This window comes from Peromyscus maniculatus, chromosome 6, assembly GCF_049852395.1.
Source record: "Peromyscus maniculatus bairdii isolate BWxNUB_F1_BW_parent chromosome 6, HU_Pman_BW_mat_3.1, whole genome shotgun sequence".
NCBI lineage: Eukaryota > Metazoa > Chordata > Mammalia > Rodentia > Cricetidae > Peromyscus > Peromyscus maniculatus.
Window position 1 is genome coordinate 31,592,765 of NC_134857.1, and position 72,089 is coordinate 31,664,853.

Here is a 72,089-nt window from a genome sequence, read left to right on the forward strand (position 1 = left end):
AAAAAAAAAACCTGGAACCAGGTATTGGGGTGAAAGCAGAAAGATCAGAGAAGCTGAGCAAGCCATAGCCAACTTCACCTCACCAACTCTGCTGATCCTGTTTCCTCAGACTGAAAGCCTGAGTCCTCACTGGAAAGGATCTCAGCTGAACTGCTTTAGTTCCTGTTTCCTCACACCTTATATACCTTTCTCTGCCCAGTCATGCCACTTCCTGGGATTAAAGGTGTTTGTGCTTCTCAGTACTGGGATTAAAGTTGTGTGCTACCACTTCCTGGCTATGTTTCCAGTGTGGCCTTGACCTCAAAGAGATCCAAATGGATCTCTGCCTCTGGAGTGATATGATAAAGTGTGTGTGCTACCATTGTCTGGCCTCTGTGTCTAATCTAGTGGCTGACTCTGTCCTCTAATCCTCAGGCAAATTTATTAGGTTATAAAATATATCACTACATTCTTATGAATAAGAAACTTATTTATTTAGATAGTCACATACCCTAGAAGGTTTAAGTCTCATGTCTTGGATGTTTTTAAATCCCATTTATTTTCTTATTGTATGATTTTGCCTAATTCACAAAGATGAATTACTTTATTATCAACTTGATGAGACTTACCATGAATTGTCAAGTGCATTTTTTTTTCTGTTTCTCAAATTAAAACATTAAAATGCTGTTACCCAATGTTGTTCCCATAGATTCATTTCATTATCAAATATCAAGGTAGCCAGTGTTTCTACTTAGGAATCACAAAGATGCTATCTGCAGGAAAATGTTATACATCATTCCCCTTGAAGCAATGTGCTATTATAAGAGGCAGGACTTCTAGACTGATTCCTCAGCTATCTCACTCCAGAACTGGAGACATAATAACATATCACTTCCTTATATGTTGCGTTCTATAGCACAAAAGGCATTAGGGAAGAAAGTGTGTGTGTGTGTGTGTGTGTGTGTGTGTGTGTGTGTGTGTGTGCAGGTGTGATCTCAGGAGTCTTTAGAAAGAGATTGTTTTCATACTGGCACTTAAAGGAAAGCATGCTTGAAGATCAAGGAGGGATTGATATGTCACCCTTGGCAAACAGAATGTGGAGAAACACATGGGCCACAAACAATCGGCACCTTGGACTTTAACATTTCATGAGTCAGCTGTTATGTGAGGTCCCAGATCCTCTGGGTAGACTCAAGATTTCATTATGCTGCAGGATTTCAGACCCAGTGAAACAGTTGCCTCAGGGATGTCTACTCAAAGGGACCACTTTACGGTGTGCTCCTCTTGCCCCAGTTGCCCCTTTTCTAACTCTTCCAACACCTCTCTGATGTGTGCCATGTAGCACCTATATCAAATGGTCTAACAATGGTTTTCTTCACTTGACACTAACCTAATTCTGTTGCTATTCTGGTTTAAATTATGTTGGTTTTAATAAATATGCTGCCCAATAGTAACTTAGGGTAGTAAAAACGTTTTGTTTTTTCCTTTGGCTTATAGCTCCAAGTCACAGTCTGTCATCTTGAGGAAGTCAATGCAGAAGCTTGCAGCCTCCCACCTACAGTCAAAGGTAAGATCCTGGCTTGTTTGATCTCAAACTTTTTTTTTTTTTCATTTTCATATTGGTCAGGATGCTGTGGGATGTTCTGTATGTCCTGTGGGAGCCCGTTCTCGGGTTCCTCGTGGCTTTGCCCAGCAGGTCTGCATAGAATATGATTAGGACCACAGGCCTGAGTGCAGGTGTCTGAGATGGTCTGCACTTGGCTGTGCTGTGGGATGGTCTGTGTGTCAATTTGCTCTGATTGGTCAATAAATAAAACACTGATTGGCCTGTGGCTAGGCAGGAAGTATAGGCAGGACTAACAGAGAGGAGAAATAAAAGAACAGGAAGGCAGGAGGAGTCACTGCCAGCTGCCACCCTGACAAGCAGCATGAAAAGATGCCGGTAAACCACCAGCTGCGTGGCAGGGTATAGATTTGTGGAAATGGATTAATTTAAGCTATAAGAACAGGTAACAAGAAGCCTGCCACAGCCATACAGTTTGTAAGCAATATAAGTCTCTGTGTTTACTTGGTTGGGTCTGAGCAGCTGTGGGACTGGCAGGTGACAAAGATTTGTCCTGACTGTGGGCAAGGCAGGAAAACTCTAGCTACATCAGGACCCCCTTATAAGGAAATGATGTTATTCATAGTGAACATGTCTTCTTATATCAAGACAATCCTCTATAGACACACCCATAGGACAACCTGATCTAAACTGTTTGCCACTGAGACCTTCTTTCCATGTGACTCTAGGCTGCATCAACTTGACAGTTAAAATGAACTAACGATGTTGCTTGCAGAAGTGGTTTGAAGAAAGAGAACTTTAAGCTGATCCCATTTGGAACAGAGTTGTAAATGTCTTTGAGCTAAAGCATAGTGGCTAATTCACTGCTGATGGGGAAAGCACACAAAATATTTATGTCATAAAGTCACATTAGAATTATGTTCATATAAGTCTGGGCTGACATCCATGGTCTCATATTGTCAGAAAGACAAATATGGTATGTACTCACTCATAGGAGGATGCTAGATGTGGAACAAGGGTGACTGGACTGCTACTCACATCACCAATGAGGCTACCTGGAAAACAGGACCCCAAGAAAGACACGGAGAAATGGATGAGATCTACATGAACAGCCTGGACATGAGTGGGAGCAATGAAGGGCGAGGGTCGAGGGAAAGAGAGCAGGAGATCCTAGCTGGATCAAGAAAAGAGAGGGAGAACAAGGAATAGGAGACCATGGTAAATGAAGACCACATGAGAAAAGGAAGAAAGAAAGAGCTAAAGAGGCCCACAGAAATCCACAAAGATACCCCCACAAAAGACTCCTGGCAATGGTCGAGAGACAGCCGGGACTGACCTACTCTGGTGATGGGATGGCCAAACACCCTAATAGTTGGGCCAGAAACCCCATCCAAGGACTGAGAAATCTGGATGCAGACATCCATGGCTAGGCCCTGGGTGGAGCGCTGGGAGTCTAATTAGTGAGAAAGAGGAGGGTTTATATGAGCGAGAATTGTTGAAACCAAGGTTGGATAAAGCACAGGGACAAATAACCAAACGAATGGAAACGCATGAACTATGAACCAAAGGCTGAGGGGCCCCCAACTGGATCAGGCCCTCTGAATAGGTGAGACAGTTGATTGGCTTGATCTGTTTCGGAGGCATCTAGGCAGTGGTACCAGGTCCTGTGCTCATTGCATGAGTTAGCTATTTGAAACCTGGGACTTATGCAGGGATGCTTGGCTCAATCTGGGAGGAGGGGCCTGGATCTGCCTGGACTGAGTCTATTAGGTCGATCGCAGTCCTCAGGGGAGACCTTGATCTGAAGGAGGTGGGAATGGGGGGGCTGCTGGGGGGAAGGGGAGGGGGAAGGAAGGGGGAGAACAAGGGAATCTCTGGCTATTATGTAGAATTGAATAGTATTGTAAAATAAAATTTAAAAAAAAAAGAGTTATGTTCATAGCATGACATGGATGGTTTTAACTGCCAGAGAGAAAACAAAAAGCTTTCATACTAAAACTATTGGATGAACACAGAATGCTCACACATAGTGTTGGAATTATATGCATTTATTTTGCCACAAGGCAGACATGGCTGATGATTAAAGTCTAATTTAATCATGGCAACTGAGGGAAAAGAATGTAAATTGAATGAAATGCTTTCCAGAGTTTTGAAGGGATCCAACTTTTTTCAACATGAACTCTGGCTCTGGAAATTCATATATATATATATGGAGTGTCTATTACATGATATAATAACAATTTCATGCATTCATCCCTCATATTAAATAAAATAAAACCCAAGTTATTTATATGTCAGACATTATTTTCACTAAAAGTCTTTTGGGTAACTCTTGTTAAATATTTATACTAAATGCATTTCATATCTGAGGGATGTTGAGGAATTAAAAGAAACAGGGCATCATGATGTTTGTCTTATCCTCTGTAAAGAGATGAACCTGTATTCTTCTGTAGACATTGTTGATATCTGACTCCATCTTTTGAGTGCAGCAGAGGGTGGCAAGATGAGCAGATGCTACGCTCTATGGAAATACAAAATCTGCTCCCTTTCTTTCTTGCTGAAGTGTTTTATTTAGCCTTTTTCATGTGGTTCTGGAGGAACTAAGTTGATTTCTATGTAGCTCAAATGTATGAGTCAATATGTAGGAACATTCCTATACACTAGATACTAGAATTTCCAAAGGTGTGAAGAGAAATAAGTGCCAGGTGTTTGCCATCTATTCATGAGATACTGATCACATTATATTAAATACCTGTTCCCAAAATTAGCTGAAAATTCCTTGTTTGTTGAAAAACAAAGCAAAACAAAAACTAGCTTTTGTATTTAGTATGCAAGTCCTAGTAATGTTCATTCATGACAGGAACTTTCTAGTATTGTTAAGGAATATTATTTTAAGTTGTGTTAGTTTTGTTTAAGTTGCATTTGTTTAACTCAATGAAGCTGTAATACTTTGCCTGTCTAAAACACCTGGTGGTGTAATAAAGAACCTAATGGCCAATAGCAAGGCAAGAGAAAGGATTCACGGGGGGCAGGCAGAGAGAATACATAGAAAGAGAAGTCTTGGAAGAAAGAAGAAGTAGCCAGAGAAGGAGGAGGACTCCAGCAGCCAATCACCCAGCTACACAGCAAGCCATGAAGTAAGAGTAAGATTTATGGAAGTAAGAGAATGGGAAAGGTTCACAGGCAAAAGGTAGATGGGATAATTTAAGTTAAGGAAAGCTGGCAAGAAACAAGCCAAACTAAGGCTGGGGCATTTATAAGTAAGAATAACCCCCCATGTGTGCTTCATTTGGGAGCTGGGTGACAGACCCCCTAAAAGACCAAAAACAAGTAACAACATAGTACTATTATCATAAGGATCTTTTTCAGTCCTGGGATATGGAGAAAGGAAGCCAAGACTATGCAGAGACATGCACACAGAATACACATGGATGCAAATTCACAATATTGTATATTTAAAAATATATACAATATGTCTCTAAATAAACAGGAATTACACTAAGGGAAATAAAATAAGGAAATGATTCAATCTTTTTCAGTTTTTTATACCTATTTAATTTAAAAGACACATAGAGAACTAGGCAGCTCCCCATCTGTTTGATTGTCTCAGTAATCTGAAGATAGAAGAGGCTGTCAGTCTGTAGACAGAAGACCAAGGGTCCATGCTAGTTCAGGTTTCCAACCTCTAGAACAGTGAAAACCTACAGAAATATATATTGTTTGTAAATCATCCAATGTACTGTACTTTGATATAGCAACTGAAATTTACCTATACCCATGTAAGCAGAATATTTAAAATACAGATTAAAGTCACCCTGTATTGACTACTATTGCTCTCTATGAACATCCTCCTGATAGGAATGTGATTATCTTATTTCCCTTTGTTTAGAAATTTGTAGTTCTCAAGTTACTTGAGGCCAGACTATAAAGTTTTATTACTTCAATATACAATGTGAATTTGGAATCTAGATGTTGACATAGTAAAAGCTTAACAAGTTAAAAATAGGAAAATTATTTCATTTACTTAACAATTATATGTGTTAAGTGTTTTGCATGTATTTACAAGTTTTCAGGCACTTCAAAGTAAAAAGTTATGACCTTTAACACCTTTTAATAAAATATTTAATTTTGTGTACATATAAAATTGGGGGAAAAATCTGTTCATGTTGTACTTGAATCCAAAATTTAGATATTTTGGTTTCTGTGATTACATTTTCATCAATAGAGATTGTACAGTTTCAAGTGAACTTGAATTATTACCTAGCAGAAAGTTTCCACAGAAAACACTCCAATGCAGCTATAAAGTTCCGTTTGTTTAAAGATACCTGCATCAAATGTTTGAACCCCATAGAAGTAATACTCTTTTTTAAAAGCTTACTTTTCCATCCTTATTAAACACAGCACATCATTCCTTTCCTAGGTAGAATATGTTTAATGTGGCTTCTAAATATCAATATTATTTGGCAAAATAATCTTGAATATGACTCTTGCCTTTAAAAATGCATTCTGACACAATATATTTATTTCTATTTTTCATTCTAGTCACTTACAGTCTTCATTTCCTAAATTTCTGATGTTTCTCTGCTGGATCAGTCCTTCTGCCCTATTTCCATGGAATATCACATTTCTGTTCTCATTGTGTCTATATTTGTTGAATTCAACCTGTATCATTGCCCCACTAAAGTCTGACAACCTGTCCTTACAGCATAACACTCTGAATCCTTGTCCCAAATTCCTATTCTGTTGCCTTCCACAACCTGAAGTCCTTAATGATGTTGAAAGATTCATGCCATTGGTGACAGCTGGCGAAATCAAAGAAAAATACATGTTTCCATAATTATACTCTGCAATACTCTAAAAAATGAGTGCTTTTAAGAAAAAAGATTGCTATCTCTTTGTTATATGATTTTCCCCCCTTAAATTTAAAGGTTATGTTGCTAGTTGACATCTGAATATTACGTTGTGCCATAAAAAGTTTTAGAGTCAAAGCCACCACAATCTGTCCATCCTAAACGCACTTTAATTCAGGTGACTATAATTAAGTGGTTTATCATGATAATTTTCTGTTTTGGGTGTGCATTCAATTATGAAAGAAGCTTTATTTTCTTTGTCTGCAAAAGAAATTGTTTCGTTTTTCTTTGTCAAAGGCAGACATTGATGAAATCAAAATCAAAGTTTTATCTCCTTCAAAACAGAGCAAAATTAGAGTGCCTCAGTCTTAAACCCAATCCCACAATCTTCAGTTTATTAAATGTCAGAGTATGCAATATTAACCGGCTTTATCCATAGTTCTACATTGTATAATATACAAATAACAAGTTGCCACAGGCCACCAAACTATTCAATTTCAGATTTCATCTCAGGAGAGTTGCCTTCTGACACTCATGTATAGTGAAGAATGTAGAACACCACTTAAGTACACACATGTATGTGTGCATGGATATACAAAAATAAATAATATAGTTTTTGAAACATTTAAAATTCACTTTCTTAGTCAGACCTGATGAGATATGTGCGTCATCGCAGCACTGCTGAGGTTGATAAAGGAGGACTGTCAATCCAAGGACAATCCCAGCTGCATCGCAACACCGTCTCAGAACACACACACACACACACACACACACACACACACACACACACACATACACACACACACCTTACCAATACTGTATAAAGATCCACCAGAGGGTGGTAGAGATGTCTGCAAATGGTGCAAGTGATACATCTGAAAGGAAGTTAATATTTAAAATGTATAAATGATTCTTATAGTTCAATGTACTACCATGATAAAATTTCTTTCTCCATTTGAAAAAGCTCAATATATAGTATCAATCAAAGGGACACGGTAGATATTTTTCCATAATCAATACATAGAGTCTGAATAATCAAAGAAAACGATGCTTTATATCAGTCACCATTAGAGAAAGGCAAAGCAAAACAAACAAAAAAATGGAGACATCAGGCCTCACCTGTGTCCAGAGTAGCAGAGGAACAAAACAGAAATCAGCAGTCTCTTACACATGTGGGGAGATGGAAACATCTGCACACTATGATAGGGTGGTAAAACTGTGCATTCACTATGAGAGATGGTGTAGCAATTTTCACAAAAATACAACTATCACATGATTCCTTCCGTGGTAGTTTCAGTTAGAATGAACCCATAGGCTCCTACACTGGAATGATTGGTTCCTACTTGGTGGAATTCTTCAGGAAGGATAAGAAGGTGTGACTTTGTTGGAGAAAGTGTGTCACTGGGGGTCAGCTTTGAGGTTTCAAAAGTCCAGGCCAAACTTTCCCCCTTCACCTCCCATACCTCAAACTGTGGATAGATATAAATTCTCAGCTACTTCTCCAGTGTCATGCCTGCTTATCTGCTATCATGCTCCCTGCCATTAGGATCATGTACCTGAGTCATGCTCTGAACAAGTAAACTACTTCCCAATTAAATGCTTTCTTGTAGAAGTTTCTTTTGTCATGGTGTCTCTTCAGAGCAATAGAACAGTAACCAGGACACACCCATTTCACTTTTGAGTATATGCCAAAGAACTGAAAAATCAGCTTCAAACAGATATTTATGCATAATGATCAGAACCATATTATACATAATAGTTAAAATGACTGGAAGAACTACATCCATTAAAGATGCACAAACACAGAAAGCTGCTCTGACACATGCTACAATGTGGAAATACATCTTTTTAGACAACTCCTACATGATTATCTTTCTGTGACTTCCTTGTAACACTGAAAGCCAAGTACCAGGTGGTAAGTGGATTCATAGGCAGGAGCAACAGAAAGTTTACAATTTCACAATCATAGTGCTTCAGTTTTCCAGAACAGAGAGTTCTAGAAACAGAAGTGAATGAGAGAAATATGAACACAAATCCTAAATTACAATCATTGAAAAGATTCAGGAGTAAATTTCAATTTTTATTTTAAATTAATTAGAAATGAGAAAAAAATAAGGACTTGAAAAAGTAGTTTTAAAATTGTTTTAACTTGCCTTAGATAATTATTAGCAAAAACCAAACACAGAAAAATAACAATGCCATTATTCCAAGTTTTGGTCCAATAGTCAGGAAAGTTATGGGAGTAACTAACCACACAGAATAGTTTAAAAATTATAAATAAATTTACTATCTGGTTTTATTAGCACTATTAATGGAACAAAACAAAGAAAATGTGTGTATAATCAATCTTCCTCTATAAATGTATTATATGTTTTCAGAATCACAAGCTATATAGTCTCATAATGCCTGATTAAAGAATGGGTAGCACAGAAGACCTGTAACTTCTTAGTCTGACAGCTGGAAGAGCCAAAAAGAGAACATAAATGATACAGCCTTCATACAAAGCAGGGGGCCTGGTTTCCCCTCAGAGAATGACTGGCATGCTCCACAATGAAAGACTAGTGAGGCTGGAGTCAGACGTCCACAGACAATAAGAGCTGCTAGATGCAGCTGATTGGGAAGAAAGAGCTTGAATGCACCAGGGGCCTTTTTCCTGTTTGTTTTTTGTTCTGTTTATCCAAGCTCTGAGCTTATCTCATGGTTCTGCACACATTCACTGTGGGTCTTCTCTCCTCAGATTTCTAACTCATGTGCCAGTTATTCTCTGACAACTCCTATTCAAGCCACCCCCAGAAATGTTTTACTAATTTAATATCCATCGTTTGATTTAACCAGGTTGATCATCAAGATTAGCCATCACATCATCCTAGGGCACTGTGTAATGTAAAGAAAACATGACCAAACATCAGTGCATGCTAGAAAGATGAAGGGAGACTATGGTATCAATCACGCGGGGTTCAGTGGATAGATACTAGGAATTTGAGTGTTTAGTTTCAATATTTTTAGATGTTCAACAGGAAGGGATGGGGAGTGAAATCAGTGAGCATGGATGTAGACTGGAAGAGAATAAGATAATACAATTCAAAGAAGGACATCTAAGGAGAAAATATATCAGATGTGTTATTGTCTCATTGAAAGCAGAGAGAAAACTTATAATCTCTAACAAAACTCAGTGCATCAAGGAGAGATTGGTATATTTTTGTAGTATTCACCCTACCTTCTGTTACGACATAATGAGATGATGTTCAGTAATTTCTTAGAGGCCTATATGGAGTGCATTTTAAAAACTTATTTAGATTTATTGATAACAAAAATGTATAATTCCCCAGAAGCAGTAACTGCTAAGCTGTGGCATGAAACTCTGAAATACAGACCTTCACTCATACAACAAGATCTCCTAGTGGCTAGCTTGCTCTTCCATGTTATTGGGAAGCAAGGTATGTATTCAGGATCCAAAAGTTCCTTTTGAAAGACTTGGTGACATATTACAATTAGACAGAATATATACACTTCTGAATACGATTACATGTCAAATTTCAAATTTTTCCATCATCAGATTTGTCATTCTCAGCAAATTTATGTTGTGTTAGTGCTACTTGTTCATTTTATTTTAAGATAATAATTTCAAATTTTAATTGAATTGATCACAGATATCAGGAAATTTCACTTACCCTTTTCTTATATCTTTTTTTTTTTTTTTTTTTGGTTTTTCGAGACAGGGTTTCTCTGCGTAGCTTTGCGCCTTTCCTAGAAATCACTTGGTAGCCCAGGCTGGCCTCGAACTCACAGAGATCCACCTGGCTCTGCCTCCCGAGTGCTGAGATTAAAGGCGTGTGCCACCACTGCCCGGCCTCCTTTTCTTATATCTTAAATAAATTCATCACAGTTATCATGAAATTTCACTTACTCTTTGTTCATATCTTAAGTGCAATAAATCATATTGACCATTTCATTTTGTTTTGCTAAAGAATACATTTATAAAAAATTAATCCATTCCATATTTTCAAAAAATCAAATGATCATAACTCTTTGTATGCCAATAAGTTCTAGAAAATCTACTCTATCCTTAGTAGCTATTACATTAGATTCAACAGCTGTGAACTGGGTTTGTTTACAAAGCTCAATCTTTTGTTAACCTTGACCCTTCAAGCTTATGAGACTGACTCAGTGGATTCTTTAAGAACTAGAACTTTCTCATTGGAAGCTTGAACATTATTTAGAAAGTTCCCCCACCACTTCACACTATTCTCGTGAGCATCTTCCCCAATACCTCTTTTGTTCACACAGCAATAAATATAGTAAATGCATAATCAAAATGGGTATGATAGGCTTAACTTCAAAGGGCAAATACTAGGTTGTGGGATGAATCATCCCTAGCAGGCTTGAGGCCCAACCAAGTAGAAAAGATACTTTCTGAGATCCAGCTTGGGTCTGCCTAAGGGCCTTAGCAACAGCAGCTGAAACATGACCTGAAGGTGACCTGAACCAATGAGAGGCAGCCATGTCACACCAGCAGATGCATATTCATCAGACCTCCCCCCAGGGAGGGGCTTGCCTCTACTGAATAAACTGAGCTTGTTTGGACATTCTCCTGGAGTCTGTGTGCTATTGACTCTGTGTCTACTTGGCTCCCTCCCCCAAATGGAACAATAGAAAGGACCCTGCTACACTTGGTCCCTAAGAAGTTGCAAGACCTAAAACAGGGTGTTTAATTTTGACATTGTGATATGGCTTTGAAATAATTACTTCCTATTGCTGTGATAAAATATCTGATAATTGCAACTTATGGAAAGAAAGATTAATTTTGGCTCATATTTTGAGAGTGTAGTCTATTATGATACCACAAGAGTTTGAGGTGGATAGTCATATTGCTTCCATACTCAAGAGGCAGAGAATGAAAATGCTAATACTTGGCTCACTTTATCAGCCAATGGGGTGCTGATGCCCATAGTTATGTACGCATTCCTATTTCAGTTAAACTAAGGTAGATAATTCCTTACAAACATGCTAAGAGGCTCATCTCCTAGGTCATTCAAGATTCTTCCAAGTTGAGAAAAATTAACCATCACAGACTTTATCTACAAGTGTATTGGAGTACATTCAAAGTTACACTGAAATATTGCAATTCATGGGCTCAAGTTGGACATGCCTGGAATCAAATAACTACAATAAATCAAAGTATTGAAACATATTGTGAGTTATCTTGGTCAAAAGAACTTGAACAAAATGTTGGTTGGCCTTGAGAGCATTTATTTGGGATTAACTCTAATGGATTCACACTCCTGGAAGATGCCAACAAATCAAGCAGATGGTCCAAATGTCTGTGGAAGAACTGATGGTCTTTTCTCAATCTGATAGAAATGTCATAATTGTGTGGCAGATGGCAAAAAGGAATTGCAGAGGCGTGTGTGTGTGTGTGTGTGTGTCTATACTAAGATAGGAAAAAATTTATACGAATATTATACTTAACAAAAAGGTCTGGAAGGCACACCAGGTAGCAATCAGTATAAAATATTTTATGATGCTAAAGTTACTGAAACATCAGCCTGTGGTTATTCTTTACCAACCAGATAAGCATATGATGCCAACAAATGTGTTTAAACAAACAAGCACATTGCAGGTGCTGCTTTATAATTGGTGTCTACTCTAATGTATTTGAAAATGACATCTGGTATGGAACAGATAATCTCTGTTCATAGGGATTCAATCTTTCTACACCACACAAACTGAGAATCAGGGGGAAGAAACAATTTTCTAGTCTTGCAGTAGATCATCCTAATCTACCATGCATGTAAATCCAAAACTTGTTAGTTGTCCTACCCTCTTCATTGCAATCTTGAACATGATTCAAAAGGAAGCTTCCTGAAGTACCCCAGAAATACTTAACCCTTTTATGACTATCTACCTTATACCTTGCCTGTTCATTAATCACTAAATATGGTGAATGTATAATATGAAGGACAATAGTAGGCAAAGGGAACTAGAGAAGTCAGGTTCCTCCCAACCACACTAACCCTGATTTCTTGTTCTATTTTTTTTTAATTTTCTCACTTGTATTTTCCCCCCTGTCTCCTTGCTCTGTCAATGGCCTTAAGTTTAATGTTGAATTGAAGTAGTGACAGCATCTGTATGTGTCATCCTGGCCACTCAACAAATGCTTTCAGTGATCTCTTATTATGTATGCCATGGGATATATTTTTTCATCAGATTTATATTTTGTCCTTTATGTCTTACATTGTTAAGAGTTGTAATAACAATGACTACATTAAATTTTATTAAATGCCTTATTTATCTAAGTAGGTAAAATTTCCTTTTACTTTATTTTGTTAATGTAAAATTTAATGGATTCATAAGTATTTGATCATTCTTTTATTCTTGAAATTTAGCCAATTTGTCTCTTAAGTATTGATCTACATATTTATATGTTTCTGACTCACATTTGCTAAGAACTATTTCATCAGTTCTCATATGAAATATTGGTTTCAGATTGGTTACATAGCTCAGTTAGTTAAATGCTTCCTGCCCAATCATGGGGCCTTGAATGCAGTCCCCAGAACAAAGGTAGAGAAGGCAGATGTAGTAGTTGCAATTGTGGCCTCAGTAAAAAAGAAACAGAGCCCTAGGGTCAGGGTTAGAAACTAGCCTTCCCTAAAATCCAATATGGCTTACTCTGTGAATTCCAGAACAATGAGAAACTCTGGCTCAAATATATATATATATATATATATATATATATATATATATATATATATATATATACTGAAGAAGATAACATGAGATTGACATCTTGTGTTCATGTGCATACACACATGTACACATGTCACACATATACATGAACATCATTACATACATGAATAAGGGTCTCAAACAGTCATATTGGGTAACAGACATATAAAATTCATTATCATTACACTCTAAATGCAAGAATTATCCTTCTTTTTCTTGTTTTCTTTCTTTTCGTTTTTGTCTATTGGGTTTCTCAGCAGTGTTACTTATTTCTGGTTTTCTTACGGCAACAAAATTCTCCTATATACAATTGATACTTTAAAGAATAGATGTTTTAATTTTTCATCTTATTTAGTTATTTTTCATTTGAATATGCTATGTCATGTACTTTAACGTTTGTAAAGATTTAATCCTTCATTTGATATTCAGTACTTTTACTTAACTGTTCCTAGAATGACCTCTTTTGTAGTTACTCCTTTTGCTTTCAAAGCATTTCTTAAAATCTATGGCTTGATGTCTTTAAGCAGCTTTAGGAACCTTTCTACCTTGATGTGAAATGGTTCATCTACCTTATTCTCCTTTATCACTGAACCAGGATTCCAGTGAAGGGTTTCAGTTTCCTCATATACTCTAACTTATTTCAAATCTGTCCTTTAGTCTGAATGTCATCTACTCATGAAGTTTCAAGTTGCTAATTTTCTTTTGGATTCATTGACATCCTGCTAATCCCAACTAACAAATTTAGTCATTATTTTTTTTTCAGAATATTGTTTAAATATTTTATACATTTCAGTTTTCTGATAAAATTCAACATGTTATTGTCCTCTTGAGCTACTCCTAAAAAGCCTCAACTCCAAATTCAGACTGATGTTGAGAATTGAGACTCCATAACTTCCTCCTTACTACCCACAAGTGGAATCCTTTGAAGTGTCAAAGTTTGGTGATAAGACAGTGTCTCATGGCAGAGCCCCATAAAGTAGCCAGTATGGGACTTCCCTTTAAACTTGTGTTTAATCCACTTCATTCACTTCATTACACTGATTTTCTTCTCTCCTTTTTAAAAAAGTATCTATCTATCTATCTATCTATCTATCTATCTATCTATCTATCTATCTATCTATTATCTATTTACTTATTTATTTTATGTCCCAGGCAAATTTCTCCTCTCTTCTCTCCTCCCAGTCCCTCTCCTGAACTTCCCTTTGTCCCCATCACCCAATATATTGTTTCTTCCTTTTCTGTTTAGGAAAGGCCAAGTCTCCTATGAGTATCAACAAAACATGGCATATAAAGTTGCATAAGACTACTTACCTCCCCAGGTATTTAGGCTGGGCAAGGCCACCCAGTTTGAGGAGTAGGGTCCCAAGAGTCAGGAAAAGAGTGAAAGATGGAACCTGCTCTCACTGTTAGGAGTGTTGGTTTTAATGCAGCAGCACTGTGTTATTCATTAAGCAGAGCTGTTACCATGCAAGAAAAGCCACAAGGCACAACAAAACCCACTATCAGAACTTTATTTGGAGAAGAGAGGGACAGAAGACAGTGTCACCAGGCCTGTGGAAGACACACGCAGAGAGAGAAGGCAGGGAGGAGAAAGAGAAGAAGGAGGAGGAGTCCGTGTCCTGCTTCTTATGGATTTCCCTGCACATGCACATATGGCCTTACGGAGCTACACCACATATTTGCATAGATTGTGTGATCACACTGCTTGCAAATTATGTGATCACTTGGGCACAGATTACATAGGACTTAACGCCCCTTACTTGACTACTGTGAACTGCGCATGTGCAGTCATGTAGCTGGGGGAGTGGCCAGGCATTCCAACAAAGAATCCAACAAGAGGACCAAGGTACACAACTGTAACACATATGTAGAAGGCCTAGGTCAGTCCCAGGCAGACTCCCTGGTTGTCAGTTCAGTCTCTGTAAGCCCCTATACATTAGTTGATTATGTGAGTTTCCTTGTGGTGTCCTTGACCCCTCTGGATCCTATAATCTTTTCTCCTTCTCTTCTGCCAGATTCCTAGAACTCTGCCTAATATTTGGTTGTGGTTCTCCATCTGTTTCCATGAGTTGCTGGATGAAGCCTCTGTGATGACAACTGGGTTAGGCACCAATCTAAGTGTATGGCAGAATGTCCTTAGGCATCATTATATTAACATTTTTCCCTCCAGTCATGTTTGGTTCTATTCTAGGTCTCTGGGTCATCCAGTCTGTGGGTCCTGGCATTCCTGGCAGTGTCAAGGCTGGCCTTACTCTCTTAGCATGTGTTTTAGGATAGACCAGTATTTGATTGGCCATACCCATATTCTCTAGACTACCCTTAATCAAGCACATCTTACAGGCAGGACAAGCTGTAGGTCAAAGGTTAGGTGGCTGGGTTGGTTTCCTACATCCTCTACTTGAAGTCTTGCCTGGTCACAGGAGATGGCCAGTTCAGGCTACATACCCACTATTGCTAGTAGTCTTACCTGGAGTCATCCTTGTAGATTCCTGGAAATGTGCCTCCCCCCACCATTCCTCCCTCCCCCCCCTCACCCCCACCCCAGCCAACAGTCCACTAAGGAAAACTCTTCTATTCCCCATTCCCAGAGAGATCTGTGCATCCACCCTTGAGCCCTCTTTGTTACCTAGTTTCTCTGGATCTGTGGATTATAGCATAGTTATCCTTCATCATACAGCTAATTCCCAATTATGAGTGAGTACATACAATGTTTGTCTTTCTTAGTCTCAGTTACTTCACTCGGGATATTTTTTTCTAGTTCTATTAATTTGCCTTCAAATTTCGTGGTGCCCTTGTTTATAATAGCTGTGTAATACTCCACTGTGTAAATGTACCACATTTTCTTTATCCATTCCTTGGTGTATATCAAGCTGTATTACAGAGCTATAGTTAAGAAAAATAAAAACAAGGACATTCAGGGCCAGTGGCGGCCCGCTGAGGTAAACAGGCCCGGTGGCAGCGGCCAACAGGGACATTCAGGCCCGGCGGTAGCCAGCAGAGTCATTCAGGCCCAGCGGTAGACAGGCTTGGCGGTGGAGACAAGCAGAGCAGACGCAGGTAGGCCTGTGGCGGTGGCCCACAGAGGTAGACGGGCCCTATATGGCAACATCAGAACCTAGTGATTCTATACCTGCAAGACCTAAACATACCATGACAGAAGAAACAGAAGAAATCAACCCTAAAAATGACTTTAAGAAGATGATAGAGGCCCTTAAAGAAGAAATAAAACATTCCCTCAATGAGGAAATAAAAACTTTCCTTAAAGAGAAAATAAAAAACTCCCTTAAAGAGGAAATAAAAACTTCCCTTAAAGAGGAAATGAAAAACTCCATTAAAGAGGAAATAAAAAACTCCCTTAAAGAAATGGAAGAAAAAATGAACAAAAAATGGGAAGAAATCAAATCAAGCCAAGAAAAAGCAATTAAACAAATGAAAGAAACATTCCAAGATCTAAAAAATGAATTTGAGACAATAAAGAAAACACATGCTGAGGGAATGCTGGAAATAGAAATCCTGACTAAACGAACAGGAACTACAGAAACAAGTATAACCAACCGATTGCAAGAGATGGAACAGAGAATCTCTGACGCTGAAGACACGATAGAGAAAATAGATTCGTCAGTCAAAGAAAACACTAAAGACAAAAAAGTCCTAACACAAAACGTCCAGGAAATTTGGGACACCATGAAAAGACCAAACCTAAGAATAATAGGGATAGAAGAAGGAGAAGAATACCAACTCAAAGGCACAGAAAATATATTCAACAAAATCATAGAAGAAAACTTTCCTAACCTAAAGAAAGAAATACCTATGAAGATACAAGAAGCTTACAGAACACCGAATAGGCTGGATCCAAAAAAAAAGTCCCCTCGCCACATAATAATCAAAACACTAAACACACAGAATAAAGAAAAAATATTAAGAGCTGCAAAGGAAAAGGATCAAGTAACATATAAAGGCAAACCCATCAGAATAACACCACACTACTCAATAGAGACTATGAAAGCTAGAAGACCATGGACAAACCTCATGCAGACACTAAGAGACCACGGATGCCAACCCAGACTATTATACCCAGCAAAACTCTCAATCACCATAGGCGGAGTAAACAAAATATTCCAGGATAAAACCAGATTTAATCAATACCTGTCCACAAACCCAGCCCTACAGAAAGCACTAGAAGGGAAAATTCAACCCAAAGAAGTTAAACACATCCATGAAAAATCAAGCAATAGATAATCCTATACCAACATACACCACAGAAGGACAACACAACACAACCAAAAAAATAACAGGAATTAACAATCACTGGTCATTAATATCCATCAATATCAATGGTCGCAACTCACCTATAAAAAGACACAGGCTAACAGAATGGATAAGAAAACAGGACCCATCCATATGCTGCATACAAGAAACACACCTTAACTCCAAAGACAGACACTACCTCCGAGTAAAGGGCTGGGAAAAGGTTTTCCAAGCAAATGGACCTAAGAAACAAGCTGGTGTAGCTATCCTAATATCTAATAAAATAGACTTCAAACTAAAATCAATCAAAAGAGACCAGGATGGACATTACATATTCATCACGGGAAAAATCCACCAAGATGAAGTCTCGATTCTAAACATCTATGCTCCAAATACAAAAGCACCCACATTCATAAAAGAAACACTACTAAAGTTTAAAACGCACATCAAACCCCACACATTAGTAGTGGGAGATTTTAACACACCACTCTCACCAAAAGATAGATCTACCAGACTGAAACTTAACAAAGAAATAAAGGACCTAACAGATGTTATGACTCAAATGGACCTAATAGATATCTACAGAATATTCCATCCTAACACAAAAGAATATACCTTCTTCTCAGCACCCCATGGAACCTTCTCAAAAATTGACCACATGCTTGGACACAAAACAAATCTCAACAGATACAAAAAAATTGGAATAACCTCCTGTATCTTATCAGACCACCATGCCTTAAAGTTAGAACTCAATAACAACAAAAATTATAGAAAACCCACAAACTCATGGAAACTGAATAATGCCCACCTGAAACATCAATGGGTCAAGGAAGAAATAAAAACAGAAATTAAAGAGTTCCTAGAATTCAATGAAAATGAAAGTACAACATACCCAAACTCATGGGACACTATGAAAGCAGTGCTAAGAGGAAAATTCATAGCTCTAAATGCACACATAAAGAAGTTGGAGAAATCTCACACTAATGACTTAATAGCACACCTGAAAGCTCTAGAACAAAAAGAAACAAACTCACCCAGGAGAAATAGACGCCAGGAAATAATCAAATTGAGGGCTGAAATCAACAAAATAGAAAACAAGAGAAAAATACAAAAAATCAATGAAACAAAGAGTTGGTTCTTTGAAAAAAATCAACAAGATAGACAAACCACTAGCCAAATTAACCAAAAGGCAAAGAGAGAGCACCCAAATTAACAAAATCAGAAATGAAAAGGGAGACATAACAACAGACAATGAGGAAATCCAGAGAATCATCAGATCATACTTCAAAAACCTGTACTCCACAAAAATGGAAAACCAGGAAGAAATGGACAATTTTCTGGATAAATACCACATACCAAAATTAAATCAAGACCAGATAAACCATTTAAATAGACCAATAACCCCTAAAGAAATAGAAACAGTCATCAAAAGTCTCCCAACCAAAAAAAGCCCAGGACCAGATGGTTTCAGTGCAGAATTCCACCAGACTTTCAAAGAAGAACTAATACCAATCCTCTTCAAAGTGTTCCACACAATAGAAACAGAAGGAACACTACCAAACTCTTTTTATGAGGCTACAATTACCCTGATACCCAAACCACACAAAGATGCAACAAAGAAAGAGAACTACAGACCAATCTCCCTCATGAACATAGATGCAAAAATACTCAACAAAATATTGGCAAACCGAATCCAAGAATACATCAAAACAATCATCCATCACGACCAAGTAGGATTCATCCCAGGGATGCAAGGATGGTTCAATATACGGAAATCAGTCAATGTAATACACCATATAAACAAACTGAAAGAAAAAACCACATGATCATCTCCTTAGATGCTGAAAAAGCCTTTGACAAAATCCAACACCCCTTCATGATAAAGGTCTTAGAAAGATTAGGAATACAAGGAACATTTCTAAACATAATAAAAGCAATTTATAGCAAGCCAACAGCAAACATCAAATTAAATGGAGAGAAACTCAAAGCGATACCACTAAATTCAGGAACAAGACAAGGCTGTCCACTCTCCCCATATTTATTCAATATAGTACTAGAAGTTCTAGCTAGAGCAATAAGACAACAAAAGGAGATCAAAGGGATACAAATTGGCAAGGAAGAAGTCAAACTTTCACTTTTTGCAGATGATATGATAGTATACATAAGTGACCCCAAAAACTCTACCAGGGAACTTCTACAGCTGATAAACTCCTTCAGTAAAGTGGCAGGATACAAGATCAACTCAAAAAAATCAGTAGCCCTCCTATACACAAATGATAAAAGGGCTGAGAAAGAAGTCAGAGAAACATCACCCTTTACAATAGCCACAAATAATATAAAATACCTTGGGATAACACTAACTAAACAAGTGAAAGACCTTTTTGATAAGAACTTTAAATCTCTAAAGAAAGAAATTGAAGAAGATATCAGAAAATGGAAGGATCTCCCATGCTCATGGATAGGTAGGATTAACATAGTAAAAATGGCAATCTTACCAAAAGCAATCTACAGATTCAATGCAATCCCCATCAAAATCCCAACACAATTCTTCACAGACTTGGAAAGAAAAATACTCAACTTTATATAGAAAAACAAAAGACCCAGGATAGCTAAAAGAATCCTATACGATAAAGCAACCCTTGGAGGCATCACCATCCCGGACCTCAAACTCTACTATAGAGCTATAGTAATAAAAACAGCTTGGTACTGGTATAAAAACCGACATACGGACCAATGGAATCGAACTGAAGACCCTGACATTAATCCATGCACATATGAACACCTGGTTTTTGACAAAGGAGCCAAAACAATACAATGGAACAAAGAAAGTATCTTCAACAAATGGTGCTGGCATAACTGGATGTCAATATGTAAAAGATTACAAATAGATCCATATCTGTCACCCTGCACAAAACTCAAGTCCAAGTGGATCAAAGACCTAAACATAAATCCAGTTACACTAAACTTAATAGAAAAGAAAATAGGAAGCACTCTTGAACGCATTGGCACCGGAGACCATTTCCTAAATAAAACACCGACAGCACAGACCCTGAGCACAACCATTAATAAATGGGACCTCTCGAAATTGAGAAGCTTTTGCAGGGCAAAAGACACAGTCAATAAGACAAAAAGACAGCCAACAGATTGGGAAAAGATCTTCACCAACCCCACATCTGACAGAGGATTGATCTCCACAATATATAAAGAACTCAAGAAACTAGACATCAAAGCACCGAACAGTCCAATTAAAAAATGGGCTAAAGAGCTAAACAGAGAATTCACAAAACAAGAACTACAAATGGCTGAAAGACATTTAAAGAAATGCTCAACATCCTTAATCATCAGAGAAATGCAAATCAAAACGACTCTGAGATACCACCTTACACCTGTTAGAATGGCTACGATCAAAAACACCAATGACAACCAATGTTGGAGAGGATGTGGAGCAAAGGGAACACTCCTCCATTGTTGATGGGAATGTAAACTTGTACAACCACTGTGGAAATCAGTATGGCGGTTTCTCAGAAAATTAGGAATCGAACTACCTCAAGACCCAGCCATCCCACTCTTGGGCATCTACCCAAGGAATGCTGATTTATACCATAAAGATACATGCTCAGCTATGTTCATAGCAGCACTATTTGTAATAGCCAGAACCTGGAAACAACCTAGATGCCCATCAACGGAAGAATGGATGAAAAAAATGTGGTACATATACACAATGGAGTACAACTCAGCAGAGAAAAACAATGAAAGCATGAAATTTGCAGGCAAATGGATGGAACTAGAAAAAAATCATCCTGAGTGAGGTAACCCAAACCCAGAAAGACAGTTATGGTATGTACTCACTCATTGGTGGATTCTAGATATAAAATAATGAACAATCAGACCACAACCCATAGAACCATAGAGGCTATATATATAGCATGGAGGTCCCTAGGACGACTGCGGCATATAGTAAATTTCAGTTTTACTCAATTATTGAAAAAAAAATAGCCAAATGAATGGAAACACATGAACTATGAACCAAAGGCTGAGGGGCTCCCAGCTGGATCAGGCCCTCTGAATAGGTGAGACAGTTGATTGGCTTGATCAGTTTGGGAGGCATCTAGGCAGTGGGACCAAGTCCTGTGCTCATTGCATGAGTTGGCTGTCTGAAACCTGGAACTTATGCAGGGACACTTGGCTTAGTCTGGGAGGAAGGGACTGGACCTCCCTGGAGTGAATCTACCAAGTTGATCACAGTCCTCGGGGGAGGACTTGTCCTGGAGGAGGTGGGAATGGAGGGTGGGCTGGGGGTAAGGGGAGGGCATGGGAGGGGGGAGAATAGGGGAACCCATGGCTGATATGTAGAACTGAATGATATTGTAAAATAAAAAATATATATCAAAAAAATAAAAACAAAAGAAAACAAAACAACAACAACAACAACAAAAAAAAAACAAAACCCTGCATAATATTGGCATTAAAACAGACAGGTGGATCAATGGAATCAAACTGAAGAACCAGATGTAAATCCATATACCTATGGATTTTTGACAAAGAAGCCAAAATTATGTAATGGAAAAAGAAAGTGTCTTCAACAAATGATGCTGGTCTAACTGGATGTCTGCATGAAGAGGAATAAAAATTGGTCATTATCTATCACCCTGCACAAAGATCAAGTCCAAGTATGCACAGATCTTAACATAAATCCAGATATACTGAACTTAATAAAAGAGAAAGTAGGAAATAGTTTTGAGCGCATTGGCACAGGAGACAACTTCCTGAACAGGACACTAATAACACAGACACTAAGGTCAACACTTAATAAATGAGACCTCTGGAGAGATGGCCCACTCCTCACCACAGGTGGGGGAAAGCTGACCCTGATGGCATGGACATAGGGGAGTTGGTTCCACACCTCTCCTGAGTGGGCCTGCCCCAGTGGCCTAGACTGACTAGATCAACTACCGCCCACAGTGGGGCCTTGAGTTGGCCCACCCTAACATCTATCCCTTTAGGGCCTGCTTGAGCTTGTGAAGGAACTGGCCCAGTGAAACATTAACCACAAGATCTCCCTGACTCAGGATGGCTTCAGGATATTCTAGAGGAACTTTGGGGAGGATCCAGCAATGATGATGTACCAGAAATCAGAGGCCTTGAACCAGACCATTGACTCATTGCAATGAACATTTTCAAGTAAAGCTGAACGGACAAAAGTATATATTGTGTGATACTCCGAAGCTTCCAATGCCATTAGGAAAAATGAAGAGGTGTTGGAGAGGCAAGAAAGATGAGGAGCGAAGAGGGGTTTTGTGTTGTTGTTGTTGTTTTGTTTTTGTTTTGTTTCTTTGTGTTTGCTTTTTTGTTTGCTTGAGTGAGAATCCCAATGATTCAATAAATAAATTATGTTAAAATAGATAGATAGATAGATAGATAGATAGATAGATAGATAGATAGATAGATAGATAGATAGATAGGTAAATGGGAACTCATGAAATTGAAAAGTTTCTGTAAGGTAAAATGGCAGCCTATAGAAAGGGAAAAGATTTTCACCAACCCCACATCAGACAGAGGGCTGATTTCCAAAAGCATATAAACAACTCAAGAACTAGATGTCAACAAATCACATAATCCAATTAAAAATAGGTACAGATCTAACAGGGAATTCTCAACAGAAATATCTCAAATGGTTGAAAAACACTTAAAAAGATGTTCAACATCCTTAGTCATCAGGGAAATGCAAATCAAAATGACTCTGAGATTCCATTTTATACCTATCAGAATGGCTAAGATCAAAAACACAAGGGACAGCTGATACTGGAGAGGATGTGGAGCAATGGGAACTCTCTTCCATGGCTAGTGGGAGTGCAAACTTGTACAGCTACTTTGAAAGTCAGTGTGGAAGTTTCTCAGAAAACTGGGAATCAATCTACCATAAGATCCAGCTATACCAGTCTGGGCATATACCCAAAGGATGCTCAATCATACCACAAGGACACTTGCTCAATTATGTTCAGCTTTAATGGCAATACCCAGAACCTGAAAACACTGATTTTCTTAAATACCAATCACAATGCAGCATTTATCTGTTAAAAATAAATGACAATCTCAATTTTTAAAAGTGATGAAGAATTTTTTTTTTACATGTTATCTCCATTGCATACCTACAGTACACATGTCTGCTGTGGCAGGTCTTTCTGTGAATGTGTGTTGCTAATAAGGCTGTACTGGCCTATGGCAGGGCAGGATGGAGCCAGGAGAGAAAATTCAGGAGAAATAGTGAAAGGAGAGAGGAGAGTAAGGGGAGATGCCAGCTGCCACCAAGGAGCAGCAAGATACCAGCAGACTAGTAACACCACAGCCATCCATGTGGCAACTTATAGATTAATAGAAATGGCTTAAGTTAAAAGAGCTAGCTAGCAAGAAGTTTGAGCTATAGCCCATCCAGTTCGTAATTAATATAAGCCTCCGTGTGTTTACTTGGGTCTGAGCAGCTGTGGGACCAGGCAGGACAAAGGAAAACTTCCAACTGCACATCTCTTAAATTTTTAAGATTAAATCAAATTAGGTGAATTCCTTAATTAGGAAACATGTTTATTCTTTGTGTGACATTACAACTAGTCCACAAAAGTCATTACAAATGTAATGTGCCATATGAATATATATGAAATTAACTATGAAATATGAGCTCTTATTTTTGATGGTTATAGAATAGATCTCAGTTATAAATCTAATGTATTCAAATTTGGCTAAAGTAATTCTGAACTTTGAGAGGACTCATTAATATTTGTTCTTTTTACATAATATAGGTCTACTTTTTAGTGTATTACAAGCCTTTCATTCTCATTTCCAATAGTTGGGGAAATAAAGCTACATGTACAGCCCTGAATACTAACTATATTAATTTGTTTGTGAAAATATTTGTTTTTTTTATGATTTCTATAGCATACGAATAAATGGTGCTATGTAAATATTAGTATAACATTTATCTTTTAATCCTTTGCTCCTCATTTGGCTTCTATGACATATATAAAATATATTTTATACATTTTTAAGGCTATGTGGTAATAGATACCTATATAGCTAAAAGGCATGAAATCTAATGTAGGCTCTGACTGAGATAGCATAGAGGTCAGCAGGCCATAAAGTACATTTGACATCTCCCATAAGAATGGATAATGGTCCAGTGAGGAAATAGTCTAGGATAAACATTCTGGGGAATTTGAGTGAGGTCTGCCTTTATAGCAAGAGGTGGGTGAGGTCTGCCTCCACAGATAACAAAAATGTCTCCAGGTCATTAACAAAATCTACTACCAGGCTTCTGGGTGGGAAAACAGGTATTTTATCTCCTCCATTTAGAAGAGGCCCCTGTGTGTTTAACATTCCTGGCTTCCCTAGTGATCTGTGAGCATAAGAACATTTGTACCCATAAAAAACACATACATCAAAATTTTACTAACTTCTTCTGCCTATATTTGTTTTTAAATTTTTAGGCATTAATTGTTGTGTCCTAAAAAGCATGACATGCACTGCACATGAATGCATAATTATTTAAAATGAGTATGTAGAATTTATACAGATTTAATGAGTCAGGATCTTTTGAAGAGGAACAAAGAATACCAAACACACTTGTAATTGAAAATAGAAATATGTTCTTGTTGGACTAGAAAGGCAGTGTAAGAGAAGAGCTCAGAAATATGACTTAGGGTGCTTAAAAATATAAAGGACTATCTGAGAATTTTAAGAACTGTACGATGGACTGTTAAATGTGTCTAAGGAAGCAAAAGTATGATTAAACCTGTTTTAGGTACATTTATGTGGTACTTTAGTCATACAGGAACTCCTAATGACCTTAAGGACAGAGCAGATTGAAAAGAAAATAAGTTAGTTAGGTGATGGGATGGCAGTAGCCATATATGCCACATGCTTGAATTTTTGGCTCTTAGTAGAACTGTTTTGGAAAGGAAGGAGTCACGGCCTCTGGGAGAGGTGTGTCACTGGGGATGGGCTTTGACATTTCAAAAGTCAACGCTCTCTCTGTCTCCTACTTGCAGATAAGATGTAAATTCTCAGATACTGCTCCAGCAGCATGCCTGTCTCTTGCCATGCTCCCCTCTACAATTGGCATGGATACATCATTTGAAACTGTAAGCAAACTCCAATTAAAGGCTTCCTTTTGTAAGTTGTTTTGGTCGTGCTTTTTCCTCTCAGCAAATAAGAAATATCCAAGACAATTAGGCAAAATAAGAAACATTAAACCACTGACTGAATTGGTGGTACTCAGAGAAAGTAACTTTAAACACATTTTTTCAGTAGAGTTTTGCTGTGGTTGAATGCTAACTCTATACATTTGGGTGATTTGTATTGAAATTTTTTAACAATATTAATTTTAATTGTAATATGACTCTCTCTGTTATGACATGCTTGCTTGGTCTTTTTTCAAACAAACCTGAGTTGCATGATTTGTCTTCTGTTCTAAAAATTCTTAGCAATCCAATGTAAGCTATCCTGTCAAACTTTTTCTCAATGTCAAGTAAAATCATATTTATTTTAATTATTTTATTTTAATAAAGGTGTTTGCATCTTAATTTTCAGAAACACACACCATGAAGTTAAGACAACAAAAGAATCTATTTTCTTCAAGTTCTGAGGAGTCAGAAGTTGAAGAAATGTTGGCCAACTATATTCCCTTCCTGTCTTACTGATGGTCTGACCAACTCACTAAGCTCTTACATAGAACTGGAAAACAGGGAAGGTATCTGCTGAGTTCTCACAAGAATACTAATCTCATGAGTATCTTACCATCATGAGTTAATTTTAACCTGTCACCCAGAGTCTCCATCTCAATACCAGCACGTTGATGACTAGGACTTTCACATAAATTCTACATAAGAGTTTTAGAGGGACACAATCTAGTCAATGACAGTGTGTGTGTGTGTGTGTGTATGTGTGTGTGTGTGTTTGTGTTTGTGTGTGTGTGTGTGTGTGTGATTCTTCTTGTAGAGAATACTTAAGCTCTTTATTTGAGTTGAGCAAATAGAAAAGAATGTATTTCAGCTAAAAACAAGTTGATGCCACTGTTAAAATATCCAAGTGTCACCAAGAGTGGTGAACCAACCTTTTGTTCTTGTTTTTCCCTCTGGACAGAAAGTATTATTTTAATCCCCTCAGCAGCATTTTATTCTCAAGGGACTGATCCCACTAACCCCTCCATCTTCCCAGGCCTCTTAAAGCAAGGTTGGGATATGAGATGGGCCTATAGGGACAGTGTCATCTGTGCTCTGTACAATCTCTGGCTTTGATTCAGTCAGTAGGTTTGTAAATGCCAGCATATTGTGGCTTTAAGGTTTAATTAAAGGGATTAACATAACAAATCCTGGAAAAAGATAACTATATTACATGGCTTTGGGATTACCAATAGGGCATATAAATAATTAAGATAATTTGATTTTATGCCTTTGGTGATTTTTTTCTGGATTTCTGCTAAAGTGTGTACACTGAATCTCAGTGAACAGAAACCAGCATTAGCTATATGTTCAATATGGAAAGTACCAGAACAGGTGATAATGGATGGTAATATATACCACTAACTTTAGTCATCAGTAAAATTTAGTAAGTCAGTACTCATAACAATTATCAGTCATTAGAATTTATTCAGTTGGGATTTTTTCAGGCATATGGAGAAACTAAAACACTCCTCTTAAAGTTTTAAGTTTTTAAACACAATTTGTCTGAACTAGTTCATTTTGGCAGGAACAGTACAAACTAAGAGAGGTGATGCGATGCCCATCAATGTTCGAACAAGGCTGCATGATTGCTGTGAAAGAAACAGCATCCACAGGACAATTTACATTTTCAAAACTAGTTCCTAGGCCATAGTATTCTTACACCTGAAAAATGAGTTTCACTGTGCAATGCATTATTCAGACTTTTGCCAGACAGACTAGGCTCATAGAGACTGGTATTCCAAGCTGGAGGTGGGCATGGGTGAGAGGCATTTACATTCTCACTTTACCCCCAGGTGTCCAGCCTTTCAATATCACATAGAATACTAGAATAGAGTTGTAGAAGCAAAGGAAAATCATTTCTTTTATTGACTTTACCTTATTTCATTCTAATAGAGTCAAGTTTTCCTTTATTGCATTTTTTTAAGTACATAGAATAGTAGAAAAAGCATGCCGCTGTTATTTCTATCTTTTTCATTCAGATACTGGGAGACTCTTCTCTTTTTAATTTAATATATATTATTATAATTATTGGTATGTGTATGTGTATGATGTGTTCATGTTAGTGCAGTTGTTTGCAAGCCACAGAGCACATGTGGAGTTCAGAAAACAAGATTTTAGAGATGGGTGCAATAGTGCTGACTTTAGTATCAATACTGACGGCAGAAAGGTGGGTCTCTGAGGTCAATGCCAGCTAGATATACAAAACAAATTCCAGCTAGCCAAGGCTACATAGGAAGAAAACAGCTTTAGGGAGTCTGTTTTCCCCATGCCCATGTTGGTTGTAGAGATCAAATTCAGGTCAGCAGGCTTGCACATCAAATGATTTTACTCATTGAGTCATCTTGCATGCCCAGGGACAGTTGTCATTTGCCTACAGTTTACAGTTCAGTTGTACTTGGCAAACAGGGAAATCCTTTCTGTTTAATCTGGCTACAAATCCAATAGATAAGCCAGTAATCCATAGGCTGCTTATCCCAGTCTGTCTTACACTCGTGGATGTTAAATCAGCCAATTGGATATCCTATGGCTCTCTTGTGTATCTATCCTCGAATACGCATATGCTGACTTGTTTAAAGTTTATTGCTTTGTGTGACTTGGGATTAGTAGGTAGCAGGAAGGCACAGGAACTTCATATTCCCTCTCGAATGAGTTGAACCAGATAAAAGGAAAACAATAAAAAAAATAAGTTTTAAATAAAAGAAGATTTCTCCATAAAGCAATAAAACAGAGCATGCAATGTTTATTTGGAGATTTCCCTCAGTCCCAGTGGACAATCCAGGGACAGCATTATAACCACAAACAGTTCTCTCAGTGCACATTGGCTGCTCTGTACTTTTCAGGCAAACTTGATTTTCAGAGGGGACACTGGTTCACTATAATAACTGAGATTTTGAAAGTTGCTTGCATTTCAATAACATGTTTTCTGTCTGGGATCACAATGTTTTGAATAAATAAGAAATTAGTCATTTGTAGAGATCTTTGCATTTTTCATTCTAAGACATACTTGGAAAACACATGGATGATGGAATGTCTGTCACTGAGTCATCAGGAAACAGTCAATTTAAAATGTTCTTATTAGAAAGGAAGCAGAGAGTGGCAGCTTTCACATGAGGTAATGGGGAATGAAAGACACATTCAGGGAACTGAACATGGTACAAACTAAATGAAGGCTGAAGAGCCCATCAATGTCACTTGAAGAAAAATTTATGGAAGTTTGTGCTCTAGTTCACAATTATTCCCCTTCGTAATTAAGATATACTTTCAGTGAAGAACACTGACTGTTGTGGGAGAAACATGGCTTGTGAAGGGCAAAAAGGCAAGCCAATGCATTTCAATACTAAAGGGAATCATGGGCTCACCTGATTACCTAGGAGTGATCAATAATCTTGATGAGTGTTCAAATAATGCCACTCACCTTTCCACTCCTTCTCTTATCTCTTGGTTTTATGTCTTGGAGCTGTTTCTTCTGTGTGGTATCTTTTCCTTACTTCATCAAGAAGAGTCATAAGGCACCTCAAGGTAACGTCCTTCTGCCCTTTGCTCATAGTGCAGCTGAAAGAAGTTGTTTGTTTCCAAGGACATTCAGGAGAACCCCTGAAGACGGTTCTGATGACACCCATTCTTAGGACATGTGCCAGGACTGAAATAACCACATCAGAGAAAATCAGTACTGCAGATCCTTCATCCAGGAAGCTGAGGTGTGGCCAGTCACATGTGAATTCAAAAGTCTATAAAAGGGAAGGGAAGACTCTTTCCCAAAGAAAATGTTATGTGTTCCCAAAATGATGGAGAAGGGGTGGGAAATGGATGTTTATCACATAAACCTTAAAATATTCACTGAAGAAAGCTAAATTAACACTTGGAGTGGAGAACCTGCTACTTTGACTCTGTCCATTTTTATCTCCACCTATATAGCACGTTAAAATGACACCCCTTTGTCACCTCACACTTCTGTAGCTCAGAAGTCTAGCTTACCCCTCCAGATATCAAAACTAAAGTCATAGTGGGAACTGGCTGTACTTTCTTCTGAAGTTTTCAATTTAAAAACTCTAACAAATCATATTTCTGCTGACAGAAATCATGTTTTGTGTGGTTGTAGGACTCAACGTATCCCTTCTTTTCTCCCTCCACTCCTCCACTTTCTCTTCTTCCCCCCATTTCTCCCTCTCTTCTTCTTTCTTTCTCTCCTTAGTACTGAACATAAGGCTTTGTCCATGATAGGCAAGCCCTCTAGCACTGATCTATGGCACAGTCTGGTTTTGCTTTCTTATCCCTCTAGTACATGTCATATTAATCACAGGAACTAGAGTGTTTGATTGTGAAAGGCATGCAACATCTTTGGTTATATCTGTCACTTTGCTACTTGCCTCTTGCCCTCACCTCTGTCTCTAACCCTCGCCTAATTAGTCTCTGTTCTGCTTTAATATTCTCTCTCTCTCTCCACTCCTGTTTCATATCTCTCTCCCTCTGTGTGTGTGTGTCTGTCTGTCTGTCTCTCTGTCTTACTGTTTCATCTCTCTGTATGCTTTTCTCTGTCTCTCATTTAGATTCCATTTATGAAGGACAATTGGTATTATTTTTTTCCTTTCTGCATTTGAATTCTTTTCCTGTTCTCCCATGAATAACACGGTTACATTCTTCTTTTTTTTAATTGCAACTTTATTATATAGAACTGCAAATTAAAAACATCACACAATGAAATGAACCAGACCCAACGCCTATACATACTTCTTTATGGTTGAATAATGTTCCATTATGAATATATAACACATTTTTATTATCTCTTCTCTTAATATTGTCTCATGTGACCTTGTCCATTCTCCAACAAGGAAGGCTCAATAAAATGTCCTCAGCTCTGTGACTTCCTTGTCTCTAGAAAATATCCTCCAAAGGCTCAGGTCAGAACCACCTGGGAAAGTCGGGTTATCTGAAGTCAGCAGTACCATTTAATAAGCCTATTCCTGGGAACTAAAACATCCTATGAACAGTTAGGCATGTGCAGAAGAGAAAGCATGCTACCTTTGGGGAAATCTTAGAATTCTGTTTAACACATTGCTCTAATTACTTTTGGCCTAGTATTTGATTGCTTAAGCAAGTTCTTCACATTCCTCCTGCTTCACAAAGTATTTTCAATTATCTCACTAGGTATATTTTTAGGCATAATAATTAATTATTTTCCAGTTTAAGCAATTTGGGCCTTTGAAATTTAGTGTGATAAAATAGACTTTTTTTTAAACTGAATTTTGAATTTGATATTCCAACCAAGACTGGTCAGCCCCCGAGGCCATATTCAAATGACTGTGACCAGCATGTCCATGACAATGGCAGCATGTTTTGTTTTCCTGGGGTCAGGTTTCCTTACCCCTTTATCTTTCTACTTCTACTAAAATCTGATGCTACTTTGTTGGCATGCATTCTTAAAAAAAAAAAAAATTCCCATATGCAATTCCTGCTTTTAAAGGGTCATTTATGCAAGTGGATGAATTGTAAAAACCTACGGTGGGGAAAGAAATACTTACAGTATTTCGGTGAATACCGTAAAATTGAAATATTGACAGTTTCGGATCACCGAAACAGCTAAAAGCGTGTACTTACTTTACGGCAAACCAAACCCTCGCTCGGCTCGCATCGTCTCAGAATCACCTCCTACAGTTTTTCCTTCGTTGGCATTATCTAGGCTAGGTGATTAACGAAACACGACTCGTGAAAAAGAAGCTCATTTTGTCCACCTCTAATTCAAAACGGTCTCCCATATGTCTCCATGCCTTTGCACAGCACTCCCTTCCTCCCGTCTTTCCTCTTTAATTCCTACTTCCAGTTTCTCCTTCGACGATGAAAGCACAACTGCCTCTGACAAAGTGAAGGAAATCCGCTTGTCGTTCTGCCGTTGACATAAATACCTGAACGGAGTGCATGTAAACACAATGACACATTCCATGCTACCAGCCTGGGAGACTCACTGATCTCCTAAACCTCCACGTGTTTCACTAACATGCTGGTAGCCATATTACCTAAATTCTAGAGAACCTTCTGTAGGACTTGCTTTTAACCTCTAATACTCCTTTAAGGCCCTCATCCCCTGATTTTTTCCATATTTCATTCTGTTCATGTGCAATGAGTTTTGTACACAGGCAAGGCTTAAACATAATTCCCTGAAAAAAAAGTTTCAATATATTTGTTTATTGCAATGTCTCTCGGAGAACTCTTCCCTCTCATCTAACTTACAAAGCCCCTTTCATCTCTCTACTCTGAAGCTTCTGCCTTATTCCTTCAGCTAATGACTAGCTGTGGCGAAGACTAGAGCAAACGTTCTGGCTAAAAACAAATTTGAATATTTCCTTCAAGGTGAGGTCAGCATTTTCTTACTGCCTCCCTGGGTGCCTTTCCTTTGCAGGGATGCCCGAGTCACCCTCAAGCCTTCTCTTCACTGCTCTGCTTGCCTACAATATACTGTCTTTCAAGGGGCATAGAGTGCTGGATATAAGCTCAATGAGTTTTATTCTGAGTATTTTCTTTGTCCCTGAATAGCAAAGTGACAAGTTGCAGTTTTAATGCCCAGGGTCCTTGTCAATGTCCTCTGCCATTCTCACTGGGGCAATTCCAGTTAAGAACAGAGAATTATTTAATTCCCACAGGCTTTTGTTTGTGGTTTTGTTCTGAGGTGAAGGGGGAATTATATTTTCTTTGGATAGAATGAAAGGAAAAAGAGGGAATGAGATGTGATGAGAAAAGGAGAGGGAGAAGGAAAAGGTAAAGAGGGTGGAAAGGAAGGAAGGGATTGGGCAAACTTCAGATTTGCTCATGTAACCTTTGAATTAAAGCAGCTCACAAACTGACCACCTGCCAAGGAAGGTCCTTGAGACCATCTTGGATGTGGATGTTGAAGTTGTTAAAAAAAAAATGTAGGAAATTAGCTGGGTGTGGTGGTGCATACCTTTAATTCTAGCACTAGAGAGGCAGAGGCAGCAGGATCCTGTGAGTTAAAGGCCAGCCTGTTCTACAAAGTGAGTTCCAAGACAGCCAAATCTCTTACACCGAGAGACCCTGTCTCAAGAAAAGAAAAGAAAAGAAAAGAAAAGAAAAGAAAAGAAAAGAAAAGAAAAGAAAAGAAAAGAAAAGAAAAAAAACCCATAGAAAATCAGAAAAAAGTAGAAGAAAATGAAATTGTGAATCCCAGGTGTGCGTGTGTCTATTTCTGAAAGGGGTGGTTGTTTGGAGGGAAACCCATTTCATGAAAGGTGCTGATTAGCTCAGTTTATGATTGAAACATTGTAGTGACTACAGGCAGAGAGATCATAACAATCTTTGGAGGATAAATGCTATGTTTTTCCCTCATCTTTTACTTTGATTTTAGGCCAGCATTCAAGGAAGCCATTTGGCTAAGGGCTCATATATAGGAATGGTAGGAAAAGAACAGCTATGTAAGGCAGATGCCACTTAATCATTGCTTAGGAAATCTGTCCTTTCCTTCAGTGGTGTCTACAAGGTGAACCAAGAATCAGTGCAGATAATATCTGAAAGAGCCATACCTGATGCTTCAGGACTACACTTCCAGCTTTAAAGGCAGGAGGATTGCAAACTCAAGTTTGACCTAGATTTTAATGAAAGTTCAAGGCCAACCACACATACACAGGGGGAGAGAGACAGAGTGCAGAGAAGGAGAAAAAGAGAGAGGGGAAGTGATAGGGAGAGGGCAAGAAAGAGGAGAAGGGATAGGGAGAGGAGGAGAGAGAGAGAAAGGTCTTGCAGATATGGGAGGAAGGAATCAAACAAGTTGCCATAAGAATAGGTCTTTTTATTTTCAGCACTATAAGAGGACTTTTACTTTGAATGACTGAAGAACAGACAAACCAGTGTGCTATTAGATGGTAGGATGTTAGCTCAACCTCCAGGGGCCTCTTCTAAGGAAATACCTGTTGTTTGTATTTGCCTTGTTGGTGGTGTAATTGGGCATTGGGAGGCTTCCAAGAGCTAAACCATCTCAATAAATGGATACCCTAACAGTCTTCCTCGGGAGCTGATGTGAAGTTGTCCCATTTAGAACTGAAGATAGAGAATACTATCAGTTAGACTGAAACTAATTGATTTAAGAGTGGTGTTATGGAAGTAGTAAGTACTGTATAGACACAATATTTGTCTGCCTTCTTTGTATTGTCTGTGTGAAAGATTTCAGTAAAATACATGGAATAGAAACATTAGCAGTGGTAGGATAGCTTTAGATCCTACCTTGCTTATCATCTCCTGGATTAAGGCTGAGTTCTTCATCCGAGCAGGAGAAGAAATGCCACAATGGCTTCTCTAAATATTTAAGAATGTTACAATGTCATTGTGAGATCTGTAGTGCAGAGAACAGCGAGAAATTTTACAATTCAATACTTAAGATAAAATTATACATTTGATTCAAATGCGTACATAAATCTAAAGCTACTGAAGTATTTTCAATGGCCATTCAGGGAAACGCTTCACGAAAGGACAAGATCAGAGTTTCACATCAGCTTCAGCAATTTAGTATCAGTATGATCTTGTCAACTGTAACGTGGGGCCATATTTATATCTATTAAATGCAGATTAGAAATTCCTATCTCATAGGGTTGTAATGAGGCTTAAGTGAGAAAATGAGGTGAAATCGCTTTGCAACTGCAAAGAGGAATCATGAATTCTAGCCATGTTATTGCTACCATTAAATAAGCTCAGAAGGGTAGGCTAAGAAAGAGTGCTTTAAACAGAGTAATAAGCACACAAATTGGTTAAGGTAGAAGGTGGTTGATGTGAAAAATTACTCTAAAGTGAGTTTATTGAAAGTGTGAGATGTATTATTATTAATAGAAAATGGCTTGGTATGAATTTCCAGCTTTTTGAAATAGTATTAAATTTACTTTTTTCCCACTAAGAGTTCTGCAAATATGTGATTTTTTATCTGAATATAGATAAAACGTTGTAGATTAATCTATACAAAATATATAGAAAAGTACTGACCAGTGTCCAAAGACAAGTGACTATTTGAGAATCCTTGAAAAGCAGCCACCACACTCTGCAAGGATGTGCCTTTTCCCATTGATACAATAACATCAGATAGAGTTTAAGTAACATATATCTTTGGTTTCATATATTTTGTTTGATTGTTGTGCAAAAACTATTCTATTTCTCAGTAAAATCCTCATACTTCACATATGCTGTCCATATTTATTTTCCCATTGTATGTATGCATTGATGAATGAAGTTACTAGAAAATTACAGTTTGATGCATGCTATTGGACAATTTTCTGCTACCTCAAACACCTAAGGCATTTATTTTGTTGTTGATTTCCATTTGTTGTTTTGATCTATGATTTTGGTTTTATTTCCCTTTTCACTTGCCTTGTTTATTTCATTTATCCTGAATATTGGACATACATGAAGCAGAAACAGGAGAGTGTACTACTTAAACCCACAGTGGTAATCTCCTTATCATGCATGAACAAGTTTGGGTATGAACACAATTTCAACTATAGTTAAAATGAGTTGTGACTTTCTCATTGCTACTCTATTTGGCTTCAGTGCCATATTATAATTTATTGATTTGGTCAAGGGATGAGAATTTGATGAACAGGTGTTATATTTTGCTGATGCCTGGTCTTGCTATGAATGGCCCAGTCTCTTCTGACTATACATGCTACAGTGATATTCCAGCTCTGTTCCCTGAGTATCATTAGCAGCATTTGCCTTCCTGCCAGCTGGATGTTATAGTGGGAAAGCTTGTTCCCCAAAGGACTGTGCACTTGTGGCTTTGTCTTTCTTCTACTGTGAGAATCAAAGGGGGCAATTTGAGGGAGGAATTGAATCACTGGGTACAGGTTAATGAAGAGGAACCATAGCTCCTTTCTCTCTGTCTTTGCCCAATGGGTACAACTTGGTTCCTGTCCCCATGAGGTCAAAGCAAGAAAGGCAAACCCCATGGCCCTAGACTTCAGAAACACTGAAGAACTGATCTCAGACATCTTATCACAGTAGTGGCAAAGACAAGTAAATTGAAGCCATTGTAAAGAACTGGCTACAGAAAACAGAAGTGACGCATTTCATGCCAATGACCTTGAGGCTGGTAGGCATTTTTTCTTTTAATGTTGAGTTTTTAATATAACTGCATATTTCTACTTTCCCTTTCCTCTACCCAAACCCTCCGACATGCCCCTCCTTGCACTCCTTCAAATTCATGGCCTCCTTTTTGCATTATTATCAAGTGCATATATGTACTTGTATAAGCATGTACATTCCTAAATATAATCTGTTCGGTCTGTATAATGTTGCACATGTGTATGTTTTCAGGGTTGCTCATTTGGTATCAGATAGCCAATTTGTATGCTTTTCCTTAGAGAAGACATTTCTTCTGTTCTTAGATTCACAGACTTGGCTGTCGTCTCTGTGGAAGTCTGAGGCCTTGTGGGCTTCTCCCCATCAATTTAACATGCCTACTGTTGTTATCATGTTCAGCTCGTGTTTGGGTAGTCATGTTGCTGAGACTTTGTGGGTGCAGCTCTGACATTACTCAGAGAGACAATCTCTCAGCAAAGTCCCTGATCTTCTGGCTCTAATAATTTTTCTATTATCTCTTCCATAAGAAGCCTTTGATGGGAAAGTGGATTTTACGCATGTCCCTTGGGACGGTGCTCCACAGATCTGCATTTTGAATGTAGTTTTCTGTAGTAGTCTCTGTCTGCTGCAAAGATAAGTTTCCTTGATGAAGAGTGAGCACTACACTTATCTGTGGGTATAGGGCAAGTGTTTAGATTGTTGTCAGTAATTATGATGGCCTTGTCAAGTAGTGGTTGTAGGCTCTCCTCCAATAGCATGATGTCATTAATGCTGAGTAGTTGCTTAGGTCTCCAGTAGTAGGCACAGTTATTTTCTGGTTGATATGTCTCAAGTCCAATTATAAGGCTATTGGTAACCACAAAGTTATGTGTGCTACTACAGCATCTTTAGAGTTACCACGCCACACTGGTTGTTGTTATGTTTCATAGACAATGAATAGGACTCTTGGTTGCTTCCTTCTTTTGACAGCTTGGATGGTGACTTCTGTTACCATCCAAGCTAGTTCTCAGGGAGGAGATATTTATGTCAGCTCCAGCCCAGTGGCCTATGGACCTGTTTCTGAAGTGCATGATATCTTCAGCAACAGGGACTTCTTCTGCATTTGGGAAGCAAGTAGGGGCATTAACAAAAGCCTCTGTGGCATTTCTGGATTCTTTTGGACAACTCTAACCAACCCAACAACTTAAAATAAGGCTTTTCATGTCTGGTACTGGGGGTTTTGTTAGATGGTCTTTGTCTCTTGGAGGGAGCATTTTCAGCCCAGATGACAAAAGATTATTAAAAATAACATATGTATAATTATAAGCCAATTTATCTTTATTATACAAATTTTAAATGGATAATAGTATGATTTATTATGACTTTAACAGTAACTTTTATTATTATTTTGCCCTCCTAATAACTTTTTTGGAATTTACCACCATCTTTCCCACTTCCTAAACAGCCTCCCCTTTCTCATTTCCATGATCACATCACAATTTCCTTGTTCTCACACTTTACATTCCTCCTTCTTTCTTGTGTATTTAGTCCCTCCATGATCCATAAAGATCCATTACCTTTGATTTCTATTCCCGCCCCTGTCTTCACATGTATATGTATTTTGGAAGATGTCTGTCTATTGCTATGGAGCCATCGCTTTCTGGGAGCCAATTGTAAACTGCTTCAAAGTCCTGTGTGCCATGGGTCCTGCTGTTTCTCTTCCTTTTTGTTCTTTGCCATCTTCTACAGAGGAAAGCTTATATGTACTAATTTGATGAGTTCAGGCATATGCTTTGGGTGGCTGTTGAACAGCCCACTCCATGTCTCACAACTCTGGGGACTTTTAGTCCATGATTATGGTGTGGATGTATACACATGCATATGTATATATTACTGTGTGAGTGCATATATGTAATGTATATGTACACACACACACACACACACACACACACACACACATATATATAGTAATGAACCTTTTGCATAGATAAATAGATAATGCCTTCTTGTTTTGGTCCTACACAGTGAGTTTAGAAACTCAGATATCTGATCATTAATCTCTTAAAAGAGGATAAAACGCAGGAAATAATTACCTTCAAATATCCCCCATGTTATCACCTCATGGGTAGTTTTTCTTCTTACATAAATTTTGTCAGTTAGTTAGTATATGCAATGGGTTTCAAATGACATTTTCATGCACATACACCCTAGTCCCTTGCTCATATTCATTCCCTCACTATCAGTACTTCTTTCACTCTTCTATCTTTTCACTTGCCTCCTTCATCTCTCACACCAATACTAACTCACCTGATTTGTGTCTCATACATAGATAAAAATATAGCTGTAGATTTAGAATTAAAGTTTACATTTCACTTATGATAGACAACAACCATTATTTGTTCCTCCGAGTGGATATTTGGAGCAATGTGCTTGTCTCCAGTTGTATATACGTTGCTCAGCATCACATAATCACATTTACTTGAGAGTGTAGTAAATATCCATTGTGTATGGAATCCATGTGTTAATTGTCCATTCATCTGTTGGAGGGCATAATGGTTAGCTCCATCTTGGCTCTTATGAAGAACACAACAAGAAACATGGGTGTGCAAGTATTTCTTTGGTATCCTGACTTAGATTCCTTTGTGAATACACCTAGTAGTTATATAGCTGGAATATGCAGTAGTTCTCTTTTTAATTTTTTTTGGGGAACTTCTGTATTGATTCCTCAACTGGCCATACTAATTTACATTCCTACCAGCAGTGTTCATGTGGATTTCTTTTACCACAGTGATTGGTTTTCAATATGAGAGTTTCATTAATACATAACTATCATGTACTGTGACACACACATTAACCATTTCTTGTCATCTCTGCTTTTTTTCTCAATGCTGTTTTGCCCTTGGTGAAATCTGTGGGAATGCAATGGCAGGCAGTGCATCCTCGTCTTGTGAGTACAATCTTAGCACTGTAATCCATTCTGCCAAAGTGTCATTACAAGTAAGTAGGTTTGGTGTGGTCTTGCCTCACCTCTTCATTTTAGGGACAGTCTGTTCTTTTCCATGCCTGTGGTTAAATTACTTTGCTTTCCTAAATTAAATTTAATTAAACACTTTACTTTTATGCATATGAGTGCTTGGCCAGCTTATATGTAATTTACTTACATGTACCACACATATGCACTGCCCATGGAGGCCAAAAGAGATTGATCTCCCTAGGCTGTATTATAGTTAGTTGTAAGGCCCTTTATTAGTGCTGCTTGAAACTGAACCCAAGTCCTTGGCAAGAGCAATAAATTTTCTTAACCATTGAGTCATCTCTCCACTCTCACTTTGAGTTTTTTGCTTTAATTTTCTTATAGGCTAACAGATTTATGTGTGTACAGCACATAGCACATATAAATTGTACACACAAATATTTTTGCAGTTTTTATTCTTTCAGTCTCATGACGAAAGGACAATGAATAGCTTCTTAAGATTGCAGAACAGCTAACCTGGGCTCATAGGGGCTCACAGAGACTAAACTGACAACCAAGAAACGTGCATAGGACTCACCGAGGCACTCTGCATATATGTTACAGTTATGTAGCTTGTTCCTTTTGTGGAACTCCTAACAGTGGGAACAGGGGCTTTCTCCGACTCTTTTACAGACTTTTGGGAGCCTACTCCTTATGTCTTGCCCAGCCATAATACATGATCACTGGCAAGAAATGAATTACTCCTGTCTTACTGAAGCTTGATATGCCACATTTTGTTGATACTTGTGAGAGACCTGTCCTTTCTTAAAAAGAAATGGAGGAGTGGATGGGGATGGGAACAGAAGGGGTTACAGGGAAGGAACTGGGAGGAGAGGAGGGAGGGGAATCTGTGGCCAGGATGTAAAATATTTTAAAAATTTATTTAAAAAAATGTTGTGCATCCCATGAAGTCATACTTTGGAGCTATTGGGTGGTTTTAAATAGAATAGTTTGAAGTCTCATGTTTGATAGACTATAGAAGCATGATCATTTTTATCATGCTCACAATTAATATTTTTTCTCTTTAATTTTGATCAGGTATCACTTTAATGGGACGAGAAATCTATACATTTAATTATTCAAAAAATTATTTTTGTGCTTTCTTTGAAACAAAATAGGTTCTCCATCTTCTTTCTGCATGCCTCCTGAAAGTTTTTCTTTCATTGCACCTCATTCTTCTGCTCACCTTTCAATCAACAGGAGGCAGTTTAGTGCTTCCTAAGCATTTCCTCCAACGTTCAGTGTGCATCTGCTTACACTGTTGACACTATACATATTGCTTACATATTTTAATAAAAAAGACTATGTTACAAATGTAGATACCATACCATTTTTCTATTAGAAAAATATATATTGTCTAGAGTTATATACTTGAAATTAGATTAATAAGCCATTATCAAGGCTCTGTGGGTCATGGAGACCCATACCCTTAGACAATATTCATAATACATGATAAATATAAAGGAAGGTAATTAAAGATTTTAACTCATAAACATTCTCAAGTAAATCAATATTTTGTGATAAATTCTATGCTTAATACAATGATGCAAATTGCTTTTTTCTATCTAATTTAAAATGTCACTTTTTCTGTACATAGACGATAGATAAATATATTGGTGATAGATGATAGATATGTCAATAGCTAGATGGATAGATAGACAGATGGGTAATAAAATAACTAAAGCAATCATCTCAGCCTCACTTTCAACATGCTGTGGCTTTATTGTTTTCTTTAAAGATATCTCAAATTTTCACTGAATTAAAAATATAAAGTACAATACAATTTATGTAAAAGTTTTTAATTCTGTAAATTTGTCTTTCAATGAAAAGCAGAATTTTCATTTAAAGTAGGAAAAAAAACAGTTAACAGAGGTTGATATTCTGAAAAAGATGTTAGCTTTGAAATGCAGAGTCAAAGGAGGCATTTTGATATGAAATAACATAGGTCTCTCTAAAACAACACTTGCAGGTTTTAGACACCTAGCAAAGCAAACAGTTAAAAACAGTGAAGAACTCTCCTCAGTGAATTTGTCAATATGTAGGACATTGACAAGCTGCCAAGCTGCTACATGTCTCAGGAGACATTAAAATGAACTTCAATTTTTATATGATAATTGGAGATTTCAGAACCTACTGTTCCATCAGTTAGCAAAGATACATCTATACAAAGATAGGGTACCAATTTGCAAAAATTTTGCAGGTTGGTACAGATCTCTAGAGAAGAGTTAGTCAGTTCAAGTGACAGAAAATTGTTGTAGGAAAATAATTATGAAATATGTGAATTCTTTCAATTACTCAGCTATTGGGAATGTTGCCATATTTCCAAATTTTATCAATTTTATCAAAATCCATGGAGAAGAAATATGAATCATAAAAATCTCTATCTAGATTCTTGTTTTTTATTAACACATTGAAGCATTGATAAATAGCTGGAATATTTGCAAGTTTTTATAACATTTGACAATGCTTAAACTTAACATATGAATAGATATAATTTCAATTTCTTACACTCAGAGACAAATATTGTTTGTTGTCAGTTGTTAGAATCTTAAAATTACTTCAATGTGATTAAATGTCTGTCTAGCTAGCAATGAAACTGAAATTCTTTTTTAATCCCTGCCAATTATCTCATGTTGTAAACTTACTGTTATTAAAATACAGTGAGAAGTTTTTCGTTTGAGGTTTGCAGTGTATATTTTCAATTCTCAATTCTAGAAATGCAGCAGTGGGAGCTAAAGTGTCCATGGGCTTTGTCTCATCAGATAGAGCTTCTGCTGTGTTTTTACCTCTTCTCTTTTAAAGAAACCTGAAACTATTTAGCGTTTGTGTGACTGCTCTGCTTTTTTAACTGAAGCCCCCCAAACTGTTCAACACAAGACATTGAATTGGGATATGCTATGATTTGAGTGCTACAAGGTCCACATGTTTATCCCCAGGGTGACTCTATTGAGACTTGATGGAGGATATTATGGGAAGGAAAGCCAAATAGGATATCCCCAGGTCATTAAGAACATGATGAAAATGATTGAAGACACACTCCTTTCATTCCACTTTGGGACTCCTGACCATGAATTGATGAGTTTTGGTGTGCTGGGATGTGCTTTAATGGTTTACTGTCTTGTTGCAAAACAGTAGAAACAAATGATCATGGCTGGAGCATGTATGAATCATACCACTTTTGAACTTACAAATTGATTATCTCAGGTTTTTGATTACATGAACAGAAATTGGACCACTCCACTCTGACTTCCTCTTATACTGTTATCACTCAATGCATTACTTAAACAGAGAGCTGGTACTGACTACTCAAAATACAATATTGTACACTCTCATCCCTGAACCATTCAAATGGTAGTTGACACACAGGCACTTGCTTTGAAATGCTAGATATAAATCTTGAGAAATCCATCTTTAAACAATTTTGTCTTTATGCAAATATCATAAAACATAAAACTAACTTACACAAACCTAGGTGAGATAGCCTATAATATACCTCAGATTATATACACCAACTATGTATCAAGGTACTGACCCCTGTGGCAGAGAATATTGCTATAACAAACTCCATTTGTTACTACGATAAATAATGATAACCGTTATAGTATAGTGAGTGAATACATTCATTTTATGCACCTGTGATATAACACTTAAGACAAATGACATCTAGGAGAAAAAATTTATCTTTTCTCTTGCTTTCTGAGGTGTCAGGCGAGAGTCACATGGTATAATTCCTCCTTGGTTTACATTGAATTAGCACAGGTTGCTGGGTAGGAGTAGTAGTGGAAAAAAATTCACAGGGGATGAAAAACAAAGAGAGAAATATGAGAATGGGGTTCCAATATCTCCTTCACTCAGATGACCAGAAGACTTCCAACCAGACCCCACCTCCTCAAAGTCCAACCATTTCTTAATAGTTCCATGGTATGAAGGCCCAGTCTTTTATGTAATGGGATTTTGGAGATGTGCAAATCACGGTGATATGTAAACTACAAAAGACTTTCTATCATTGTTCATTAAAGCTGTCTGTATTTTACTTTATTGCAGCTCAAAGAATCAAATACAGGACCTTGCACATGTTAGACAAGAGCTCTCAAGTTTAACTAAAGTCCCATCCTTTGTTTCTTACCTAGGGTCTTTCTATGTAACTCAGTCTGGTCTTGAAGGCAGGATGCTTCTATCTCAGCTTCATGAATGTCAGAATTATAGGTGTGTCCCTCAATGTCTCACAGTGCTACACTTTTATATGACTATTATTTGTGGCAGCATCACTATAAATATTAATAAGACACATGTTACAGCATTACAAAAGCTACAACCCTACTAGGTAGGAGCTAGTTAATGAGGCTACCAACCTATACACAATGTGTGTTGGAACAAAATATGGCATTACACTGTGTGTGAATGTATTAGTTTGGAAGCATTTTGCTGGTGAAAAAATGAGTATGTGACTAGAAAATATGGTGATTATCAGGATGGGTCTGGTCCATTGAATACATTGAAAATAGAATGTTTCATCTGATGGAATCAGAAAGGGGCTTGGGACATTCAAGCATGAGAAAAATTCCACGTATTTTTTGGTGACTTTAAGTATGTAGAAGACCACTTGTGAGGTCTTTGGGAGTAAGCAGTCTTTAGGAGGAGAGAGAGAGAGAGAGAGAGAGAGAGAGAGAGAGAGAGAGAGAGAGAGAGAGAGAGAGACTCGCTTCCAATGAAACATGAACCTTTCTCATAATACCGCAAGCTAATAAACCAGGACTTAAAACAGTTCTTCTCCAGAATCCATAAAAATAAACAGCTTACATTTTAATGATATTCTGAGAAAAACAACTAAGACATCTGGGTGTATTTCTGACAGAGAGAATTATGAACTAGAAAATTACCATGTTGTAAAATTATGGATCTTGTATTCACTGTTAACTATAGTAAAGAAATCTAAGTTTGGTCTCTGTTATAGTCAATATTGTCAACTTAACAGGATCTAGAATAACCTCTGGTTGCCTGTGATAATCTATACCAGGTTAGCTAGGATTTGGACATATCTGTGAGTGATGACCTAGTTAGGTTAGTTGAAGAGGTAAGTCCCACCATTAGCGTGAACAAGAACTGAGATTCTGGATTAAGCAAAAGTGAAACGATATGAGCCAAGTGCTAGTATTCACTGCATTCTGCTTGCTTCCTGACTACAATGAGACTAGCTAGATATAACTGCTGCCATGACTTTCCTGCAATAGCTTCCTATGTAAGAACAAGCCAAAATAAATCCTTCCTTCCTTTGGTGGCTATTGTCAAATCAATGAGATGGTAACTAATACCATCACACTGGACAAAGGAACAAAACCAAGAAAGAAAACCTGAACTCTCTTCTTCCATTTCCTTTATCTTACTCAAATAGTTTAAAAAATCTTTTGGTGAGTTTCTTCTCTATCATATTTTAAAATGCTGTATGGCATGCAATGCAGTTTGTGCTAGACTGCTTTTTTTCCCTATTAAAACTAGAATAAAGAGTGAGAATTTTAGATAACCTTTATAAGAAAAAATGGTAATTAAGCTCAGCTGCCTTCCTGAGAGTGTTCTTCTTTTTAAATTTTAAGAATCCATTATGCAAATGTCATAAAGTTATGCTAAATAGTGCAGTTAAGGCAAAATAAGATTTATAGTTTTTCTAAGCCTGACACTTTGCAGATTGCCTTAACCGGTTAGTCAAGCAGCAGTGGAAACTGATTTCCAAATGATTCTACTTCCTGTTACAGTATTGTCCACAGGGTCCCATGCAGATCTGTAAGTCTGATCGACAGCTAAATTCCTTCACTAACAAGGCCAGTTTCAGAAGCCCAGCTCCATCTCTAAATACCTTGTCTCAGTCAGTTGTATCATTTTTGAAAGCTGTCTAATTTTGCAGTGCAAAAGAACTGTTGACCTCTGCAGCCCAGACTTCTGTGAGTAACAGTTAAGTCATCTCTTCCCAAGTAAACCAGATTCTCAAAGCATTCTCAGGAAACTGGTCCTTGGTTAACAAAGTGAAACACTTTTATAGCATCATTCAAAACAGTTGTTTTTATGTGTTTAGAAATTTTGAGGCCACACCTCTAAGTGGAAAACATTGTTGTGGTTGTGCTGGCATAAAACCTTCACAGGTCTAAATGAGGCATCCAGAGCAGAGGGACCAGCATAGTCCCTCATCATTGTCACACAAGAGAGTGACAAAAACCTCAGACGTCTTGGCCTGTTTTTGTTTCAGAACATTCTTGATAGTGACAAGAATATAAAGAAAGGAAGAAACAAACAAACAAACACTGGTAATTTAGGGAGGAGCAGGAAGGGGAAAAGCAAGAGAAGTCTTGAATTTCCTCAAAACTTACAGGTCGTCTGGGTCTCACAGCATGATATTTGATTTGGAGAAATCTCAAGTCATCTCAGCCCAGCAGAAGAAACTGCTTTTCCTAATTACTATATAAAACTTCTCTGTGTCTTTTGATATAATATTAACATGATTTTTATCATATCGTTCAAGAGTAGTTCTTGTCCAAATTATCATGTTGTACCATGATATCAACAAGCTTTGTCACACTGTTCAAGCATGCAACCTTATACATTATCCTCCTATGACCTGCCTCAATGTTTTACTAAATATAATTTTGCATAATGGTAACATTAGGCTCCCACCATCAATAATACTTTTTCTTCATTTGCCAGTAAGTTTTAATGTTGAATATTTGTGAGGTTTTGTTTTTTAAACTTCATTAGGTTTTGTTATTCTCAAAATCATTTAAAATAGTCACCATCTTTAAGGCAAAAAGTCATAGCTTATAATGAGGTGTATTTTCAGGAGTCCTGGTTTTTTAAATTATTTGAAAAACAAAAACAAAAAGAAAGCATAAAAGAACAGGAACTACCTCTTATTGGCCCAGGAACAGCACATGCCGCATGCGTAAGAACTCTTCTTGTGAGCACTTAGTTTCTTTGTACTCTCTTTGTGAAATGACAGAGGAGTCACAACGTGTTTATGTATAACCTTCCCTGAATTATTCACTGGCTTGGCAGTCTCCGCTTTCTTTAATCTCACCTTTAAAACTTATATGCTCAGTTGTTTGTGTTTCTTTATTTTATTATCCAAGAAATTATAAATTGTGAATATAATAAATGAGAATTATTTTAAATATGAAAACTATTCACTTCTTTACAGGAAAGTTAGTTACTGTATTAAAAACAAACAAAAAAAACTGCTATGATCTCACCTTCCATGACAGCCTTCAGTTAATTTGGGAATGTTGGTTGGAGTAGTCTATTGAATGTTGATTGATATCAATTATCCTGCTATTGACATTCCCCAAGAATAGTTATACAAATCAGTGAAAGATGGCTTTCATGTAAATGTTGTACCTTTGATCATATCACTGTGGTTCTGAAATATAAATGAAAGTCATAACAATTTTATGTCTCGAATACCCTGTTCAAAAGAATTGTCCTATAAATATGTGTAATGACTTGGCACTGAGACATCTAAGCCTGTAACATCACTGACAATGATGCCGTGATGCTGAGAATGTCATCTCCATTTGGAGGCCATCCTACAAATCAAGGAGAAGCAGTAACAGTGATTTCCAATGGGCAGCTTCATGAAGATTGCTTCCACATTCATGTGGCTGTTCCTGTGTTCCGGCAGCAAGCAGGCCTTCAATAACAGGACCTCCTTTATTATTTTTGTCATAAATTCTTATTTTTCTTTACTTTCTTACCACTTGGAAAGTTATTCAGGTATTTTATGAGATAAGGCTTTATGAAATTCTATACTGTACATATCTTTACAACTAAATCTTATTTTACTGTCCCTCCAGGAAAGTGAAAGCACAAACTGTCACACGATTAATCAAATCACAGCCACACTCCCTATTCAAGTGAACTGAAGACATCACAACTTCAGTAAATCACAGGAAAGAAACTCCAACACAGACATCAACGCAGAATTCATTGTGGCTGTAGTAGGAATGCAATCCTGTCATCTACACTAGTCATCTTGTCCACTGGGAGAGTTCTCGTGGTCAGAGTGCAAATTAATAATGTCACCATTCTTGGCAATTGTCCTAAATACTTCTAAGACTAATTTCAGTAAAGGTAATTACACTGCAATGAAATTACATGCAAAGCAGTATGAGTGCTTAGCTAATAATGTCCTTAGTGTTGGCAAATACCCTAAATACTTCCTGAGATTATGTTTTAAGGATACAGTTAAGGAAAAAATTTCATACAAAGAAGTAAGGGTAGTTTTCAGAGTGGTACTATAAAATTAACCACATATATCTATATTTTTATTTGTAGTTTCCTTTCCAAGTTCCACAAATAGATCAAATGATACTGTGAATTTTATTGTATAATTATTGATATGCATTGTTCTTAAATTGTGCATAGTTATTATGAGTAAAAAATAAAGGTAACAAATAAATGTATAATCACTTGAGACTACTCCAAAACCAATCAGACTGATGCTGAGAATCAGGCAGCAGCTTTACACACCTCTACAAGTGATGATGAGGCAGAGGCTGAGTTCAAACTCTCATCAAATAGTGCAGACATTTAAATCTCTTATTTACACAATTAGCAAATAAATTGTGTTCATGGTGGTTTTGTCAGAGCTTATGGAATCTATGATTCATTCATTCATTTAGGAATTCATGCACAAAATTGTAATTAAATGACCATTGAATATATCATATTCTATAAAGTATAAATGCAAAAGTGAATTAGGCATGGCTCCAACACACAAAAGATCTCATTGTGCATGGGAGCTGAGCACACTAAAATACTATAATGCAGTGTGGTAAGTGCAGCCAAGAAATACTGCAATGTAAATTCTATAAATTGCTATAATCAATAATGTATCAGGAAAGCAGAGGAGGAATGTTTAATCGTGTTTGAGACATTGGGATAGAAAGAGGTGACATTAATTCTTCAACTATGATTTATAGTTTTTTTTTTAATTGAATGTATGTGAAGGAGCCAGATAGGATCTCATCTGAAGAAGCTGCAGTAGCAATTGAGAAGTCCCGGGAGAATAAGGGTTGTGTATTAAGAGTCATATAGAATTGCTGAGAAAGGAGGAAGACGGTGCCTGAAATCACTGTGGGGTGCTTAATGTCATTCTCTGTGGCAGTGATTACTATAATTTGAATTCAAAGATAGTAAAAGAAAATGAAGTTTTAAAAAAGACAGCAGAAAAAACAGAATAGAATATAGTTAGAGATACTATCCATAAGACTATTCTGTTTTATACTCTTTCAAATAATGAATTAACAAAAACTGTATTAATATTATTTTCTCAGAACTGAATTCATTTTCAAACCATAGCAGCACACAGCAGTGGGAAAGCACAAGGTATTTGCAGACATTGAGCATGTGATGTCTTCTGCGGGGAGCTTGGATGCGGTCCTCTGTGTTCTCTGCACAAAGAAAGATAAGTAACTTCATCAGGGTTTTGGGGAGCACTCGTGGGACCAGGAAACTTTAAATCTGGGGCAAAATTAGATTTTATTTTTATCAAATCAATTCTGTCATAGTAGAAGGAAATGTGGTGGGGACAAGATTGTTTCTTTTCTCACAAATTGTTAAGACTGCATTTGGGTCAAGTTTGCTATTCCAAAATATTTAACTTCTTTTACCCAGAGGCTATAATTTAAAGCATCAACTTTTGGAACTAAATTGTTTGCATCAGGTTCATTAATTTACAATCTTCTTCATGGGGCAGAACTCCGTTTCAAATCATTAACAATGCAATCACACAGGAAAGTGCTTTTTTTTAAAAAAAAAAAAATAGAATAAACCCACTATGCTTGCAATGTTTGACTAAGTATATAAAACCAGTATTTTCTTATACAAGAGCAGGCAGTCAAAATCAATCCTTCTGACCTGACTGCAGAGGCGACTAGGAGATTATTGTTCTTATCCCTGATCATTTCTAGGAGAATTTGTTACTAAGCTTAATTGAGATTCACTTTATGTTTTCGGAGACCACCAACTCCCCCTCCACAAAGAAATTCTTGACTTTTCTATAAAGTTTTCTTCCATAGGACTAATTACTTAAGGAGACTGGAGAACAGGAGCGGAAATGAGCAAGCGATGCTTCAGTTTCATGCTCCTTGAAGAATTGTCAAAATTAATTCATGGTATTAAATTTCACATACCCACAGTAGAATTGTGCACTATAATTATTCCTCAGCTATGATGTGCATTGCTTTATGCCAGCCTCTCATCAATCATTAATATTTTATTTGAAGTAACTCATATTATTAATGGACACAATATAAGATAGCTAATAACTGGACATTTCAGAGATCCCCTGCGACTTATACAATTCATTTTAAGATGTATGGCTGATGTAGCCATTTGGCATATGTTGGAGTTTACTGTCACAATTAATATTGTATAAAAAGAAGAATATTTCAAATAAAATCTCAGCATCTTAAGTCTGTTCTTTCTAGCTATACGTAAGGAACACTATTTTTTTTTTACAAACTAATTTCTGTCACCCACAAAGTGAGTCAGTTGCATATAGTTAAATAGTATTATGTTTCCAAATAATTATCTAACACAAAGCTCAATAAATGTGATGAGCTCATTGCTAGAATTTCCTATATACTTACATTTTCAAAATCAGCTATAATAAATACTACATTCTTAAACACATTTTGGAAGTATTAATTATTATTGCCAATACTTTATGTTTCCTTCTCTGTTTCTAGCCAAAGATAATCCATGCTGGAGGAATTTGGTGGAACTAAGTAGTTATTCATAGGGATGAAATACTGTTTTATGATGCCAGTTATATATCATGAGTAAAAAAAGAAATATTTTCCATTTCTCAGAATTGTTTTGACTTAGACTGGAAAACCACTTTGCAGTTGCCAGTGAACTGCCAAGTCCACATTTGCCAGCCAACTCATCAAGTAGAGTTAGTGTCAAATTCTCTGCCATTTTAGAAAGGTTCTCTAAGGAAGGCCTTAACTCTTTTCTTTCGTTTGCTTAATATTCAGAGATAACTAATAATCTATTCAACCACATGATACTGTAGTTTCTAGTCAATATGAATATATATATATAATTTCATATTGCATAGAATTCATAGAAATAGTGTTTTGTAGCATTCTTTTTTATTAATTTTTTTCTTTTAATTTACATCCCAATCCCAGTTTCTTCGTCCTCCTATCCTTGCATTCCCTACCCCTGCCTCCCATTACCCCCCACCATCTACTCCTCCCAGGGGGAGCCATTTAGGGGGCTAGGGAGAAACCTGGTCCCAGGGAAACTCCCAGAATCCACAAGAATGACCTCAGCTAAGACTCCTAGCAATAGTGGAGAGGGGCCCTGAACTGGCCTTCTCCTGTAATCAGATTGATGACTACTCTAATCGTCATCATAGAACCTACATCCAGCAACTGATAGAAGCAGATATAGTAATCCACAGCCAAATATTGATGTAACCAACCGTCTTATTAAATAAGAAACACAGAAACAATGTAAAAGAGAAAGCCGAGAGGTCAGAGCTCAGAGCTAAAATCTCACCCTTCCGCCTGCGGTGTCCCAGCTTCCCGAAAGAGACCTATTTCCTGTCTGTTCATCTATTTATAGTATTTTGTTCTGCCTTCTCATTGGTTGTAAACCCAAACACGTGACTGCCTCGTCACTGTCTGTATGTACAGCCCCCCCCCCCAGGTCTTAAAGGCATATGTCTCCAATGCTGGCTGTATCCCTGAACACACAGAGATCTATGGGATTAAAGGCGTGTGCCACCACCGCCACACTCTTGCTATGGCTCTAATAGCTCTGACCCCCGGACAACATTATTTATTAACATACAATCAAAATCACATTTCAGTACAATTAGATTACCACCACAGCCAAACTCAAACTAGGGGCCTAGCTCCAGGGAGTCCTGTTGAAGAGAGGGAGGAGATTAGGGATTGAACCAGCAGAGGGTGGGAGTGGGGGATGGGGTGGATGGGCCTCAATGTCATGACTGGTAAACAACAGAGACAGCTGAGCTGAGCTTGTAGGAGCTCACAGACTCTGGACTGACAGCTAAGAACCCTACATGGGACAGACCTAGGCCCTCTGCATGTGTGTGACAGTTGTGTAACTTAGTCTGTTTGGGGGGCTCCTAGCAGTGGGATCACAACCTGTCCCTAACTCTTGAACTGGCTTTTGGGAACCTATTCCCCATGCTGGATTGCCTCACCCAGCCTTGATGCATGGGGAGGAGCTTGGTCCTGCCTCAATTTGATGTGTCATGCTTTGTTGAAGCCCATGGGAGGCCTGCTCCTTTCAAAATGTAGCAATCTTTAGACAAATAGATTCCTTGGGTTTTGGGACACCTTCACATGTTATAGCTGAATTATATTTCTTATATTGTACATTAGAAAGGGAATTAGAATCCCAAATAAGCCTTTTTAATTTAAAATCATGAAGCCCACCTCCATCTCCTGAATTAAAATATTGTTAATTATGAAAGCTAAGCAGAAGGAACCATACCTACAAGTGATAATGCATTCAAAAGGAAAATGTCCTAACTCAGAGTTAACTCAGACATGAGTCCCACAGATTGTGGCTCACTGTAGATACTTAAGGTTTCCTGTCTAGAGTCTAGGAGGTCCAAAGTCATGTGAAAGTGCTTCAAATTCTGGCAAGAGCTTCATCCCTGAACTACAGATATCCCTTTACTGTTTCTTTGGACTGTAGACAAAGTAGTTCTGATCTGAGTTTCATCAGGGTGGTAATCCCTTCATGGAACTCCAGCTCCTAATGATCTGATCTAAGTATATTTCTCACTGGTACAACCTTCAGTTAGGGATTAGGGATTTAGAATAAAGATTTTATGTGGACACAAACATTCTGTCAACATAATATATATAGCCAGATTAATTTGACTAACTTTATCTTTTTATTTCATGTGCAAGCATCCACATCCAGGTTTTCAAAGATAGTCCAGAAATCATTAAATAATACTTTATTATTCTTCTAAAATAGTTACATGTGAGAATAAAATGTCCTATGTCATCAAATACATGTTAAAACTCACTGGTTAATATTTGTGATAGTAAGAATCATATGATTGGATTTTGCAGATGTATGAAAATTAGGATTGTAAAGAATGCTAATAAATTTATTCATTTAAAATTTCCAGAACCTTTAGACATTATTTCAATATAAAAATATTCATACACTGTTATTTTTTACATGAAACCCCTTATAAAATGTATATCCATGTCTAATTATTTGATTAAAATGATGAATGACAAAAAATAAGTTATATTCTATCATCATAATAACCCAAACAAAACGATGCACAGGACAAAATGTCAGAATATAGTCATCCACATCTTCCCTAATAACTCCTTCCTATGCAAAAACATTTTTTGTTTAGGCAAGTTTCTGAAGAACGATGTATAGAAAAATGTAAATAAAAAGTCATGAAATTGAGAATAAAGAAAAAGATCAATTATATAACAAGTAAAGGGTTTTTGAAAATCTACAAAACCATAGAAGTTTTAGAAATTAAGTTGATATAAAAATACAATGAATGCTGGGCGGTGGTGGCACATGCCTTTAATCCCAGCACTCGGGAGGCAGAGCCATGCAGTTCTCTGTGAGTTCGAGGCCAGCCTGGTCTATAGAGCGAGATCCAGAAAAGGCACAAAGCTATATGGAGAAACCCTGTCTCGAAAAATCAAAAATAAATAAATAAATAAATAAACAAACAAGCAAATAAATAAAGTACAGTGAAATTTCATTCAAACTTTTGGTGTTTAATTTGAAGTGGTGCAGGAATTATTCCATATAATGAAACACCAAGCTCATAAGAACCTCTCTGTCAGCAGGCTTTTGGTATCAAAAGTACTGTTTTACCAACATCTGATTAAAATGCTTTATAACACAGTTATATTGTAGCTTGTTTTTACTGATGATTGAATTCAGAGCCCTTCAGATGGGGAGCATATACCACTGAACTCAAATTGTTACTGGAAATGGGAGAGCTAAAGGAATAATGTAGGAAACGTTCTGAAGGCAGAATCACAACTGTGGGATAATGATTAGGTATTGTACATGTTAGCTAGTTAATTAAAAGCATGTGCAAAATGCATACATACATGCCAAATAGAGCTAATGATTTTTAACATTTAAAGTTAAAAGGCTAGCAGCACAAACAAAACAACTTTTCTGTCTGCAATGGTCATTGTTTATTGTCATCTTGACAGAAGATAAATTCACAGGGGCTTTTGGGCATGTTGGGGGTATTTTTTTTTTTTTTGAGAGGAACACCATACCATGGGCAAGACCATATCCTAGGCAGGATACTAGACTATATTAGAGTAGAAAAAGTGAGTTAATCACCAACATGCATTTATTGCTCTTCTTACTGACAATATGATCCTGCTGCTGGTTTAAACTTTTAACTGGGAGCTGAAGTAAACCCTTTATTTCTTTTTTTTAAATTTTATAATTTAATTTAATTTTACATATCAGTTAAGGATTCCCTTGGTGTCCCGTCCCGTTCCTCCGCCTGCCTTCCCTCCAGCCCACCCCCCATTCCCATCTCCTCCAGGGCAAAGACTTCCCTGAGGATTGAGTTCATCCTGGTAGATTCAGTCCAGGCAGGTCCAGTCCCCTCCTCCCAGGCTGAGCAAAGTGTCCCTGCATAAGCCCCAGGTTCCAAACAGCCAGCTCATGCACTGAGGACAGGAACCGGTCCCACTGCCTGGATGCAGTGTTTAGACATCCTATCACCAGAACTTTATTTTTATCGGAGTATTTTATCATTAACAGGAGAAGAAACTAATATACTATCTCAACTTTGAAGGACGCTCTAATGTATTGGGTATTGGAGACAGAGATCCCCAACAGGATTCAGCAGAAAATTCAAAGCTCTGGTTTACCCAAGGCTTCTATGGCTTCAGGTTTGGAAACTGATGAAATTGGCTATTAACAATGAATAACTTGACAATTTTTTTTCAGTAATTACACTGTCATAGAACACAGAAATTTGTTTTTGAATAAGGTTAGAAAAAGAATATTCATATATGTAAACTGTCTCTGTTGCTACTAAGAGCTGTTTATAGAGACCAGAGTAACAAGACCTCATTTTCTACTATTGGCTGCTTTACAGAATGGACCGTATATAGGGGAAAGTCATAAAGAAGGTACGATGAGTTCAAATAATCTGCCATCAACTAGAGATATAGCTTTTAAGTTATTCAATAATTAGTCACACATGGTCAGATGGTCGTAAATCATACTGAACTTACAGAGGAGCTTAAATGAATCTGTAGGAACAATGAATACTGATAAACTTAACTATGGTCCACCTCTCTCTAAGCCTTGTTAAATATTGAGAACATAAACCCCAGTTGTAGAAAAGAAGACAACTCTGCTAATCCTCCATATATGTGATAAATGATCAGTGCCACCAATACTAAAAGGCAGATTTCCATGTTTAGAGAGATGCCAATAGACCTTCCACCAAAATTCCAACTGAAATTCAATAGCTGGTTGAGGAGCTTGAGAGAGGACTTGATAGTTAGGAATTCGTATGTCTCTTAAAGAAGACCTCGAGTGGGTTCTCAGTGCCCATATGGTCACCCACAACCATCTGTAACTCCATCTCCAGGGAATACGATGCCTTCCTTTGGCTTCTGCAGGTGCCAGACACACACATAGTATACATTCATACATACAGACAAATATTCATATACAAAAATTAAAAATAAATCTTTTAAAATCATGTGAGGCCAGAGGTGGTGGCGCACGCCTTTAATCCCAGCACTCAGGAGGCAGAGCCAAGCAGATCTCTGTGAGTTTGAGGCCAGCCTGGCCTGCAGAGCAAGATCCAGGACAGGCATCAAAACTATACAGAGAAACTTTGTCTTGAAAAATTAAACAAATAGCCGGGCGGTGGTGGCGCACGCCTTTAATCCCAGCACTCGGGAGGCAGAGCCAGGCGGATCTCTGTGAGTTCGAGGCCAGCCTGGGCTACCAAGTGAGCTCCAGGAAAGGCGCAAAGCTACGCAGAGAAACCCTGTCTCGAAAAAAAAAAAAAATTAAACAAATAAACAAACAAACAAACAAACAAATAAAGTAAAGTCATGTGAAAGAATACACAAATTTCCATTCCCATTCCCAAACTGAAAATGAGGACTTTTGCATATTTGGGGATCTAAAACTAGTCTGGTTTGGCCTTTTTTCTAACAAAAGTTACATGACTGACCTTGTGTTCTAAGAGTTGTGAATTTTTATCTCAACCTTGGAAGGAAGGGACTGTAATAGTCTAAAGCATATATTTCATGGCATCAATTACAAGGAAATCCATAAAGAATCTGACAAGTTTCCAGAATCATAAGGAAAGCCTGAAGGCCTTGGGTTAAAAATAGGAAGTACTAGAAATCATGAGTATTTAATGCATAACCACAAAACAATATCTTTAAAGCAATGTGTCAAGTGCTTTCAAATTATCTCCCTTTAGGATGTGCAGAGATGAGGGACCACACTAGTGGAAATACATGAACTGTGGACTGGTGGCTGTGGAGCTCCCATGGGACTGGACTAGGCCATCTGGACACAGAAAATGGTTGTTTGGCTCAAACTGTTTGGGGGGCACCCAGGCAGGGGTATCGGGATCTGTCCCTGGTGCAAGGGCAGGCTTCTGGGAATCTGGTGCCTCTAGTGTGACACTTTATATATATCCCTTCCCCCTTGCTTGACTTCGCTGTAATTCCCTAAGTACTTCCATCCAATTCAAAGATGTGGCTTAGTTGCAAATATGATTTGGTAAGGGACGGAAGGCATGTCCTTTTTTGGAATTGCTACAATAATGTCTTATTCAAGACAGGAAATAGAAATGCAAGAATCTATGGATGGATTAGATATATTCCAAAGCTATATTCATTGAAATAAATGAAGGTATTTACCTGCTCTATGTACCAATGAAAGTCCAATCAGAAAACACAGCATAGGATAATTTCAAATCTTTCATAAATAACTAAATGGTATATCAAGTATAAATATATTTATTATTGTGGATATATCAATTATATATTAATTATAAATAAACAGTTACTAATATTAACAGGGTGATGATAACAAGTGGTTAGTAAAAAATAAAAAGAGTAGGAAAAATCCACAGGAATATTAGAAATAATAACACTTATTATTACTCATGGACTAAAACGAAGCCCCAAGAAAAATGATTGATCTAGTCAGAGTTTAAGGATTTTAAAGGACAGGTCACAATTCAAAATACCTAGAGGGTGTAGAAGTAGCTAAAGTGCTCAACTGGCAAAACATGGTTCCTTGAGTTGCCAGGAAAGCTATCTGTAGGATGGTACTTATATGGCTAGTTTCTTGACAGGAGCCAAAAAAGCAGCCTTGAAAGAATGATGTTTGTCAGCCTCTCTCTGCAGTAAACAAAATCAGGTAGAAGCATCCTTGTCCTCTGTGAGCCTCAGGAGTCTGATGTTGGTGAACCTATCATCTTGCCTATGAGCATGAAAGGAAGACAAATTCTTTCTCTTAAAGTGTCATCTCCATGAAAACTGGGTATAGTGCCAGCAAAGAAAGAACACATCCATAATTACTCTGAACCCAGTTTGGCTGTTTAAGAGATAGCAGTTATGAGTAGATGGAGAACTAAGAAGCAGTGCTTTTATTATTTGGCACAGCTCATCTTGGAGAGTTCAGGGATCTTAGCTCAAAGTTCTGGTCTATATAGCTGAATATTCTTTTTCTTCTCTTCTTCATGATTCCTAATTCTTTCAGTCAAATTTTGCCCATTCTACTGAATATGTGTTTCTTAAACTTGATGCTGCATAATGAGAGTTTTGGGCTTGTACTTTCCTCTCCTTACAGATTCACTTGCTGTAATTTTGCTCACTGCATGGATTTTGTCAATACACACTACCTTTAGAATTTCTTAAATTTTGCCAGCAAACGATTCTTTTTAATTTTTTTTTATCAAATTACACTTTAAGAGTGAAATTGGATACTTTATATTGATCCAGTTTTGTTAAAATTGAGTGATAGGCAGTTTCATAACGATTTAGATGGATGTTTTAAAAATGGCTTTGTGTGTATTCGGCTCCAGGGACTATTTTCAGAACATTTGAGCTTGAAGATGAAAGCAGAGAGATGCTACTCACACAACAAGACCATAAGGGATCAGTGTTTATGAAGTCTGTGATGAAAATTTATTTAATTTTGCATTTTATTACAATATTGATCATCTTAGTCTGAGTCAATACTGATTTGAAAAAAAAAAAAACACAGAAACTCACAGTACAAGTAGTCCCACGGTAGCTAAACTAACTGTGTATAAGATCTTATGAAAACAAAGTGGGCTTTGGGTCCATACCTCAAAAAAGAAGCCAATTTTAAAAATCAAAATTATTATTCTCTAGATATAAGAAAATATTTATAGTTTTGTTTTCATAGAAATTTGAATGCTTAGCTCAAGGAGCTAGGAAATACATTTGGAAATTATTCCATTTGCTTTTAAGAACTGATGATTTATAAAGATAACTTTTTAATAATAAAGTTATAAAGACATAAAAGGAAAACTATTTCATGTATAAAAAGTAAAACCACATAAACAAATCGGATAATGATTAAAATTCACTTTCACATTCTTGACTTCAATACCATAAGTAAAAGAAAAACCTAAGTAATAGGAAAAAGAATCTCTACTGCCTGTCAGCAAATACAATGAGTTCAGTTTAGTTCAAGGTACCAGTGTAACTTGTGTAAAATCTTAAAGTATCAAGAATATAAGCAACTCTGGTGATTTAATTTTATCTAGAAAATGATGCTTGCAGCTTTCTCCTTTAATTAGCATTTTATACTGGGGCAAGTACAGGCCATAATGGTTGACGTTGTGCTTGACTCTTTGAGGTCAAATACAACATGAAGGAGGTGCTGGAACGGCAGGCACTAAAAATAGGCCCATGGGAAGAAGTCTCTGTTCCCAGTCACTCTCACTTTATTTGAAGCATGTTGTGGTGCATGACACAAGCCACATACATTCATTCTCGGCAGCAGCATGAGCTTTTTCAACCTTAAACTGCTCCCTCATTCATTAGCTCTGAGTTTTGTTATTTTCTTTTTTAAAACTATACCTCGTAGTGCATCTTACATAGCAAATTTCTTCTTAAATATGGTTGGCTGTAAACAAAGGGGAGGGTGGTTATTTTGAGTCAATTTGGGTTTATTTTGAGGTTCTCAGGGGAACTAAATAATTAAGTAGAAACTTTAATACCAAGCTCCAAAAAGGACAAGAACCAGAACTTTAAGTATCTTAGCAGCTAAGAATAAACAAAGCATGCTTCTTTATAGCTCTCTAAGGTCTTATAGAATGTGAGGGGAAAGAAAGCAATTCTGTAAGATACTCGTGTGTGTGTGTGTGTGTGTGTGTGTGTGTGTGTGTGTGTGTGTGTGTGTGTGTCTGTGTGTGTGCGTGTGTATGTGTATGTGTATGTGTGTTCTGTGTTTCCACCACTGCATACTAAGTAACAGAAAAGCAATAAGCAATAAGAATGAAAGGTATATTGTAATTCGCAGGAAACAAGCTCAACAATTTCAAATAGACATAGGTAATCATAGACATATAGCGCCTGTGAGAGAAATTCTGCATGCATTGTGCTTTGAGTGTGGAATGTACAATATGGGCTGGTGTGTTTGAACACTTGGGTCATGGGGCACTGTTTTTTTTTTTCTTTTAAATAGTTATTTAATTTTTTTGAAATTAATATAATTAGATAGTTCCCCCTTTCCTTTCCTCCCTTCAAAAGCTCCAATATATAAGGTATGACATTGTTTTGGACTTTTAGAAGACAGAAACTCATGGAGGAACAGGACCTCCGTGGCTAGGCCTTGGGGTTCCACAGCCTAACATCACATACTCCCTACTCTCTGCTTCCTGAAGGTCAGCACAATCATCAGTTGCCTCATCTCCTATTGCCACCATGCCTTCTCCATCGTGATGACCTGGAATACCACTTTAGCTGTAAGCCACTTTAGCTGTAAGCCACTTTCCATTTTTAAGTGTTGTCTTACCAGGTGTTTGGTCATATCAGTAAGAGAGGTGACTAACCCATCGTACAAGCTGTAAAATCCATGGTGGATGGGATGCCAGCAAAGCATTGTGCTGTCATAGCCCCAGACCAAGGAGAATACTTGGGAGTTTTGCTGTTGATTTCAGGTCTCTTCTTGGTTAACTTAATGAGCTTCTCTTTTTACTTATGATTTATACATCAATAAAAACTAATTAAAATGCCATAATTAACTTATTATCAAAGAGCACAAATAAAATTACTAGTATGTAAATTAAGAGAAAGTTTTTAGGAAATTACTAAGGGCCCATGGGAAGGGTCTTTCAAAGCAGGGGATATAAAATCAATTAGTTATAAAGGGTTAAAGAGAATTATGAAACAGGAAGGGATAAATTGGTGTAGGATAGGAAAATCAGGTTAGAAGAAGAAAACTGGAAGGTAAATAGCACTAGATTTTTTTTTTTTTTTTTTTTTTTTTTTTTTTTTTTGGTTTTTTGAGACAGGGTTTCTCTGTGTAGCTTTGCGCCTTTTCCTGGAACTTACTAGGTAGCCCAGGCTGGCCTCGAACTCACAGAGATCCGCCTGCCTCTGCCTCCCGAGTGCTGGGATTAAAGGCGTGCGCCACCACCGCCCAGCTCAACACTAGAATTTTTTAAACAAAAGTCATATGCAAAGCTATTATTATAGTAGCTTCCTAAAATATATCTGTTTATACATATACATAAAAAGAGTCAAAATGGAGCTATCTACCCACAGGACAACAATACCTTTACTAGACATGAGAGACTAACAAATAAAAAAGTTCAGAGCTAGGCTGGTGTTACTTTTTTGGAATTGCTGGCCAGTGACATAACCAGCTATTGCTAAGGCCCTTTGCCACCCTCAGAACTTCACAGTAAGACGATTTTGCTAAAAATACCAAATAACTAAGTCCTAGAATATGACAAAACCAAACTGGCAGATCCTGAAAGCTTTGTCCCTTCTGGCTAGTTTTCATAGTACTGGAAAATGCTATGTACACTACTGCACTTTTTTTTTCAAGACAGGATTTCTCCATGTAGTTTTGGTGCCTGTCCTGGATCTCACTCGATAGACCAGGCTGGCCTCAAGCTCACAGATATCCTCTTGGCTCTGCCTCCTGAGGGCTGGGATAAAAGGTGTGTGTCATTGCCACCAGGTTGCCAATTTTTATCTAGTGTGAACATATTGAGCTGCAGTAACACTGACCAGTTTGAGTCCCACTCACTTGTGTAATAATGGCATAAAGGCCTGGTGAATATTCAACCACTTTCTGATTGTATTTAACTCCTGATACTATTATTAGGCCAGATAACCTATGGCTAAATTGGATCTTATACCTAGAGACAACCTACTACTCTTATTCTACTAAATGCACATAATATTAAACCAATTCTTAATAGCCTATCATTCGACTCTTAGATTAAGGCTCTCCAATTCTCATCAGCAACATTTCTGTTATGAGAGATCTGCAACTCGCAACTGGAAATTGTGGGTACTAAAAAGAATCACTTTTTATTCAAAGTGTTGTCCCTCATAAGTGAACTATACTCCAATTGAAGGCCTCACATCCAAGAATATTTAGGCAACACAAATCAGCCTTGATAGGAGGGGGAAAACAAACTTGTGTAGGAAGAGAAGAATGTGGATCTGGGAGGAATTTGGGGAGGGAAAGTGAATAGGATAGAATAGAAAAACACAATGAACAAAAATTTCAAAGAACCTATAAAATCATATATATATATATATATATATATATATATATATTTATAAAAGTTTGAATGATGTTAAGTCATCTGGCATTATATTCCTTCTCAAGAGCCCAATACTATCTAACACAATGTCCACTCCAGGCATGGGAAACTCCCTTTGAATTGTTGGTCAGGGGGTTCAAAGAGAATCCTAAAATAATGGAGGATATAGTCATTATCATTGTATTATAGGCAATAATGGATGCTAAAAGAGTGGGCAGAATCAATTTTCTCCAGAGACAAGCTCTCTGATGGGTTATTTGATCCCAATGAGTCAACTCTACACACGTAGCTATGGAAGCAACACTGAATGGACTCAGGGAGATCTATCTATCTATCTATATGCCATTTGTGTATATGGCAATAATTAAAGACGAATCATGAACTTGGGAGTGGGTTGTACAAAGAAGGAGTTGGAGAGGAAGTGAACAATAAGGAAATGATGTAAATACAGAGCTCATTTATCAAATTCTTAAATGAAAAATTAAGTTAAAAATTCCTTTTAATATTCTTAATAAAATGATACTGTAATGGTTTGAATGTGAATGGTCGCCATAGGTTCATATATTTGAATACTTAGTCACCAGGCAGTAGAACTATTAGGAATAATTAGAAGGATTATACCAGCTACCTTATTGTAGGTAGTGTGCTGCAGGGGGTGGGCTTTGAGATTTCCAAAGCCCATATGAGGACAAAGATCTCTCTCTCTCTCTCTCTCTCTCTCTCTCTCTCTCTCTCTCTCTCTCTCTCTCTCTCTCTCTCTCTCTCTCTCTCTCTTTTGTGGAGCTTTCAGCTACTTCTCCAGCACCACATCTATTGCCCTCTCTGCCATGATAATAGACTGAGCCACTGAAACTGCAAGGAAGCCCCAATTAAATGCTTTCTATTATGAAAGTTGCTTTGGTCATGGTGTCTCTTCACAGCAATAGAACAGTGACTAAGAAGATACTTTATTACACATTTTGTAAAAATCCTCAAATTATTGTTTTACTAGCAATTAAAACCATAGCTAGTTATTACTTTTCTCGTAAATTTCAATACTTAAAGATAATTTATGTTAATTGAAAATAGAGACGATCAATGTGTTATGATAATATCAGTGCTGGAGACTTTTGAAGTTTGTGATGCAACTTTCTTTCCCAGGAGAAAACTGAATGCATTTTGACCACCCTAATCTACATCTATGTAGGGCCACATATTGCAAATCTCATTTGTGATATCTCTTCTTACATGCATACCTGTATTGTTTTCCCAATTTGGGTATATATCAGGAATCACTCAATTAATTACTCAGACTGCATATAAGGCATTTATTTTACAGCTAAGGGTATGCTCAAGGATGAAAAGAGAAGACTATGTCCAATAGGCATTCCATAGCAAGGCTATCTTAGACCTTCCCATGCATGCTTCTTAGATGCACACACTTTGCCCTGAACTCACATGATATATTCAACCCCTAATTTTGAATCAATTTCAATGCGTCGTTCTTTCTGTGAGGAGCTATCATAGAGTCTCATATTCACAAAATGACTTGAACTTTGTCAAGTCAGTTAAGAGCATCATAAACTCTCAGTGAAGATATGAGCAAAAGCAGTGTGTGTGTGTGTGTGTGTGTGTGTGTGTGTGTGTGTGTGTTTGTATGAGTGTGTGTGTATGGGTATGCATGTGAATATTTTGAGGGATAATCAAGCATTTATTAATCACAACCCGAACTTCTTTGATTTTGGTACAGAGTCAAATATCACATAGACCCATCTACTCCACATGGAAATTCAACACCATCTTCATAACATCAGTTTTTTTTAATGGCCATATCTGTCAGTCTATTGACTCTCATTTGCCTGCCTATAGCTGGGATCATTATAGAGGTTCTAAAGACCAAATCCAGAATGGATTGAAGTTGCTGGTCACCACCTCACAGTTTTCTGCAGTGTTGATCAATCTGTGTCAACTAGAGAGGATCACTGCAGATTGATTGGAGCAGCTGCAGGAGTCTCTTCTTCTTGAAAGGCATGTTATTAGAGTTATGCTGAAGGTCAGAGGAGAAAGACTTTATAAACTTCTTTTATTTCTCTGTTTGAATAATCTTTCCATGTATTGTTATACTTAGCCTCACCACTTCATGAATGTACTAATTGAAGGCTGTCTCCTAATATAGTTTGCTTTGGTCATTCCTTTTAAGTTTTCAATTTCATTTAGTCCAGTCATTTTATAATGTTCCTGTTTTCTCCTGGGCATTTAACAATATCTAGCATATTTACTACTCTGCCTATTTACTATGTTTCTATTTTTTATGAGAAGTTCTAAGAGGAGGTCTCTTTTTATGATGCCATGTATTAGAATACTGCTAATGTCTAGCACAGAACTTACATACTACTGGTAGTTAAAAACATGTTAAATGAAAACATTAATGAATTAACTATAATTATTTACCCAAGGTATAATTAAAAGCCCAATCATGGAATGTTTATTTCTTTTGAACCAGAAACTATAATTTATTTATAAAAATGTAAATGTCTTCTCCATAGTGAATATACATCACTGATATTTTGTCAGAATAACAAAGATTCTAAGATGCTACATATTTCATTTTAGTATCTGTGCACAAATGTACAAGTGAGATTTTAGCTACAGATTACCTGGGATAAATTTTCTGTGGCCATTATCAAATCTTCTATGTGTCTTACATACCACATTAAATATATGATCATATACTGGCTACATCAAATATATGATCTACTGGCTCTATCTCTTGTTTCTAAGAATTAATACCCACCAAGGAAGCCAGGTGTATCCTTAGAAAATACAAATCAAATCATGCTCAAAAATCTCTCATGTCCTTACATTTATAGTTAAAATCTAAACTCCTTAGCAATGACTTAAAAGAATTTGCTTAATTTGGTGTGACCTACTTTTCCATTTCCCTAAAAGATCTTCAATCGTACCCTCTTATGTACATATGCCTTTCCTAAGTGTGCTTGGACTCCCCGAGCTTTCTTCCTGCTGTTTGCTGCGCCTCAACAGGGTATCTACCTGTCTCCTAGCCTCACTCTGTTAGTGTTTGGTCATATGTCATTTCTGCAATGAGGTTTTCTTATATCATGTAAAATAAGAAAATGGTTCTATTTCTAAAAGAATGGTCCAAATTACTCCTAATCTGTTTGACCCTGTTTCTTGTCCATAAAACCTAAGCCTCTTTCTTCAGATACTTTCTAACTAATATGTTACTCATCAACTGTATGCTATCTGTCCTTCCTAACTGGAATATAAGGTTCTTGAGACAAAGATGTATGTTCAATTTTTGCTCCTGGAATAGGTCACGTACCAGAAAACAATCACCATTTGCTCCTGTAAGTAGAGTAAATGAATGCAAATGAAATATTCATGAGAGATGTTGTTTTGTTTTAATTTTTATTTGTTTGGTCCAGGGTTCATGTCTCAGTCAAATGTGTATGGTAAATGAATGACTAAATTATCTGTAGTTCCAAAAGAAAGAACAATGTAGAAAGTACCACTATTTATGTAAGTTCCTATATTTACGTATACTCAGGTTCAGGGTATGTGGTGAGAGAAGTGTGGACAAATTGAGCTTGTTCTCCATCCTCAGGCACAGTGATTACACAGGTAATTACAACAACGTACAGCTAGGGCTGTAGTGTAATCATACTGTCCTTTCAACAGTCTCCAAAGGGCTCGCTTCGCTTTTAAGTTCTTAGCTGAGTAATAGAAAATCAAATATAGCACAGCCTCAGTGAAGTACCCCGCATTATAAATAGTAAAATACGTACACAAGTGTGACTCTATTTCTGGCTACGGCAGCAAACGGCATCTACCCTCTTTGAGGCATCAGCATACATCCAGAGGCAATGTGAGCCACATCTGCTTGGGGCTGTCTATTCATTAGACCACTTTATTGTGCATGGAATACATACTAAGGCTTCTGCTTTTTAAGTTTCAAGCCTATTCCTCTGAGAAAGAATTTTTAATGCTAAGTACAATTATTAATGGTCCAAAACAGGCTGATTCATTAATTTCTTCCTTTGTGTGTGTGTGTGTGTGTGTGTGTGTGTGTGTGTGTGTGTGTGTGTGTGTGTATGTAGGTTTGCAGACTTTTAAATGATCAAACCTTCTTAAGTTTGCTCTCCTCAAGGGGTGTCCTGGATCTTTGCTGACTCTATTGCTGGGGGCAGGAGAATGAGTTCATCTCCTTTTTAGTGAACGGCAAGCTGTCTGCCTCTTGGTCTAGAGTACCCTCCTGCTCATCAGGCCTCTGCTATCTTGCCAAGCACCGCAGGAGAGTCATCACAGGGATAACTGATTGCTAGGCTGCACTTAGAGCTGATAAATATGCAGAAGTGTAGAATATTAAATGATTTTATTAGCAATCAACTTATTGTGTCATTATGCTCATTTATCTGTATGATAAAAAAATTAGCAAAAATCAATCTAACATTTTAAAACTCTCTTTTTCATTCCTTTAAATGTACTTTCCAGTTAGTGCAAGGTGACTAATGTTAAGTGAAATCACCGAAACACTCCAACCCTATTGTTGTTCTCACTAAAAAAAATGAATAGCAGTCTTAATAAGTACAAAGACCATGATACAGAATTTTGCAGCTCAGTAAAATTGACAAGCTAGCACATTCCCAAATCAAATGTCAAATGATAAGTGAAAAATAAGAAAATATATCAAGTTTTAAGTTTTTGTTAGGACTTTAGGGAATATATAACAAAATTGGCCCATGTACTTTCATTAATATTTTCCTGCAGCATATACTTCTAACCCTGATATTTATATTCTTGTGTGTATATTCTGTTACATTAAATCTATTATTTGACTCAGATTAGTAAATATCTTGAAAATTGCAGTATATCTTTACAATTTTACTGTAAATAACTATGGTATCTCTCTCTACATGAAAAATAAAATAACAAGCTCTGCAAGACAAAATGACATATTAGAGAGTGACCATATTTTTCAGCCAACTAGCCTTGTACTGAAACATCTGATTACAATCCTAGCAATTATTCCGTGAAATTATCAACCTCTCCCTCACCTGCGAAGAATGAATTTCCACTCCCCAGTTATGAATGTTGTTTGGGGATTGAAGGTTAAACAAGTGAAATCTCTGTGGAAACTAGAAATTAGAAGTGCAGAGTAAAACTTACACTAAAGCAAACAAACAATCATAAAATATGTGGGTAATTCACATTTAATTATATTTTGCAACAATAGTTCTCAAAATGGAATGAAACAACTTTAAATCTTGACATAATTTGTAACAAAAACCAACCATTTTGGTTAGGAACTGGCATTCACTTATAAACATATAAATGATTTCTTATCAGTGAATCCACCACCAACTTTGATTAGAATGCCAAAGATTTTACGACACTCCATATATCACTGGACTACATGCACACAGATTCCCAAGTGAGAATGTATCTACAGACTGAAGATTTTGTAATATTACAGATAACCTAATGAACAAATGACAAATAAATCTGTTTTCATAGGGAAACTCTGTCTTCTGTGGAAGTCCTGTGACTACTTCCACAAGAAATTCTTTCTTTTTAATGGCTGGGCTATGATCTTTAAAGAAGTAAGGGCTCTGCTATAGAAGAAGTCCCCTTGTCTGGGCCTGAAAAAATATGACTGAATGAGGAAACAGATAAGAGTAAATGTGCATCATCAAGCTATGAAGGACGTTAGTATTTTAATATAAAATAATCTATTCTAAGTGCTATAGGCAAGAAATGGCAATCCTTCACTATGGAATGCTGTCTTATTGGTACTCAAGACCTGAGATGACAATTGTATTACTAGTTTCTGTTTCCTGACAAATTAAGTTTCTTTCTACCTCAAAATATATCATCTCAAGGAAGGCCCAATTATTAAAAGGATTTGTGGAATAAGAACAGAGTCCAGCTAACTTTTTTACTTGTGAACATAGGCAGAGAACCCAGTAGAAACCAATTTCTGTGCTCATAGAAAGAGGCACAGGGATCTAATAAAATGATCAGATGTATTTATGACCCTATAAGAAAAATGAGGGGAACCAATGGAAGGAAGTCCTCCAAATATTAAAAACCCTAAGCTAAAACTACTTCATTCACACCGAGATCTGGAGTCCCTCTTGTGTTGGAGGAGTATATACTTCCTTCAGATAAGCTTTCCTTTTCCTTTGCCCTAAACTCTCCCCACATCTTTTAATTCTTTGACAAAGAACATGAGCCCAGAAGGCTTGCTGTTCTTGTGTCTAAGTAAAGATGAGAAAACCCAGGAAACAGTTGTTCTTAGTCTTGCAATCAATGATTTCTTTCACACTCAATTTCTTGAGTTGACATTTAAGGGCAAGTGTTCCTTCTTATTTACGGTAACATTTTATTTTTCTACAACAGGGTAAAAGTCAATGATTCCTTTGAAGTACAGGTACTATGAAGCTAGACACTCCTTAATGAAGGAAGTCATTTTGTTGAGAAAAAAATACCCGATAACAATAAAACAAAAGTATATTATTTATTTGCTTACTCTTTTGAAGACATGGTACTGTCCCTGAAGTCCAGATTTACCTTGAATTCGGGATCTCCATGCCTCAGATTAATGCTGAGTTTACAGGGGTATGCTGTCACATAAATGTAAATAGTATATCTTTTCTAGGAAATATTGCTTCATTTTTTGTTACTATGTTCTTAATGGAAATATAAAATTACTAAATACAATTAAGATATTTGTTAGCAAAGCAAAATAATTATGATTATGAACAAGATTGGACCAAATCAAATTTTGTTTTTTTCAGAATCATTCATATTCTACAGATGCTTAAAACACTGAACAAACAAAGCACCAGTTGTTCCTCTCTGTCATATGCCCTCATACAATATGTAGGATAGTCTAACATAAATAGTGTGAAACTAGGGGCTGAGGTTAGACAGTCTGCTTTCTGTCCAGTGTTGTCTCTGTCAGGAAATTACTAGATAAACAAAATCATCCTAGGATTGTCAAATAATAATAGTGACCATAGGACAATATAGTCTTAAAAATGCCTTGAGTGTAGATGCACAGTTGTTTTTTAAACTATCTTTGCCTAATAATTAGCATACGAATAGTCCCAAATAGGATTGGAAGTTAACGTTTCATTAACCTCACTTACAATACCTAAAGGAAATATCCACATTTAAATTCAGGTGGAAAATTTGTCTATATTCTCCTGATATGATACTCTTTAAAGAACTGCAACTACATAGAGGACCAATAAAACTCCTCATATATTAGGAAACACAAACATACATACTTAGTACAAATGAAAAAATAACCTACTGATGCTATAGTGACCTCATTTTTAATGTTCTTTATTTTATATTTTATTTATATTAATTTTGTATTTCACAAGAATTAGGGTCATGTGCATGCTAGGCAATGCTTTACCACCAAGCTATATCCAGAGCCCACTGAGGATATTTTGTCAAAGACTATTACAAGTGATAGTACAAGATACAACTACCATCTAATATTGAGGAATATATTTTGTTTTAGAAGGCATATCATGTACTTATTCTGCCATCCAGCGATTCATTTAATGTTTTCCTTACAGATTCACTTGCTTCTTATCGAGCAAATTCTTTATAAAGTACCAATTTCAAATAAAATCCAATTGTGAACCCAAAAGGAGATTCAAAAGGAAATAAATAAATAAATAAATAAATAAATAAATAAATAAATAATAACATTTGTATGGCCCTCTGTCTTGCAAGAAGATTAAGAACATGAACAGGACCAAATTCAAAAAGTATGTGAGTTTTTTAAACATCTCTGTGTTGAGCACTGTATGAAGGAACTACTTCTAAGTTATAAAACTGAACTGAAAATAGCAACCAAGATGTTCAAGAGACTTTAACCTTCCCCAGCAGAGTGGGGGCTAGCTCAGAACAAGGTTATCCACTCTCAGTGATTCAAGTTTTCATCTGGGCTAGGTCATTACTTCCACTTTTACTTTAGTAAAGAAAGCCACTTGGTGTCTCATAGCTGCATTCTTCTAAGTTTGTAAAAAGAAAATAATGAAGGTTCCTCCCTTATAGCTCCTCTCAGGCATGTTTGATGGACAGCATTTGAAATACAGCAAGGACTGGACCAAATCAATTTCATTTCTCATTCCCAGCTCATGCCCTTCACACAGATTGAATTCTTGGCTTTGTTATTCAATAGACTCCCACCTAAATGTGGAAGAAAATAAAAATAGTTGTAACACAATGTAATTTGTATTACATTCAAAATTTTAAATAAAATAGATTTTTTGGTGTTTAGAACATTGAGATTTAGCATGTAGGAGGTCAGAAAGAAAGAAAATCTATTAGAGAAACTGTAAATGCTGCAGGTCTCCTTGTTTTAATCATAATTAGTAAAGTCTACCAATGTATCTAACACACATCTAAATTGCAACCCCAGGTAAGATTCATTGATCTAACTTGGAATAGATGTTGTCCATGTTGAATATTTGCAATCTAAGTAAGCATAGGGTTAAAGATGTGATGACTATAAGTAAGTTAGTAGGAAGTTTTCCTAGAATGCACATAGCCTTTGGTTCCATCCCTAAAACTGCATAGAGTGAGTGTAGTGGTATACTGTTGCTGAAGGGCTTCTCTCCAGGTTCCCCAAGCCCTGCAGTCCCACAATCCACTCATAAAATAATCACTCAGACGCTTATATCACTTATAAACTGTATGGCCGTGGCAGGCTTCTTGCTAACTATTCTTTTATCTTAAATTAACCCATTTTTATAAATCTATACCTTGCCACGTGGCTGGTGGCTTCTCAGCGTCTTTACATGCTCTTCTCCTGGCGGTGGCTGCAGTGTCTCTCCCCTCAGCCTTCCGCTTCCCAGAATTCTCCTCTCTCCTTGTCCCACCTACTTCCTGCCTGGCCACTTGCCAACCAGTGTTTTATTTATATATAGAGCAATATCCACAGCACTTCCCCTTTTCTTCTTTTTTTAAAAAGGAAGGTTTTAACTTTAACATGGTAAAATTACATATAACAAGACAATTACCGAGCAAGAATTATAGTTACAATATTAAAGAAGATGTCCTATCTATCTTATATTTGTGAGTTTAAGGTTTTATATCTAACTTATCTTTTATCCTAACTGAGGAAATTACAACTATCTAGTTTTCAACCACATCAAAGACCTGAGAAGGAACATAATGGTACCTGAGAAATGGTAGATGGATGCAAGCAACTTTCGGGAATCTTGCAAGAGTAGATCAAGACAGCTGGCAGCCTGGACAGTCACCTAATGTTTCTCAGCATTGTTGGTGCATTCAGATTGGCTACAGGCCTAGAATATCTGACAGACCATTTTCAGAAGCAGGAATTTTGAGAGACCATCTTACCCTGTCTTGGCAGAGTACAGTGGTCACTTTCCTTGTGTCCCGCTTGTCCAGAAAGGAGAGCATTGCATTTGTACTGTCAGCCATCAAGGCAAGGGCAGTTCTTTGCCCAGTAGGCCATTTTGTGCCAAGAAGACAAACTTCCAAATGGAAATGTCTTAGAAGCCCAACATTCTCTCGGGATCAAATTGGTGCAGCCAAGAGCAATTGTGTCTCATGTCAACAGAATTCTAAGTTATTTAAATGCCATATTCTCTAGGTCTATGAAGTGTTTGAAGATTACCTATCTATCTGAAATATATCTATGTATATCTAGAAGACTTAACTAACATGGCTACAAATATGATTATCATAGATGACTAATTATTAATCTATTTTTTAATTATCCATTACAATTTTAAATGAGCTACATAAACATAAATCCTCAAACAAGAATAGAAATATATATATATATACAGTATAACAAAATTAACTTCAAGTTTGTATCAATAAACTAAAATTTATACCAATGTAAAACATTTTAAACAAGTTGTTCTTTAAAAGTAGGTTCATTAATCTACCCTTTTATCTTATCATCTCTATATCCTCCTATATATCTAATCATATCCCCTTTTTCTTTTTTAGAAAGAGATCACATTTATAATCAACCTGTTTTAAATAAAAATATTGGTTTTTCTCTGTCCCACACCAGAGGGCTCTTCTGATTTGGGACACAAGAACCTCTTAACCAATTTTTTTTTTTTTAAGCAATATGTCTGGGTTTAGAGGGGGAGTGAGCCAATTCCACCTCTAAAGCCAGCTTGGTATATTTGGGAATTTGGGCGTAGCATCTCTTACTACTTCCTGCTGGAGGGGGGCGCTGTATCTTATGGGGATGCAAAGAAAATTTTAGACCTATGGGGTAGTCCGTGAGGCTGTATTGTTTGAACCAGTTGCCTTGAAACCGCTCTGGATGCTGGATCATCTGGGCCATGGTGTCATCGGAGACCTTTCAGGGGGTCTTGGCTGTTGAAACCTGATGTATCTTAATCTGGAACAAATCCATAGCCTCTGGCTTTCTGTGGAAACAAAAGCAGAACCTCTTTTCCAAAGTAACATATCCTTATATCCAAATTTTGAAGTCAAGGTACCTTTAAAATATACATTTTGGCATAACTCAACAGCTTTTGTAATCAAATGTTTTTCTTTAGTTACGAATATCAAAGAGAACATAATCCAGATTGTCTGTGTGGTAGCCATCTTTACGTGGCTTATGTTTTATATCACCTTGAGCCTATTGCTTTAAGCTGCAGCCTTTTAAACCTGAAACGGCGCTGTGGCTGCTGGCTCCACCCACTTCAGCTTCCCAACATGGCAGTAGTATGTTTTCCGCCAGCTTGAGGAGCCATCAATTCTCAGAAATAGTAGGTCTATGTTTTTATCAAAGCAGCGTGTAGCCCAGAAACCTCTTTTTTTTTTTTTAATAGTAGTAAAGACTAAATCTACCACACAGGTTAATGTGCCGCTGGCAGACGCCTCATTTCCGCCATACTGATGGTCAAACACACAAGCCAGGAACCCGCCAGTGTTCAAACCTGCGTTTTGCGCTGTCTAGCTGCCCGTATGAGACAAAAAGCAGGAACCTGGTTTTGGCTCTGTTTAGAATTGGTTATTAAATATTCTCAGGTTTAAGGTGGAAACTTGAGCCGTTGGGCGCCATTTGTTGCTGGAGGGCTTCTCTCCAGGTTCCCCAAGCCCTGCAGTCCCACAATCCACTCATAAAATAATCACTCAGACGCTTATATCACTTATAAACTGTATGGCCGTGGCAGGCTTCTTGCTAACTATTCTTTTATCTTAAATTAACCCATTTTTATAAATCTATACCTTGCCACGTGGCTGGTGGCTTCTCAGCGTCTTTACATGCTCTTCTCCTGGCGGTGGCTGCAGTGTCTCTCCCCTCAGCCTTCCGCTTCCCAGAATTCTCCTCTCTCCTTGTCCCACCTACTTCCTGCCTGGCCACTTGCCAACCAGTGTTTTATTTATATATAGAGCAATATCCACAGCAGTATACAACTGGAATCACAACATTTGGGAAGTGGAAGCAGGGGAATCAGAAGTTTGAGATCATCATTGACTACATAACAGATTCAGGCCAGCCTGAGCTAAAGATAAGAACAAGGTAAAATGAACATCAACGACAGTATATTAGAGTTATTTGATAAGCCTTAGC